A 63,512-nucleotide genomic window follows, 5' to 3' on the forward strand; every position below is an offset into this window, starting at 1 on the left:
AATCAAGAAGGATATGTTAACACGGGAGAAATTACAATTGCCATTACTGGGGAGAATTTCTCATTCATGCCCACTAAGCCACCCCCACAGAACCGGTAGTAAAAATATTTGGATTTCACCACTGAGCTGAACTATGTACAAACGATGAAAAATGTAATTGCTAAAATGTATAAACTTTTATTAAAATTTGAAAGGGGAGAAGAGCAAAGGAAAGAGTATTTATAAAACGGGCTAAGAAGCTGTTTTATAAGAATATACTGCTGGAACAGAAGGAAAATATGTGGTTAAAAAGACTGAAATGTACACTATGTTATAACTTAAAAAGAGAAATTTTATAAAATGATGTACCTGGCAGGTCTGTCCCAGCTTGGACGTCCTCTCTCCCTATTTTCCGATTCCCCCTCCCCACATTTTATGACAGGCTGCCATCAAAGCAAAGCACAGCAGGGCTGAAGCAGTTTGACTGCAGATCTGACGGTACCATTGGTATATAACTCTAGAAAAACACCAGACCTAGATTAGATTGGCTTTATGCCTGATCCAAAAGAGCTTTTCTTCCTTCTTTCCTCTCCCCACCCTTTTCAAAGAATCATAAAAGTTGAAAGCACCATCAACTCTACCCCCTGCTTTCTAAAAACATCAAAATTAAACCTTCCAGCCTCTATTTGCCTACCTATGCTGCACCCATCTCACAATTCAAGGTGATTCTTCCCATCTGCCTCTTTGGATAGAACTTTGCTTCCAGTCCTCTGGTCATCCGTCTTTGGCCATCTTTGGCTCCATTCCAGCTTGTCCTTAAACAGGTAAAGCCTGAAGGCTGCGTTGTGGTTAATTTTAGATTTGGATTGCTTTGTTGTTGTTGCTTGTTGTGTTATGAAAACCCTATCTTTTTGGCTAATGAATGGTTCGGTGTTTTATGTGAAACCAGAAAATAAATTAGTTCCTTAAAAAAAACACACACACATGCTACATTAAAATGTAGCACCCAGAGCTGTGTAGGAAGTTAGCACCCACCCTTCTCCTAGGAAAATGAAATATTCTAGGAAATATTAAAAAGGCAGAATATTATATTTTCCCTAAAGGAGAAACATGTTTCTAAAGACAAACTCAGAGCCTCAGCTCCCTGCCCCCCCCCCCAGCAGATATTTTGGTGTCAACGAGAGGTGGATTTCAACAGGTTCTGACCAGTTCTGGAGAACCGGTAGCGAAAATTTTGAGTAGTTCGAAGAACCGGTAGTAAAAATTCTGATTGGCCCCACCCCCATCTATTCTCTGCCTCCCAAGTCCCAGTTGATTGGGAGGAAATGGGGATTTTACAGTATCCTTCCCCTGCCACACCCACCAATCCATGCCCACCAAGCCATGCCATGCCCACCAGGCCACACCCACAGAACCCGTAGTAAAAAATTTTGAAACCCACCACTGGTGTCAACCTATCTAGAAGTCAAAGGCTGGGCCAGCTTATCTACAACACAAAAGACATGGCCCTCAGGACATCATAGGATTAGCCCTCACTCAAGATCCAAACCAGGATTAAGCCATAATAGGAATTATTATTATTATTATTATTATTATTATTATTATTATTATTATTATTTATTTATTTATTAAATTTATATACCGCCCTACTCCCAAAGGACTCAGGGCGGTGAACAGCCAAGAGATAAAATACACATAATACAAACGTTAAGAAACCATTTAAAAATACATTAAACACTTTGGCCCACGAACAAATTTAAAACACCCTAATTTATAAAACAAATTTAAAACAATTTAAAAGGGAGGTTAGGCCAGACCAGCCTGCTGGAATAAGAATGTTTTGAGGGCACGGCGGAAAGTGCGCAAATCCGGGATCCTCCGTATCTCTGGGGGGAGCTCGTTCCAGATGGCAGGTGCCCCCACAGAGAAGGCTCTCCCTCCTGGGGGCCACCAGTCAACATTGTTTGGCCGACGGCATCCTGAGAAGACCCTCTCTATGGGAGCGTACTGGTCGGTGAGAGGCTACTGGTGACAGAAGGCGGTCTCATAGGTACCCCGGTTCTAAGCCATGGAGCGCTCTAAAGGTGGTAACCAAAACCCTGAAGCGCACCCGGAAGACCACTGGGAGCCAGTGCAGCTCGCGCAGGAGGGGAGTCACATGGGAGCGCCACGTCGCTCCCCGTAACCACCCGCGCGGCTGCATTCTGGACCATCTGGAGCCTCCAGGTGCTCCTCAAGGGGAGCCCCATGTAGAGAGCATTGCAGTAGTCCAGGCGGGAGTGACGAGGGCATGAGTGACCGTACGTAACGAGTCCCGATCCAGAAAGGGACGCAACTGGCGGATCAGGCGAAGCTGATAGAAAGTCCTCCCGGCCACAGCCGTCAAATGCTCTTCTAAAGACAGCCGTGAGTCCAAGAGGACACCCAAGTTGCGAGCCCTCTCTGTGTGGGCCAACGACTCGCCCCCAATAGTCAGTGATGGCACCAACTGACTATATCGGGACGTCGGAAACCACAGCCACTCGGTCTTGGATGGGTTGAGCCTGAGTCTGTTTCTCCCCATCCAGATCCGTACGGCCTCCAGGCACCGGGACATCACTTCAAGGGCATCATTGGGGTGATTCGGGGTGGAGATGTACAGCTGAGTGTCATCAGTGTACTGATGATACTTCACCCCGAAACCACCAATGATCTCACCCAGCGGCTTCACATAAATGTCGAACAGAAGGGGCGTGAGGACTGACCCCTGTGGCACCCCAGGTTGCCCAAAGCCCCTTCATTACATCATCACCCAGCAAGATGCAACCAGGCCTGGGAGTATGACAACCAATCAGAGTACATTTCTTACACAGGAACAGGAAGCTCCAAGGCAGGGCCCAAGCGAGGGTATTAATCTCTCTCCCTCTCTCACATATGTGCTCTTTTTTGCCCAGGACCTCAAACCATGTGATCCTGACTCCTGCCCACCATTAAACCATCTTTCCAAGCTGTCTCCATGTTTCCAGTGTCTTTCTTCCCACTTGGAACTGACCCCAGATGGACATTTCTTCCAACAGCTGGATGCAGTATTCAAAGTGGGGTTTGACTATGACTTCCTGTGATTTGGAAAGTACTCTTCTTACTGCTGCAACCTAAAATTGAATCTGCCACGTCACATGTCTAATTCCTAGCCACTCTATAATTTATTGTATAAGACCGTGATTAAAGCACAGTAATTAGAACACAAAACACCAGAGTTCCCAAATGAACAGCCTGGAGGAAGTGCGAAGTCTTCACAGTTTGCTGGAAGGCCAGTAAGGTTGAGGTGTCCATATCTCTGGGGAGACGATTTTTCCATAGGGTAGATGTTATGAACAGAGAAGGTGTGTTTCAAGTATGCACAGGAAAAAGAACCATCATTATACTTTCATGTTGTCCTTTCTACAAACAATAAACCTATTTAGGGCTCAGAGAAACCCTGGAATGTAAATGTGAATTTAGATTCAGTCTCATTAAGAAAAAGATTATTTCCGTGTGGACTATTACCAAGCCAGACATTTCCGACTTAGTTTCTCTAAGATGCAAAAGAGAGCCACAAAAAATGATGAGGTCCTGTAGGAAATTAGCACCCGCTCCTCTCCTAGGAAAATGAGATATTTTAGGAAATATTAAAAGGGCAGAATATTGCCCCTAAAAGGGAGGCAGAAATTCAGCCCCCTTTATCAATGGGCCATTTAAGGCCTGGGCCAGTCTATTCTACATAACAAGAGATCTACCTCCTTCAGGCAGAGCCATAGTAGGAATTGCCCAAAGCCCTTTCATTACATCATCACCCAGCAAGGCTCAACCAAGCTTGGGACTCAAAAGACAACCTACAAAGTTACCCCTGCATGGCCCCATGGGAGTTTGACAACCAATAAGAATACAAGGTCAAATTCAAAGCCCAACAGAGGGCATAAAATCCAGGCACTCTCAGCATCTCTGCCCTTTTTTCGCCCAAGATCTCCAAGCAGAGGTGGGTTTCAGCAGGTTCTGACCAGTTCTGGAGAACCGGTAGCGGAAATTTTGAGTAGTTTGGATAACCGGTAGTAAAAATTCTGACTGGCCCCACCCCCATCTATTCTCTGCCTCCCAAGTCCCATCTGATGAGGAGGAAATGGGGATTTTGCAGTAACCTTCCCCTGGATTGGGGACGGAATGGAGATTTTACAGTATTCTTCCCCTGCCATGCCCACCAAACCACACCCACAGAACCGGTACTTTGTTTCCCCGAAAATAAGACCCTGTTTTATATATTTTTTGAACCCCGAAATAAGCGCTTGGACTTATTTTCGGGGAGGTCTTATTATTTTGGAGTGTGTGCGCTCAAAAGCACAATTGGGCTTATTATTAGGGGATGTCTTGTTTTCGGGGAAACAGGGTAGTAAAAATTTTTGAAACCCACCACTGTCTCCAAGGCATGTGATCCTGTTCATCAATAAACCTTCTTTCCAAGCAACTTCCATGAATCCAGTTAGTGTCTTTTTTCCCCGCTTGGAACTGAACCCAGAGGGATATTTCTTTCAACAGTCCCAAAGGTGCTGTTCTTTTTAAGGTAACTGGACTTTTGGGGAGTTTTTTCCTTGAAAACATTTTGCTTCTCATCCAAGAAATGTCTTCCGTTCTCAGATGTTGTTGTGGCTTGTTGTGTTATGAAAGCCCTATCTTTCGACCTAATGAATGGTCCCATGTTTTATGTGAACCAGAAAATCAGTTCCTTAAACAAATTGAACTGAAGAAGCTTATTGGATGAGAAGCGAAACGTTTTCAAGGGAAAAAAAACCAAGAAAGTGAAAAATTGCCTTTTGAAAAGCATCTTTGGCACAATCATGATCTGGATGATTGAGAATCTCCATAGAGGGAAAAAAAGCCAGTGAGGAGTTCAGAAGTTACATCTTATGAATAGCGATTAACAGAACTAGGGATTATCCGTAAGAAAAGAAGGCTCAGTAGAGACACAATAGCAGTCTTCCAATAAAGAGCTGTCTTAAGGAAGAGGGTGTGGATTTGTTCTGCGTAGTACCCCAAGGCTAGAACAAGAACCAACAGATGGAAGTTTTCCAGGAAGAGATCCAAACTAGAACTTGGGAGGAATTTCTTGGTTGTGAGAGTTCTTAAGCAGTGGAACTGACTGCCCTCTAGAGTTGTGAGTGCTTCATTGCTGCAGATTTTCAAACAGGTTGGAAAGAAAGCATTTGGTCTGAGGATGTTCTGAGGAGGTAGGAATAAAAGACCTCCAAGGTAGCTTCCAACTTTGTGATTCTTAATCTGGCGTTTCTCTCTTATTGCTTCAGAAGAAGCAATAGTCAAACCCCATTTTTCCAATATGTTGGGATGATTTTTTGCTCTTGCCTTCTAAAGCAGGGCTGTCAAACTCCCGGCCCATGGGCCAGATGAGTCACGCCCTGGACACAGCCATGCCCGGTTTAGCGAAGGGGGGGGGGGGGAAAGTCCTGATATGTCAAGTGACGCCATTGTGACAACGTGAGTTTGACACCCCTGTTCTAGTCTTTAGTCTTAGTCTTTATTTGATTTATATACCGCCCTACTCCCGAAGGACTCAGGGCGGTGAACAGCCAAACAATAAAATACATAAATACAAAATTTATGTATAAAACCGAATTAAACAAATTTGGCCCAGACAGATTTAAAACACCCCAATCATTTAAAAACAGATTAAAATTTACGTATTAAAAAAGAAAAAGGGGAAAAAGATTAGACCAGGCCCGCCTGGTGGAATAAAAAGGTCTTGAGAGCACGGTGGAAGGTGCGTAGATCCGGGATCCTCCGTATCTCCGGGGGGAGCTCATTCCATATAGTAGGTGCCCCCACAGAGAAGGCTCTCCCCCTGGGGGCCACCAGTCGACATTGTTTGGCCGACGGCACCCGGAGGAGCCCCTATCTATGAGACCGTAACGGCCGGTGGGAGGCTATTGGTGGCAGTAGGCGGTCCCGTAAGTAACCAGGTCCTAAGCCATGGAGCGCTCTAAAGGTGGTAACCAAAACCTTGAAGCGCACCCGGAAGACCACCGGGAGCCAGTGCAGCTCGCGCAGGAGAGGTGTTACATGGGAATGCCATATTGCTCCCATTACTACCCGTGCGGCTGCACTCTGCGCCAGTTGGAGCCTCTGGGTGCTCCTCAAGGGGAGCCCCATGTAGAGAGCGTTACAATAGTCCAGGCAGGAAGTGACAAGGGCATGAGTGACCGTGCGTAAGGAGTCCCGATCCAGAAAGGGACACAATTGGCGAATCAGGCGAACCTGATGAAAAATCCTCCCGGTCACGGCCTATTCTAAAGTATTAGATATCTCACTTGGTTTTGCATCCTTGAGAATAGAACAGAACAGAATTCTTTATTGGCCAAGTGTGATTGGACACACAAGGAATTTGTCTTCGGTGCATAAGCTCTCAGTGTACATAAAAAAAATACATTCATCAAGAACCATAAGATACAACACTTAGTGATAGTTATAGGACACTAAATGAGCAAACAAATCATACTAGGAAACTAAATAAAACAATATAAATCGCTCTTCATCTGAGTGGGTAGCAAATAAGTGGTGGGATATTGGCTGTGGCGCCGTATTCACTCACCTCACTGATTAGGAGTAGCCGATCAGCATTCTTATATTTGTAAGCCAGCTAGTCCTTATCTAACCCACAACCAATGATTTAACGACTATTCGAAGTTAGAATGGCACAGGAAAAAAAGGGGATTGTGTGACTAGCCCTCACGCTTACAACTGTCACAGCATCTCCGCAGTCAGGTGATCAAAATACAGGCACTTGGCAACTGGAATGTATTTATAACAGTTGCCATGTCCTGGTGTCACATGATTGCCATTCGCGACCTACCAAGCTAGCTTCTGGGAAGTCAAAGTCAATGGGGGAAGCCGGTTTTGCTTTGCAACTGCATGATTCAACTAGCAGGTCTCCAGGGTAGATAGCATGATTGATACCACAAGCCAAGAAATGAATGATAACTGTGGGAAGCCTTTCGGACAATCTCCTTTCTCGTTCATGCAATTGCCAACTTGAGCTACGCATGACTTATTATCTCCACCCCAGACCACCCCAACGATGCCCTTGATGTGATGTCTCGCTGCCTGGAAGCCGTGCGGGTCTGGATGGGGAGGAACAGGCTCAGACTCAACCCCTCCAAGACCGAGTGGCTGTGGCTTCTGGCACCCCGATATAGTCAGCAGGTGCCATTGCTGACTATTGGGGGTGAATCTTTGCCCCCCACAGAGAGGGCTCGCAATCTGGGTGTCCTCCTGGACGCACGGCTGTCTATAGAAGAGCATATGACGGCCGTGGCCAGGGGGGCCTTTTATCAGGTTCGCCTGATTCGCCAGTTGCAGCCCTTTCTGGACCGGGACACCTGCGCACGGTCACTCACGCCCTTGTTACCTCCAGGTTGGACTATTGTAATGCTCTCTACATGGGGCTCCCCTTGAAGAGCACTTGGAGGCTCCAACTGGTCCAGAATGCGGCCGCGCGGGTGGTTATGGGCGCAACTCGTTGTGCCCACATGACACCCCTCCTGCGCAAGCTGCACTGGCTCCCAGTGGTCTTCCGGGTGCGATTCAAGGTGTTGGTTACCACCTTTAAAACGCTCCATGACATAGGACCCGGGTACCTTCGAGACCGTCTTCTGCCACCAATAGCCTCCCACCAGCCAGTCCGTTCCCACAGAGAGGGTCTCCTCAGGGTGCCATCAGCCAAGTCATGTCGGCTGGTGACACCCAGGGGGAGGGCCTTCTCTGTGGGAGTCCCAGCCCTGTGGAATGAACTGCCCCCGGAAATGCGTAAGATCTCCGACCTCCGGGTGTTTCACTGCGCATTGAAGACCCTGTTGTTCTGCCAGGTCGGGCTATCAACATAACAATTTTAAATTGGGGTATTTTAAATTTCTGGGGTTTTAAATTGAGCCAAATCTATTTAATCATTTTAAATTTTTAATCGTTGTTTTGTCTTGTGTTTTTAAATAGGCTGTACACCGCCCTGAGTCCTTCGGGAGAAGGGCGGTATAGAAATAAAATTATTATTATTATTATTATTATTATTATTATTATTATTATTGTTGTTGTTGTTGTTGTTGTTGTTGTTGTTGTTTTGTTGTTGTTGTTGTTGTTGTTGTTGTTATTATTATTATTATTATTATTATTATTATTATTATTATTATTATTATTATGGCTTGTGGGAAAGCAGCCCTGTCATCTGTGTTTTCTTGATCTGATTTCCGTATTATATTCTTAGTTCACCCAAGAGTTGGGTGAGTTCTTTGAGCAGATTATGTTATTTGAAACATGTGCCCAGTAGAATACAAATAATAGCAATAAATAATAATAAAGTTTTGTATATGACTTGGAGCTCCTTCTCAGCTGATGCCATGAAGTTACAGAAATGTTACAAAAATAGACCAGTAGAGGTAGTCCTTGACTTAAAACATTCACTTAGTGATCATTCGAAGTTACACTGGCATTGAAAAGTGACTTATGACCAGTTTTCACTCTTATGACCATTGCAGCATCTGATCAAAATTCGTACACTTGATAACTGGCATGTACTGTATTTACGACGCTTGCAGTGTCCCAGGGTCATGTGACCGACCCTCTTTTGTGACTTTCTGTCAAGCGATGGGAAAGCCAGATTCACTTAACAACAGTGGCAAGAAAGGTCATAAAATGGGGCAAAATTCACTTAACAACTGTCTTGCTTAGCAACAGAACTTTTGGGCTCAACTGTGGTCGTAAATTGAGGATTACTTGTAGCCATTTTTTTCCTACATTTTATAAGCCAGCTTATTGGACCTCACAGCTCATGCTTCTTAGTCATTCCTTGGCCTTGGGCAGAGAATTCTGATCACCAGATTAGGAAAGACTAACACACAGACTGCTAACTAAAGATCCTTGCTTAATGAGCACCGATAAAGTCAGATGATGTACCTAAAATTAGGAATGCAGATCGCAAGAAAAGTCAGGCCAGCCATAACCAGTTTTGTGGTTTGGAATGGACCCAATCATAGGATAAGATATATTTATTTAGTAAGTAAAACTGCCAAACTCTATAGCATACAGTAAAACTCCTGAGTAAAAAATACAAATAAAAAAAAAAACCCATTGCTTTTTGAATAATCAAAGATACTTTTAAGATTGTCACGTATGGTGCCTGCAGGTATAAATATTGGCAAATTTCCCAACAAAATCGTGTTTCAGAAATTCTGTAGCCAAGGAAGAGGAAGGATCAGCAAGTGAAGGCAAATCTTCCGGGTGAAGGCAGGTTCCAATGTATTCCTGTGGCACCAATCTAAGTGCTGCAATCGTCAAGTGAGAAAAAAAATGAAGTTCCATAATGCACATCCTCATGTGTACAGGTTCAAAGAAAAAAAAAAAACATTTTCCTCCTCAAAATATTGCAGAAAAGCCTTTTAATTTTATCTGGAGGTTTAGAAACAGTGTGGGATTTCACTAAGCCATTTTTAGAAACCACAATAGCTTGTAAGCAAAATCATTTGGTCCCTCAAGCTGGAATTGAACCAGTGACTTAATGATAACTTAAAACATTCTCCCTTCTGCCAACTGAGCTATCTAAGGAATGTGCCAGTGTTTGCTTTGTTCTCTTTAATCTTTGAAGTGGTTCCTTTAAAAACTAGATAACTATGAGCCTTTAGGGCACTGAATTGAAATTTCATTTTAAATTATTGTGTCTTCTTGCAGAATTCTTGCCACATAGATAATTCTCTGCCTTGCATGATAGGTTTTGGGTGGCATCAAAATTAAAGCGTTAACGGGACAAGCAGCTCTAAAACACTCATGTATCATAAACTCTTCATACAATGTCATCTTTATCATGCCAATCTGCCTACCGCATTGAATTTACATCACTTGCTGGGAAAGAAAAGTAAGCATCCATAACAAGTCTGGGCTTTTTATGGCTCCTCGGCCATATATTGCCCTTTGGTTGTCCCTGTCTGGCCTGCATAAGATCAATCAGAAATTAGATGTAAATAAATGTACAGGTAGTACTCGACTTATGACCACAATTGAGCCCAAAATTTCTGTTGTTAAATAAGTTTTGCCCCATTTTACATCACAGTTGTTAAGTGAATTCCTGCAGCTGATATGTTAATAACATGTTAAGTGAATATGGCTTCCCATTGACTTTGCTTGTCGGATGGTCGCAAAAGGTGATCACATGACCTTGGGACACTGCAATGGTCATAAATATGAACCAGTTGCCAAGCATCTGAATTTTGATCACATGATCATGGGGAGGCTGCAAAGGCTGAAAAACAGCCACAAGTCACATTTTGAGTGCCATTGTAACTTTCAATGGCCACTAAATGAACTGTTATAAGTTGAGGACTACCTGTACACCATGTAATACAACTGCATTGTTTTTATTTTGATGTCAACTGCTATTTTGTTTTTCAATTTATGTTTGTGCATGCATGCATACTTAACGTCAACTGTCCGACTAATGAACCCAAAACATGGAAACACTCTCGGGAGATTTGAATTCCTAAATTAAAATTTTATTGGATATACCATATTGGTACTGAAGAAGCAAAACCAGCTCTGATTTTCCCATGCAAATGCTTGCCGTGTTAAACCGTAATTTCCTCTTCTCCCCACCCCTGGGTGATCCCATTGTCCAATTATGAGACGTCCTTTTGTTATGGGAACGGTCCATCTTCTTCTCAAGCACCTGCAGTGATGACCTTGATGGTTTCTATGTTCTCACAATCTCCGCATACATTCTCAGCATTCCATTTCCCCCTCCCTTCCTCCAAGTTCATTGGCAAGTTGAAAGCATTAGGGTTTGAAAGAAGCAAAGTGATTCAATCTTGACGCCTATGCATCTACATCACAGCTTTATTGGTTCGGCCCCCTACAACCGTCTCAGTTTTTCATGTGGCCCCTTGAGAAAAGTACTTGTCCGCACCGATCCATACTACAAAAGCAGTTGTCTTCTTCTCCAAAAGGGAACACGTTGAAACTCAACTCTGATTCTTTAACCTGACCTGGAAATTGAAGTTTTTCAAGTGTCTGGGTAACAATTTCATACTAAAAAGCTTGGAGAGAAACAGGGGTACTATTCAGCAGGTTTTGACAGGTTCTGGAGAACCAGTAGTGGAAATTTTGAGTAGTTCGGAGAACCAGCAAATACCACCTTTGGCTGGCCCCAGAGTGGGGTGGGAATGGAGATTTTGCAATATCCTTCCCCCTGGAGTGGGATGGGAATGGGGATTTTTCAGTATCCTTCCCCTGGAGTGGGATGGTAATGGAGATTTTGCAGTATCCTGCCACGCCCACCAAGCCACACCATGCCAACCAAGCCATGCCCACAGAACCGGTAGTTTAAACATTTGAATTCCACCACTGGAGAGAAGAGATGAACAGCTGCATATACACATTTACATCTGGAACAATAAATCACAAATTAGATATCCAGAACTTCAGCAGCTGACACATTTCTGTGTTACCACAGTAGTAGGAATGGGGTGAGGTCAACAGTCTAAGGTTAAAGTTATGGGGGTTTTGGGATGAAACCATAGAGTCAGGTAGTGCATTCCAGGCATTGACCACTCTGTTGCTGAAGTCATATTTTCTGCAATCGAGTTTGCAGCGGTTTACCTTAAGTTTGTATCTATTGTGTGCTGGTGTATTGTGGTTGAAGCTGAAGTAGTCATTGACAGGTAGGACATTGTAGCAGATAATTTTGTCTCTTGATGCAATCTACCTTACTGGGTTGCTGTATGAATTTTAAAAAGTGAATTGGTGGGAGAGGGAAAAAACCAGGCACGCTGCCTTGAACATAAAGCAGGACATTAATTAAAAATTAATAACATTAACTAATTAAAACACACACACACACAAACACGCAGCCAGATAAGATGTCACTGTGAAAGCAAAAAGGTTGATATGCTAAGCAGATTTTTTTTTTTTACGAAACAATGATGCTGAGGGATAAAACGATAGCTGTGCTACAGCTAACAACTGATATATTAAGGGCCTGCCCTTCCATCTTGTGGCTGCTGAGACTTCTTAGGCACTCTGATTATGGAAAAAAGAAGCCAATGCATATCATCATTACCAAATTACTCTTATCTTTTAAGGAGGTTGTCCTTTATATTTGCTAGCCAAGGGATTGGAAAGGCAGGGACATTTTCAAATGAAAATCCAGCTCAGTAGGTACCACACCCAAAGTGAAAAGCATCAACAGAGCACCTTAGGCTCATCCCTTCGATAGCTCAGCTGGTAGAGCGGAGGACTGTAGAGAGCTGCCAAAGTCATCCTTAGGTCGCTGGTTCGATTCCGGCTCGAAGGACAAAGGTTTTTGTGTTTTTTTTTTGTTTTTGCTTGCAAAATACAAAATTAAACAAGAAAAGGATTGTTCACATCTGATACTGATGCCCACATTAACAGCATTCAAGATTAAAAAGAAATTTTACTAGTCTATTTCACCTTCTGGCACTCAGTATTGAAACACAAGCTCTCTCTAAGATCAGGTCATTGAAAATTGTAAGGGGCCACAGGAGCAACGGAAGGACATTATAAGAAAGGAAGGTACAGAATTTTCGTTTTTTGGGAGGGAGGAGGAATTGGAGTTCACAGGCCTTCTTTATATAAAACTAGTATGTTCAACTCCTACCAGAGATACAACACTCCTACTGGATATTAGGGTTCACTATGAAAAAACAAAAAGGTTGCCAAAAATTGACTAGCGTTGCTAATATCACTTATGGCCTACTCACGGGATTGAATTACTGCAATACGCTCTACATGGGGCTGCCCTTGTAGAGTATCTGTAAGCTTGCAAAATGTGGCTGGGAAAGTAGTTATGTGTGCTTTTAAAGTAGGCATGCTCTAGAACCAGACATAACTATTTGCCCAGCCAGATCTCACAAGGAAAACAACAGTGACAGCTTTTTTGTTCAGACTTTTTTGTGAACTAAATTGAAAAACATGGGGAAATCCCATTGCTAATAAAAATGAAACTAGGCTTAAGTCTCCTTGGAGTCAGGGCCAAAAACAGATGTCAGCGATAAATTCTTAGAGGTTCTCTAAGGAAAGTGACGATTACAGCTTTTCATTTGGGCTTCTTTGTGCACCAGAGTAAAATACATGAGAAAATACCATTGCCAATAAATACGAAATTAAGTTTAAGGTTGGTGTTAGGAAAAGGGATAAGTCGTCTTGGACTCAGGGCTGAAAACAGATCTCAAGGATAGATTCTTAGAATTTTTCCAAAGGAGGGAGGGAGGGAGGGAGGGAGGGAGGGAGGGAGGAAGGAAGGAAGGAAGGAAGGAAGGAAGAAGGAAGGAAGGAAGGAAGGAAGGAAGGATATATGTGTAAGATAAATATAATAAATAATTAAATAGAATTCCCAGGCCTTGGTGGGCCTCCCTCCCCCGTCATCCCCATATGCTTACCAATATTGCCATGAACCTAATGATCTCCATCGTAGCAGTTGCAAATCAGAATCGCAGCTTCTCTGCTGTCACTTCCTGTTGCCAAGCAATTCACCATTGCTCCTTTGCAATACCAGATATCTGGACTTTGGACAAGGACTACTTTAAAAGATCTGCTAAAGATCTCCCAACGTAACAATCTGCTTTTTGGTACAGCGTTATGGTTTCAGAGTGCAAAAGTTGGCTTGAAACTCAATATTAAGAAAACTAAGATCATGGCATCCGGCCCTCTCAATTCCTGGCAAATAGATGAGGAAGAAATGGAGGTAGTGACAGATTTTATTTTCCTGGGCTCCAAGATCACCGCAGATGGGGACTGCAGCCAAGAAATTAAAAGACGCTTGATTCTGGGGAGGAAAGCTATGGCAAATCTAGACAGCATACTAAAAAGCAGTGACATCACCCTGCCAACAAAAGTGCATATAGTCAAAGCTATGGTTTTTCCCAGTTGCAATGTATGGCTGTGAAAGTTGGACCATTAGAAAGGCTGAATGCCAAAGAACTAAGGCTTTGAACTATGGTGCTGGAGAAGGCTCCTGCGAGTCCCTTGGACTGCAAGGCAATCAAACCGGTTGGTCCTAGAGGAGATCAGCCCTGACTGCTCTTTAGAAGGTCAGATCCTGAAGATGAAACTCAAATACTTTGGTCACCTAATGAGAAGGAAGGACTCGCTGGAGAAGAGCCTAATGCTGGGAAAGATTGAGGGCAAAAGAAGAAGGGGACAGCAGAGAATGAGGTGGCTGGATGGAGTCACTGAAGCAGTAGGCGTGAGCTTAATATTTAATGCAGCAACTCTAAAATAAAGGTAAAGGTAAAGGTTCCCCTCATACATACATGCTAGTCGTTCCCAATTCTAGGGGGGCGGTGCTCATCTCCATTTCTAAGCCGAAGAGCCAACGCTCTCTGATGACAATTCCATGGTCATGTGGCCGGCATGACTAAACACACAGAACGCTGTTATCTTCCCACCAAGGTGGTCCCTATTTTTCTACTTGCATTTTTACATGCTTTCAAACTGCTAGGTTGGCAGAAGCTGGGACAAGAAATGGGAGCTCCACTCTGTTACGTGGCGCTAGGGATTTGAACCGCCGAACTGCCGACCTTTCTGATTGACAAGCTTAGCCACAGAGTGCTTCCCAAATCAGGGTAAATTAACCAAAATTGGATATGTGCTTTTTTTTTCTGTGGGCAATGAAACCCATTACCCATCACAACAGGGACATTCAAGGATTGACACATTGACTAAAATATACTGGAAAAATCTTCGGAAGTATTCCTATTAAGACAAAAATCAAAGAAATTGTCCAATGAATTTGTTGAATTACATAAAGATCATTCAACGATTTTTGTTTTATAATACAGGGAGTCCTTGAGTTACGACCATTCATTCAGCAACCAAAGTTACCATGGTGCCAAAGGAAGGGACTTACAACTCAGTGATGGGTTTCAAAAAAATTTTGTATCGATTCTGTGGGCATGGCTTGGTGGGCATGGCATGGCATGGCTTGGTAGACATGGCAGGGGAAGGATACTGTAAAATCCCCATTCCCTCCCCACTCCAGGGGAAGGTTACTGCAAAATCCCCATTTCCTCAGCTGGGACTCGGGAGGCAGGGAATAAATGGGGGCGGGGCCAGTCAGAGGTGGTATTTACCGGTTTTCAAAACTCCTCAAAATTTCTGCTACCGGTTCTTCAGAACTGGTCAGAACCTGCTGAAACCCATCTCTGTTACAACTGGACTTTGAACTTTGATATGACTTTCGGATAAGCAATCTGAGGAACGAAGGAGAACATGTGAGAATTCTTGCTCTAATGACTAAGGCAGAAAGCAGTTATATGTTTTATAATAGCAGTTCTGCAGGCAGCTCAGAAATGAATCAGGATTGTGCCTGATTAATACCTGGAGGGGAGACCATCAGGAATTCCAGACACTGAAGACAAAACACATCCTGGAAAAAGGTACAGTAATGTCAGAGTCTTGTAAATAAAAGGGCATGAACATTCCTACAAAATTGGCAGGAGGTGAGGAGACTTTAAAGTTACAGGTCTTTTGAGGTGCTCAAACTACTATACAGGTAGTCCTCGATTTACAACAGTTCATTTAGTGACCATTTGAAGTTACAACATCACTGAAAAAAAGTGATTGTCAGGCCCGGAAGCAAATTTTTTGCATTAGGCCTTCAGACCTGCCACGTTTACTACTGTGGGTAACTGGGATGCGGGATTGTATGGAGCATGGGTGATGTATAGTCATAATAACATTCCTTTCTTGAGAAGTCAAGGCCAACTTGACCTGCACCTGGAAGAATGGACCTGGGAGGCATCTTAAGTTGGAACAATGTTTGATCAGGCTGTGTGATGGACTTGTGGGTATTGGGCAGGGACTTGGACTTTTCTTTGGGTGGGGAAAACCTGGAAGCTTCAGATTCGGGTTTTCCCAGATATGCCAATATGACATCTCTAATAAAATGTAGCTTTGAGGAATTTCAACCCTCGAAGTTTTCTTTCGTTGGGGGTGTTACTTGGAACCCTGACAGTGACTTATGACCATTTTTCACGCTTATGACTGTTGCAGCATCCCCATGATCGCATGATTTACATTCGGATGCTTGACAACTGGTTCATATTTATGACAGTTGCAGTGTCCTGGGGTCATGTGATCACCTTTTGCGACCTGCTGACAAGCAAAGTCAATGGGGAAGCCCAATTCACTTAACAACAGTGTTACTAATTTAACAACTGCAGTAATTCACTTAACAGCTGGTCATAAAATGGAGCAAAGCTTACTTAACAACTGTCTCACCTAGCAATAGAAATTTTGGGCTCAATTATGGTCGTGAGTCAAGGACTACCTGTAAAATGGAAAGTGTGGTGTCCCAGTGCAAGTGGAATTATAGCTCAACTTTTTCAAGGCATCAGATTTAGGTAGCCTGTTTAAAAATAGCAAAATCTGGTTCACTGTACATAAATAGTTATTTTGTATTTATATTTTGTATGAATGTTATGTATATTTTACCATATTTTAATGCATAAAAACCAGCTTGGCCTCACATAAAAAAGATGAACATTCAGTTGCACAATACTGACTTTTCTGACCATATTCTGTGGACACTCCAAACACATTGATGATCAAGGTGGCACCTACTGAATTAATTAGTGACCTAATTCACAGGCACTTCACTTACGCATGTATCAGCACCTGTTATGGGAGGGGGTGGTGGTATTTTTTTTCCGAAGTGGACATTCAATTATGTCACAATATAACCTAATTCCATTCCCCCAACTTTAAAATGGAATACAGAGCCGATTTTATGAGCTACAAAGCTGAGCTGGACCTCAAACCACCATGATCCCATGAGTTGTCAAGTGAAGGCTGAATCGGTGGGAGAGAAAAGGCTGCTCTTAAACCGAAGTGAAGACTCCTAAGACTACAACTTCAGTTCTCCTCAATCATCTCCGTGTATGAATCCAAGCCTGGTTTGGACCGTGGAAAAACTCTCTTCTGCTTGGTAAACAAAGACCAAATCACGGGATACTAAACGCCACCTCCGGAAACTTCTCTGGGCCACAACTTACTCAGTCCACATTGAGACACGCGGACGTGCCACGGATCCCAGTTCCTGAATGGAAATCAGGCCGTCGGTCTAAGAGGATTTTCCAGGTCCCAGCATGCAACAGACCCTTGAAATTCGGGGGTGGACACACACCTTTTGTGGGTTTGTTAGAGAGAGAGAGAGAGAGAGAGAGAGAGAGAGAGAGAGAGAGAGAGAGAGAGAGAGAGAGAGAGAGAGAGAGAGAGAGAGAGAGAGAGAGAGAGAGAGAGAGAGAGAATGTCTACCTATCATTTTACAGTACTTTATTTTCTTAGCAGCCCTCAGTGCTATTTTTTTAATAGAGTAAAATAGTTTACCTAAATCAATTTTAATTTTTTTCCGCTATAGGAAACACCCAGAGTTCAGATCTACTAAATCTGATTTGCAAAACTCCAAACTCTCCCAAGGAGGGAGTGAAGACGTTGTCTAACACTACTGCAAAGCTAAATAGTTTTATATTTTCAGCTTTGTAGGGTTTTCCATGGAGGCAGTGACATTCATACAAAATCTGTATGGACTAAAGAAGAATTCCCACTTAAGTTTACCTTTTTGAGGAAATACCTTGACAAACATACAACATGGCTTGGTTGGATTCATGTACTATGCAAACCATCATGTGACTAGTTTTGATTTTGGCAATCTGCAATCCTTTGGTCTATTTTTTCATAGTCCTTAAAGCTTCCCAAGTTTGCTGTATCAAAATCCAGCAGTAAATTTGGGCAGAGCGATTTTCTAACTAAAGGAGGTTAAAGCAGATGGGCTAAATCTCACTGAATCCCATCAACTGTTTACTAAGAAAGTGAATGAAAAAATATTTTTTTACATTTCTGATGTAAGATGTTGAGTTCTAATCTTGCTGCTAATAATGGCTTACCTTATTTGACCACAGATAAATCAGTTATCTGATCCTACCTGATCCCATAAAATCTAAATGGGTGACTTGATTTCATACTTGAATGGGAACTACAAGAGAGGTCTAGCTATAATCTATGCTGGATAATGGGGGGGGGAGGGGGGAGACCCAGAAAAATATGTTGGCAAACTGCTTCCATTATGTTCCCAAGAAAACTACATCCAAGTAGCCATTAAAAGACAAGTTTGATGAGGGAATTTTCACATTTTCTGGATATAATTGCTCGGTATCCTTGTATTCATAGCTAGCTGTATTTTTATGGTACCTTACCTTAGGAAATTATACTTTATAGCAGCTAAGACATTTTAGAAAGAATAAGCATTCAAACATGTCTATGCATATCAAATGACCCTCAAAAGACTTTCAAATCTGCATGTTAAAAGTAAGCAAGGACTTGCAGTACTCTGTAATACTTTAAAAAATGCTGTTGGGAATTCCATGTCTTGAATTCTGCAAAGCTATTTATTTCTGTTGGAAATGAAGCTGCATTTGCTTAATATAATTGTGATTCAATAATCAATAAGTAGCAGCTGTGCTTTGGCTAAACTATAAACCAAATTGCTGGACAGGTTCCCAGAATTCCTCATGGTATATCAAGGACTAGCTCCTTCATCTGCATCCCAATTATTTTCACTACATCCAGGGAATCTGTAAAACATACATGCCATCTAATGGTTAAAGTGCATATCTGCAAACACATTCTTCCAAGCTTGATAATTTCATTTGATGGGACAGAGCATCCGCCTAGGTCAGGGGTCAGCAACCTGTGACTCCGGAGCTGCATGCGGTTTTTGGGCCCTCTGCTGTGGCTCCCTGTCAGGTGATCCCACCACTGGCTGGCCCCGCCTCTTGCCCTCCCCTCCCACTCCTCGCCTGGCCTGAGAAGGTAAGGGTGACGGCAAGGGATGGGAGAAGCGGCCAGAGACAGAGATAGAGAGTGGGGGGAGAGAGAGAGACATAGAGAGATAGAGAGGGAGAGGGAGAGGGAGGGAGGGAGGGAGGTGAGAGAGATATATGTCAAAAGGATTTTGTGGTTCCCGGTGTTTTATAACAACTGGTTCTCTGCCTAATGACCAGCTGGGTAGGTGTGGCTAGGGGGGGATCATGTGACTGGTGGAAGTGAATGAGATCAAGTTGGCCATGCCCACCCTGGTTTTGTGACTCCCGATGTTTTCTCTTCTGTGGGAAACAGGTCCAAATGACTGTTTGAGTATTTAAGGTTGCAGACCCCTGGCTTAGGACAACTCACCATGGCCAACTCACTGCAGGAAAACTTGCTGTGGGATAAGAGTTACACTAATATTGAAGAAATGGTGGGATTGAATCATTAAAGAAAGGATGCTAAATGTGAATGACAAAAATGAAAATAATTTTTTAATAATTTTAAATTGAATTCTGGAGAGATTCTCAAGTCATCCAGGTATTCTATTCCTTATTACCAGCTGTCTGCAAGGAATATAAATCCTTCCATTCCCCACTATCCTGTCAAAGCTGAAGAAGCTTCTTGGATGAGAGGCGAAACGTCTTCAAAAGAAAAAACAAGGAAGTCCAGTTGCCTCCTGAAACAGCACCTTTGGGACATTTAAACTGAATTGTTGACACCGTGTTGTCCCCTTCTGTCCTCAAGCAACATGGAAATTAAAATTCCAGATTTTTAAAATCCAAGTGTAGCCTGAGAAATGAATAAAACTATCATTTTATTTTCCTATCATTCAGTTCACGAACAGTTTTTCTGGAGAAAATTAAAGAGGAGTGAGGCTTCTTCTTTCTTCTTTGTGAACAGTGGAGATTTTTCCCACTATGGCTGGAAAGCTTCAAATGCGTCAGCCTTGTGTCTTAGAATCCTAGGAACTGCATCCCTGCTTATCTGAACAGCATCAGGTTGGGAAAAGTAACTGTAGTACAGAGTTACAAATAGTCCTTGACTTACAACCATTTGTTTACCAACTGTTTGACGTTACAAAGGCACTGAAAAAAAGCTCACGACTGGTCCACGCGCACATAACCATCACAGTATCCCCATGGTTATTTGATCAAAATTTGGGCACTTGGTAAAAGGCATGTATTTACAATGATAGCAGCGTCCTGAGATCAGAGGTGGTATTCAGCAGGTTCTGACCAGTTCTGGAGAACCGGTAATGGAAATTATGAGTAGTTTGGAGAACCGGTAAATACTACCTCTGACTGCCCCCTCCCCCATCTATTCTCTGCCTCCCGAGTCCCAGCTGATTGGGAGGGAATGGGGATTTTGCAGTATCCTTCCCCTGCCACACCCACCAGCCACGCCCACAGAACTGGTAGTAAAATATTTTGAATCCCACCACTGCCTGAGAGTATGTGATCACCATTTGCAATCTTCCCAGCCAGCTTCTAAGAGGCAAAGTCAAGGGGGGTGGGGAGCTGGATTCATTTAATGACCAAGGGATTCACTTAATTTCAGCAATTTCCTTAATAACTGGCAAAAAAGGTCATAAAATTAGGCATGACTCACTTAATCATCTTCTTTAGCAACAGAATTCTGGGAGCAATTGTGGCCATAAACTGAGGACTATCTGTGGTGTTACCTGCTGTAGCAAATAGGAAAGTGTATTTACACTGGTTCAGTTGCTAAACCTCATTAATAGGAAACATGAGACACCGTGGAATGAAATCGATTTTATTTCCTATATTTATAGCGCACCTTAATTGTATATAACTGAAAACTATGTTCTCTCACCTTTCTTCCCCATATCAACGTTGTTAGGTAGGTTGGCCTAAGAGAGAGTGACTGGTCCAAAGTCTTCCAGGCAGGTTTAATCCCCAATTGAGCAATTTCATGTTTTCCCAATTTCTAAGTCAAAATTACAAAGGACAAAGACCACAGAATTTTAGAGAGTTGTTTAGCAGAGACAAGTAGTATCTTTGTCAAGTAGATACTGTAAAGATACTGAAGAAACAGACATGGAAAACCAAGAAAAGTTATCCAAACGTTCTCTGAACTCAGGTGAGCCACAAATTGGAGTACTAAAAGATGTTAATGGAGATAGTAACCAGTTCACTGATGCATAAAAGAACACCTATTCAACCATTCCCAAACAACAAGTTCCCTCATATGCAGCATTGGAGAAGACTGTTGGACTTCTAAGCAGCCACAAAGCAAGCAAAAGATCTTCAATGTTCTCTTCTTCTCGCCTCCATCAATTTTACTAAACAGGAGCCACTTTGGAGGCCATACAGTGTCCATTGTTTTAAACTAGTGTTGTCTAGTTTAATAATCCAACCCTGCATAATGAAGGGCTTTATAGCAGTGGTGAAATCCAAATTGTTTTACTACCGGTTCTGTGGGCGTGGCTTGGTGGGCGTGGCAGGGGAAGGATACTGCAAAATCCCCATTCCCTCCCCACTCCTGGGGGAAGAATATTGCAAAATCTCCATTCCCATCCCACTCTGGGGCCAGCCAGAGGTGGTATTTGCCAGTTCTCTGAAACTACTCAAAATTTCCGCTACGGGTTCTCCAGAACCTGTCAGAACCTGTTGGATTTCACCCCTGCTTTATAGGCGATAACCAGCACCTTGAATTGTAAACTATAAATCTCCATGTGGAGAACAGGAAAACAGTGCAGCTCCAACAGTTCAAAGGAAATCAAAGAAAGACAGAAGGAGTACATGAAAATACCGTACAGTACAAATGTCACCCATCCTTAGAAGGTATTCCTTACATATTCCTTCCCATGATCAATAATAATTTATGAACTTGAATGCTGCCCAGCTCTCACTGCCTCTCTACTACACCGTGCATCTTGAAATCTAGCCCTGCGTAAACTGGAGATGCTGAAGGTGTGCAAAAAATGTGGTTAACGACTTTACAACTTGGTGTAATTTTTACGATGCAAACCTAAACCATCAGGATGGTTAATAGGTTAACTTAACCCAGATACTCAGATTATCTAATTCTGGGTTTTATTTAATCGACCAAACTAAGTAATAATTTTAATTAGCAATTTTATGATGTTTGTGTGTCTATATTTTTCTTGACTGTACACCGCCTTGAGTCCTACGGGAGAAAGGCGGTATAGAAATATAATAAATAAATAAAATAAATAAATACTCAGGTTAATTTATGCTGCGCTTCAGCTAACCATGATTAAGCCAGAGGTTTGCCTTTGCTGTTCAAAAACCTGGCCGCCTTTTTGCTGGAAATCTTGGCGTAACGCGGGGGCGCACCTACGTCTTTTGTCTTCCTCGCTCCCCCACCTCTGCCCCCGGGAGAACCCCCTTCGCCCGCCCGCGGAGGAGGAAGAGGAGGAGGAGGAGGAGGCGGCTTCGTCTCCGGCCGCCGCCAGAGGGCTCTGGGTAGCGCCGGGGAAGAAGCCCGGCTTTCCGTCTCTCTCGTTCCGCGGCTCGGGGCGTCAACGCGTTGAGCTTCCTGGGTGACTCGGTGGCAGCAGCGAACCGGGCCGGGAGAACCGCCCCGCCGCGGGTCCATCCCTCCAGCCGCCGGGAGGCCTTCCTCGCATCCGGCTTGAGTCACCCGGCCCAGGTGGGGACCTGTCGCGGCTCGGTGCAGGCAGCGCTTCGCTGGATGGGAAGGGTTGAATCCCCGCCTGCAGCGCTGCGCTGATCCCCTGTGCCTGGCTGGCAAAGGCAGGGGCGAAGGGGAGCCCCGCCCGCTATTTAACACCTAAACACCCTCCCCCCCCCCCAGCTTCGGTCATCCGAGATCCTTTTTGGAAGCGCACGGGGGTCAAAGCTACCCTCCGCTAGCGCAAATTAAAGCAGCAGCTTCTTCATCAGGCTGACAGGAGAGGAGGAGTGCACTGATGAGGTTACCTAGTTTGGTAATGAAACGTCTGCAAAAAAAAGCGCCAAGCTCGGAGGAGGAAGAGTGTGGAAGCTTTGGAGTCCTCCAAGAGCCATTTGTTGTGCCCGATGAAGTGTTCTGCAGAACTCAAAAGCCTGCAGGTTGCTCTTGGTTGTTGAGTTGATCAGTAAAGATACTGTCCATTCATAAGCATGGGGTTCCTATTCCTCCCTCCCCCATTGCATTTTTCTATAAGATAGATAGATAGATAGATAGATAGATAGATAGATAGATAGATAGATAGATAGATAGATAGATAGATAGATAGCCTTGGTGGAGCAGAGGATTAAAGTGCTGTTAAGTAGCACTTAACTGCCAGCTGCCTGCAATTACTGCGAGTTCAAATGTCACCAGGCTCAAGGTTGACTCAGCCTTCCATCCTTCCGAGGTAGGTAAAATGAGGACCCGGATTGTGGGGGCAATAAACTGACTTTGTATAAAAAAGAACACCACTTAGGGGGGCCCGAAAGCATTATAAGCCGCCCTGAGTCTCCGGAGAAGGGCGGCATATAAATCGAACCAATAGATAGATAGATAGATAGATAGATAGATAGATAGATAGATAGATAGATAGCATCAGTTTGAAGCCTTGATCTGTAGTTTTCTTTCTGTTCAGTGTTAGTTGAGTAACAGAATTGACTTTCTCTGAGTTTTATTGCATCCTGGTAAGTGAAAACAGGCTTTAAAATGGTGATTAGGACGCCGCAGCAGTAAGCTGAATTTAATGCTGTTTCATTAAGAACTGAGTACATTACTATATAGTCAGTACCATTCCAATAATAGCATACACTGCATTTTGATTTAGATTTAAGGTAGCTAACGAAATAATACTTAGAGCTACAATGTATGGGGGGAAAAAAGATTTGATGACTACAATGGATTCTAAACTGAAGCTGAGTCAGCGTTGTGCAGCTTCAGAAAAGGCGCATGTAGTTTTAGAGTTCATTTGTTTAGATGTCAAATCAAGCCATCTGACTCTGTTTTGTTGACCTTCCTGGATTTTGTTTGGCCAGCTACTGCCTGCATTTAAAATGGATATTAAAAAGATTGGAATGGGGTCAGAGGTAGCAGTGACGCTGGGCAGAGACACAGAAAACAAGCCCTACTTTATTATTTATTAACCAATTTATATAAACTGCCCATCAAACAAATTCTGGATGGTGTAGAAAGAGCTAAAAACATTGGAATGTTGACAGCCTGGAGCAGAAACAGATTAGAGGTCATGTAATGTTTACACAGCACACCGAACCAGAAACTACCCAACCATGTTTTTAACCTTGCATGGTTCTGTAAACTTGGCCCAGTGGTTAGTTTAGACTAAGTTGAGGACAAAAAAAGTCTATCTAGGATGCCAGAACTGCCATCCTTTGTTTTTTGGGCCTGCGGAGGGATGGTATTGCGCTTATACTTCAAGGTTTGACCTTTAAAATTCAGATTGTTTTAATTCTGATTTTCAAAAGGGACCTATGTCTTTTGCAACCTGCAGTCTTATCTGGTTGCCGTGCATTTGATAACCTCAAATAGTTGACAAAAGTAGAGTTTTCTGCTTTGTTTATTTTCCTGAGGCTCCTCGAGTTGCCTACTTTCTGTGTGGTATTAAATTTCAGGCTTTGGAAGTACAGGTTAGTCCTCTACTTCCAACTATTCGTTTAGCGACCATTTGAAATTACAGCAGCACTGAGAAAGTGACTTGCAACCAGTCCTCGTACTTGCGACTGTTCCCACAATCACTTGATCAAAAGTCAGGCACTTGGCAGCTAGCATGCATTTATGACTGTTGCAGTGTCTTTTTTGGGGGGGTGAGACGGTATCACCATTTGCAACTTCCCAGCTGGCTTCTGACAAGCAAAGTCAGTGGGGGAAGATGAATAACTGCATGATTAACAACTCAAGTGATCCGCTTAACAACTGTGGCAAAAAAGGTTGCAAAATTGGGCGCGACTCACTTAACAATGGAAATTGTTTAACTTAGCAAATTTGAAATTGTGGTCCCAATTGTGGTCATAAGTCAAGGACTACCTGCAGCCTAAAAAGGTGAATTCTAGAGCGCATTTGATGCATGGAGGGCTGTTGTTCCAGATGCCTGTGTCCTCCAAGGTGGAACGGCCTCCTCGTATTGGAGACTTCTCGACCAGAGGGATATGCAAGAGAACTACGAGACTCTGATCTCTCTGGGTAAGGATCAATTTCTCTGGGTTAATTTGTGAAGCTAAGGAAGCACTTCTACTGGATCAAACCCAAAATCCAGAGATCCTGACCTACTGTCCTCAATATGGTGGACATTGCTTCTGGAAAACTCACAAGCAAGAAATGATACTGTTATTCTCCATCATTTGAGATTAGTAAGGTATACTGTACTTGAATGTGAAGGTTTAATTTAGGTGTCATGGTTTATAGACCTCTCTTCCATGTACTTGTCTCATCTCCACAGAACGGCTTGTTCTCTGCATTTGGAGCAAGGCAGATCGCCACTGAATCACAATTATAAAGTTGCTTAGTCTTCACTAATTGAAGTTCTCCCTAGTATGCTGAACACCAAGTGGTTCTTATCCAGAGTAGTCACGGTGTAACACTGCATCCAGTTTTGGTCACCACACTATAAAAAAGATGTTGAGATTCTAGAAAGAATGCAGAGAAGAGCAACAAAGATGATTAGGGGACTGGAGGCTAAAACATATGAAGAAAAGTTGCAAGAACTGGGCATGGCTAGTCTAGTGAAGGACCAGGGGAGACATGATAGCAATATTCCAATATTTGAGGGGCTGCCACAGAAAGGAAGGGGTCAAGCTATTTTCCAAGGCACCCGAAGGCCAGACAAGGAACAATGGATGGAAACTGATCAAGGAGAGATTTAACCTAGAAATAAGGAGAAATTTTCTGACAATGAAAACAGTCAACTAATGAAAACAATCAACCAGCTTGCCCTCAGAAGTTGGGGGTGCTTCGTCACTGGAGGCTTTCGAGAAGAGACTGGGCAGCCACTTGTCAGAAATGGTATAGGGCCCGCAGGCTGGATCTGGCCCGCAGGGTGATTAAATCTGGCCCGCAGGGCCGGCCTAGAAATAGTAAAGGACCAGCCTGCAATGCCTCTGGCAGCCAAAACAGGACATGGGGGGGCACATGCAGCCCCCACATGGCCCATTTTCAACCTGGACGGCTTACTCCATCACTTTGCCTGCCAAAACTGGGCGTGGGGGGTGTATTTATTTATTTATTTATTTATTTTCCAATAAATATGCAGCCCCCCACACCCGATTTTCACTGGCAAAGTGTTGCAGGAGGCTGTCTAGGCAAAAACGACATGTGGGGGTCTCGTGCCCCCCATGCCACGTTTTGGCCGGCAGGGTGCTGCAGGAAGCATCTATCCCATCTCTCTGCCTCTGCCCTGCCTGGCCCGTAGAGAACTACAATGCTAATCCGGCCCTTGAAAAAATCCAGTTTGACACCCCTGGTATAAGGTCTCCTGCTTGAACGGGGTTGGACTAGATGACCTACAAGGTCCCTTCCAACTCTCTTATTCTGTTAATTTAGCCAAAACGGACCCAATTGTATCAGTGGCCCATTGCATCCACTTGGTGCCAACCAATCTGCCCAATATCCTAATGGAGTCTTTTGCACTTTTTCTTGTTAGCAGAAGACATGGCAATCACCCTGCCCCGAATCACTGCACTAGCTGAGCCCCACCGGAGAGGGTTGGCATCAGGTAAGACTAGTGGATTTTATGCTCCAGCACTCCAAACAAAAAATGATGTTCTGTGCCTCAGATGCAGTTAAGAACAATTGCTCTGTTCTCCACTTCTGCATAAAGCTTATGTGAATAGACTTTTTTTAAAAAATGTCTCTGTATGTGTGAAAGTGTGATAATCACAAGATACAAGGAAGAAAAATACTGGCCTGCTATTTTTGGCCCAAGATAATCAATGTCTCCAGTCATGCATTCTTTGCTAAAAAAATGTTTTTAAGTCTTCAGTCCTATATATAAATAGGCCAATTAGGCCAAAAAGCTCTCTTGCACACTTCCTGTTTCCCAGGATGGCCAAGAAGATAACATTAAGACATGTGGTTCTCAAGAATGGACATTCAGGAAAGGAGCACTTCTTCTACTAGTGGTAGCTTTCTAAATTTCTACCTCTGAGTCCTGTTTTCCAGCAACTGCTTTTGAGACTCATCCTACCTTTTTGAATATTTGAGATAATTAATGACAATGTGGACTTGTAGCCTTGGGCTGAATTAGGCCCCAGACTTCTTCCACTCCCCATTTAGAATATTTTAAGCTGGTTACCTACTGCCAGCTATGGCAGTAGGTATCAAATCAACCATATTGAACTATGAGTCAACAAAGCCAATTTCTGTACATATGTGGTGGAATGTAGTCTGGAGTCCCAGGAGGGAGGGGCTGCTTTCCAGAGGACAAAAAGATTTCGGAATGTCTGATTGGAAGAAAGAGGGTGAAGGCGGACCCTCCTTATCAGTTCACCAAATATACCTTTAGTTCAGTGGTGAAATGTAAAATTTGTTACTACCGGTTCTGTGGGCGTGGCTTGGTGGGGGGTAATATGACTGGGCGTGGCCAACTTTTTTTTTTTTTTTACTTTTAAAACCATTTTTTCTACAACCTCTTTGGCTGAAGAGGTTGTAGAAAAAATGCTTTTAAAGCCTCTGACAATCCCAGCTGACTTGCCTAATTGGCAGAAGCTTTTTTTTTTAAGCCTCTGACGATCCCAGCTGACTTGTCTGATCGGCAAAGGCTTTTTTTCCTTTTAAAAACATTTTTTCTATAACCTCTTGGGCTGAAGAGGTTGTAGAAAAAATGCTTTTAAAAGCCACTGATGATCCCAGCTGAGCCGCGCAATCATCAGAGGCTTTTTTTTTACTTTTAAAAGCATTTTTTCAGCCAAAGAGATTGTAGAAAAAATGCTTTTAAAAATTAAAAAAAAGCCTCTGATGATTGCGCGGCTCAGCTGGGCAATGGGGTGGGGGGCAGGGATTTTTGCTACTGGTTCTCCGAACCACCTGCCTCCATCGCTACCGGATCGGGCAATCCGGTCCAAACCGGGAGCATTTCACCCCTGCTTTAGTTATGCAGGTAGTTGTTTTAGTCTGACAAGATTCTGCCTCTGTAGGCGAACAAAATCAAGAAACTACTCAGAAGTAACTCCACGTGACATTCTTGGTTTATGGAGCCTGACAATATATTTATATAACAGCCTTCCCAAACTAGGGAATCTCCATTGGGAATTTATCTCCCTGAAATTTCCAGATAGTTCTACTACATCGGCAGGGAACCCAGCTGAAGAAGTTGGTCAAAGAGATAGTTCTCTAAGACAGGGGTCCCCAACAGTGGTGGTATTCTGCCAGTTCTAACTGTTTCGGGCGAACCGGTAGCGGTGGCAGTGGAAGGCTCCGCCCACCTACCCGGACGTCATCACGTCCCGTTTTGAACACTCTGCAGATGCGCAGAAGGCCTTGCGCACGCTCACATTTGTGAACCACTAGCAAAGGTAAGTGAATTCCAACACTGGTCCCCAACCCCCATGGCCATGGTCCATTGCAGGGGTGAAATCTAAAAATTTTCCCTACCAGTTCTGTGGGCGTGGCTTAATTAGTGGTCAGGTGACCCAGTGGGTGTGGCCAATAATAATAAATAATAAAAATAATAAACAAAGTACATAAAACAATAAGAGGTACCAAAAACCAACTTTTACACTTTACACACACACAACACAACACAACACAATTGACTCACACACAATGTAAAAGCAGCTGCACTTCACCCAAAATGGCCCCTGCAACAAGTAGGAACCTCACACAACCACAAAAAGCTCAAAAACCAACTTTCACACTTTTTCCACACAAAATGCCACATACAGCTTTGTGAGATTTTGTACGTTTGTGTAGTTAGGGTGAAACACTACAGAAACACACCAAATCTCAGAAAGCTGCACAAATATTTTATTATTTTATTTCATTTATATTTTTAGATAAAAGCAGCTAAATTTAAAAGTTCCTTAACTTTAAATTGCTATGTCTAAAAAACTCCTTAAAAAACCCCCAATTAGCTATTTTTTTTAAAAGCTCCCAGTTACTTACCAAATTGAAATAAATAAATAAATAAATAAATAAATAAATAAATAAATAAATAAATAAATAAATAAATAAAATAAATTGAAGGCACAAGGCAGGCAGATTGAGTTGCTCACCGATTGGATTGATTGCAGGCAGGCAGATTGAGTTGCTAGCGGATGCAATGGATTGCAGCAGCCGAAGCAAGGCAGGAAAAGCGAGCCAGCCCGAAAGAAGCAGCAAGCTGCCAAGTGGGCAAGTGGGGACCAGGCAATTGGGTGGGCATGGGCAGGGGGCCCCAGGTATTTTTGCTACCGGTCCTCCGAACTGCCTGCCGCCATCGCTAACGGATTGCCTGATCCGGTCCGAACCGGGAGCATTTCACCCCTGGTCCATTGGGAACCAGGCCATCCAAGCAGTAAATGCTCATGCATGGAACTCCATTTGTGCAAGCGGGGGATGGTGTATATGCCTGCCACTTGCACCAATGGAGTTGTGTGCACTTGTGCACATCCCTGCCATCACACGGGACCATTCCCTCCCTCCACCCTGCCAAGCTGGAAAGGTTGGGGACCCCTGCTCTAAGGGTCACCCTAGTAAGCCCAGACAGGCTGTCCTTGACTTGCAGCAGTTTATTTAATGACCATTCGAAGTTACAATGGCACTGAAAACAGTGACTTACAACCGTTTTTTCAAACTTACAACTGTCGCAGCATCCCCATGGTCACTGTTCAAAATTTGGACGCTTGGCAACTGGCATGTATTTATGATGGTTGCTTTGTCCTGGGGTCATGTGATCCCCTTTTGTGACCTTTTGATAAATAAAGTCAACGGGGAAGCCAGATTCAGTTAACAACCATGGCACTAACTCAGGGGTGTTAAACTCAAGGCCTGGGGGCCAGATGCAGCCTGTGGGGTGCTTAGATCTGGCCCACGGGGCCGCCGCGGAAAAAGCAAAGGACTGGCCCATGGTGCCTCCGTCAGTGAAAACGGAGCTCGGGAGGGTTGCACGCGGCCCTCCCAAGCTCTGTTTTCGCTGGCAGAGGGTTGCAGGAAGCCGTCGCAGCTGAAAAGGAAGCTTGGGAGCCCGTTTTTTCTGGCAGACCACTCGGGCCACCACAGGCGCCCCCGACACAAGTGACATCGAGCTGGCCACACTCACCCCGGCCCACCCGAGGACAGATACAACCCCGATGTGGCCCTCAATGAAATCAAGTTTGACACCCCTGCATGACTAACTTAACAACTGCAGTTTAACAAATGTAGCAACAAAGGTCGTAAAATGGGGCAAAACTCACCATACAAGTGTTTCACTTAGCAACAGAAGTTTTGAGCTCAGTTGTGGTCGAGGACTACCTGTATTGAAGTTTTTCCTTGCCAACAGGATTTCCACTTTCTAAATCTGATCTGCTCTCCTGGATGGAGCGAGAAGATTCATGGATTCCAGAACTTCAGGGATGTGACGAAAGGACAATGCCATCTCAAATAAATCCAGGTGAGAGTTGTGGTTTGTTTATTTTTAAATATACAGGTATGTCCACAACTTAACGACTGGTTGCTTAGCAGTTATGAACTACCTGAAAAGGAGCCCTGGTTGACCTGGATCTAGAGCTCCAATAGTCAGGCTCCTTCCTCTGGTCACATGACTGTACTCTGAGCATTCAACAACATGGCTGCCTTTACGGCTGTTTGAAGTCACATGACCACATTTCACAACCGTTTTGTTGTTTTGTTTTGTTTTTTGAAAGAAGTTTTATTTTATTTTCAACTGTTTTGTTGAAAACCAGCACTTACTTCCGGTTTTCAGCAAAACCATAGCAAACAATGGATTCGCATTTACCGCCACCATGTTCCTATAATGACCACTGCAAAAAAGTTGTAAAATCGTTTATGACCATTACGGCACCTAACTATAATGGGCAGACTCCATTACGGTCATATGTTGAGGACTACCGGTATGGGATGGAATTGCACTGTGTAAGAGGGAAATTTTGTTCCTCACCATCCATGCTAGACTCTGGCACAGAAGCCCTGAACAGTATGATAGAGCAGCTATACATAATTTACATTTATCTTCATGTCTTCTCAGCAGCATGTTAGGAAAAAACAGCAACCAGAATAAACTATATAAATTGAATGACTTCAACAATAGAACAAGCTTTCATCTACTGCAGGAGTGTCAAACTCAATTTCATTGAGGGCCGCATCAGGGTTGTGTTTGACCGCGGGGGGCTGGGTTGAGTGTGATCTGGGTGGGCTCAACGTCACTCATGTTGGGGTGCCTGTGGTGGCCCGAGCGCTCTGCCAGCAAAAACGGGCTACTGAGCTCTAGTTTTCAGCTTTGACGGCCTCCTGCAACCCTCTGCCAGCAAAAACGGAGGTCAGGAGGGCCACCTGTGGCCCTCCCGAGCTCCATTTCTGCTGGCAGCAGCACCGCGGGCCAGTCCTTCGCTATTTCCAGGACAGCCCTGCGGGCCAGATCTAAGCACCCCGTGGACCAAATCCGGCCCCCGGGCCTTGAGTTTGACACCCCTGACTTACCGCATTCATTTTCATCACCTCTTAAAATACCAAAGCTATCCAATTAGACAGTGCATTCCAAAAGAACAATTGAAGGAACAGAATTCATCAAATTTAATAAAAACATTTTCAAAGTTATGAGCAAGCTTGTTTTTCAGAGCTTGTGTTTGGATAAGTGAAAGAAGTGCCATAGAAAAATACCAAATTTTCAGTCTCCAAATCTACAACATGAGCCTTTTACTGGTCAATTTTAGCAGAAAATTGTCAGAAAGGCAACAACAGGGTTGTTTTATCTCAGGTTTACTCATATATAGCAATAGCACTTAGACTTTATATAAATCTAATATATACCGCTTTATATACCGTTTCACAGTGCTTTTTACAGCCCTCTCTAAGCGGTTTACAGAGTCAGCCTATTGCCCCCCAACCATCTGGGTCCTCATTTTACCTACCTCGGAAGGATGTAAGGCTGAGTATATATACTACCGGAGTTAAAATCTCTAATCAAAAGTGTATCTTGTAAACCAAGACAGTCGTTGCCAATATATTACCAGCTCACCATAGCTCGGGTGCTGACACATAGGTGGATATATAAAATGTTTAATACAAATATATGTTGAAATAATGTTATAGCAATCTTCCATTTAATGGAATGGATGGTTCAAGTCACCTCTGCAATATTTATCTCCTCAGGGGAAGAATTGAGAGAAAGGCATGAACCTGTTCCTCCGGAAGTAATTCCTAGCAAAACAAATCTGCAAAAGGTGAATGTCCTAGAGAGGAATCCAATGGAAGCTGAGAAACAACCACCAGGGACTGGGCCGAGGGGTTCCCTAACCAAAGGAAAGGAGCAGCAAGACAAACCCCTCCCACAGACCATGGTTGCTTCCAATCCCCAGATGTCCCTTAGAAAACCACCAGCGCATAGCAAGAACCACCAATGTGCAGAGTGTGGCAAAAGCTTCAGCCAGAAATCCAACCTTCTCCGGCATCAGAGGCTGCACCTAGACAAAAGATCCCACAAGTGTGACCAGTGTGATAAAAGCTTCTCTGAGGCCGAGGCCCTGGTCACACACCAGAAAGGCCACGCAAGCAATAAACCGTACAAGTGTGAGGAATGTGGGAAAAGCTTCAGCTGGACCTCGCACCTGGAACGGCACCAGCGGATCCATACTGGAGAGAAACCGTTCCAATGCAAGGAGTGCGGGAAGGCCTTCAGTGTTGGATCACACCTGGAAAGGCATCGGCGTATCCACACCGGGGAGAAGCCTTATCAGTGCAAAGAGTGTGGGAAGAGCTTCAGTGTTAGCTCCACCCTGGTCCAGCACCAGAGGACTCACGCCAACGATAAGCCCTACCAGTGTGAGGACTGTGGGAAGGGCTTCACGCTCGGGGCCAACTTGGTGGCTCACCAGAGGAAACATCTGGGCCAGAAGCCCTATGAGTGCCCCGATTGTGGGAAAAGTTTCAGCTTCACCTCTCACCTAGAGAGACACCAGCGGATTCACACGGGAGAGAGGCCCTACCAGTGTCCCGACTGTGGGAAGCGTTTCAGCCGCAGCTCCCACCTTTACAGGCACCAAAGAATCCACACGGGGGAGAAGCCACATCAGTGTACAGATTGTGGCAAAAGCTACTACCTCAGTGCAGCCACCCTCCATCACCTCCAGACATCTCCAACCCGAAGCAGGGACCCCACCAAATGCACTGAATGTAACCGCAAGCGGGTGGCCCCTCAGCCTCCCCCACCTCCTCCCTCCCTGCCAATGTCTATCGGGAAACCCTTTAAATGCTCTGACTGTGGGAAAGGGTTTGGCCAGAGTTCATCCCTGGTGAAACACCAGCGGATCCACACCGGAGAGAGGCCCTATCAGTGTCCTGAGTGTGGGAAGAACTTCAGCTGGTGTTCGGCCCTGATCAAACACAAGCGGACCCACACAGGGGAAAAGCCCTTTCGGTGTGGGGACTGTGGGAAAGCGTTCAGCGTCAGCTCCCATTTGGAAAGGCACCAGCGCGTGCACGCTCCTGACCGGCCCCACAAGTGTGCCGAGTGTGGGAAAACCTACGGGGAACTGGCCTCACTAGTCAAGCACCAGAAATCCCATGTGCCTGGGAGCAAGCGTTATCGGTGCTCTGACTGCGGGAAAAGTTTCAGCTGGAGCTCCCACCTGGAAAGACACCAGCGGATCCACACGGGGGAAAAGCCCTACCGGTGCGGTGACTGTGGGAAGTGCTTCAGTGTCAGTTCTCACCTGGACCGCCACCGGAGAATCCACACGGGAGAGAAGCCCTACCACTGCGGTGAATGTGGGAAAAGCTTCAGCGTCAGCTCTACGCTCTTGCAGCACCAACGAACACACTCGAGTGGAAAGCCTCACAAGTGCAAGGAGTGTGGGAAACGATTCGTGGCCGGGGCACAGCTGCTCACGCACCAGCGGGCCCACCGCGGCGAGAAACCCTACGACTGCACCGTCTGCGGGAAGAGCTTTGGCTTCGTCTCCCATCTGGAGCGGCACCTGAGGGTGCACACAGGCGAGAAGCCCTACCCGTGCGCTGAGTGTGGGAAGTGTTTCAGCCGCAGCTCGCACCGGAACCGCCATCAGCATACTCATGTGGAAGAGGGGCTTCCGAAAGAACAACCTGAAGTCCAGAAGGGCAGCTCTGTTTTGACTGAGACTAAGCACGCCAAAGAAGTGCTTCCTATTGTTCCTGACCCTCCTCTTTCTCTCATGCCCTCCTGGTGGAGTGAGGTGGAGAGGAACAGCATCCCCCCAGCTGCTTCCACCTGGCCCGAGGCCCCACTGCCTTTCCAGGGCTTCATCCCCAATGCTGTCTCAGCTGGAGGGCTGCGGAGCTGGGGTGGGAAAGGATTCTTACCTTCAGATCCATGGAGGTTAGGAGAAAACAGCTGTAGATGGGCATCCCCCTACCTTCAAGAGGGATGGCCACCCCCTCCCCCAACATCCTAGCTGCTCAAAGCAATTTTGTGGGGTGGATGGGTTAGACGAAGCAATTATCTTCTCTCCTCACTCAACAAATTGGGCAGAGTGCTAATTTTGTCCAATTGGAGCCATGAAGAGCTGGTTTGCAATGGACTGGAATGGAATATAGTTGCTGTCCTAAAAGAGAAGGAAGCCACCTTTGTGTTCTTCTGAGGGAGGTTTACACAGGCCTGGAGCTTTTGATATGAGGCATACTCAGGGTTGCAATAATGCCTGGATCGTATGCATTCTGAAGTGGTAGAATACTGTTGTTAAAGAGTCCTTGGTGATCTCTGAGCTTAGTCCTTGCTTATGGACCTTTCATAACCTAACCAGGTAACGTCATCAGCGATAGTTGGATAATGAAAGGTCTGCAAACACCTGTGATGTTACCTTTTTTTTTTAAACCTAGTTGAATAATGAAAGGTCTGTAAGCAAACACCCAAGCTCAGAGAACACCAAGAACTCCTCAGTTCAACCCAGAGCTACAGATATTCTCTTCTATTGAGAGAATACTAGTGGTTTTATTGATGATTTGAACTTGTTTATTACCATAAGTTGGTGGGGAAAAGTTTAAGGCAGCAGCCAGCTGAGCAAAAGCTATATGCTCCTTCTTTACCTAACGATTATGATTAATTGGAAGTGTCAGGGTTCCAAGTAACACCCCAATGAAAGAAGACTTCGAGGCTAGAAGTTCCTCAAAGTTCCACTTTATTAGAGATGTCATATTGGCACATCTGGGAAAACCCGAATCTGAAAGCTCCTGGGTTTTCCCCACCAAAAGGAAAGTCAAAGCCCCTTTCCCTGCATTCATATGTCCATCACATGGTCCAATCAATCCACCGTCCCAACTGGAGATGCCTCCTACTCACGCCACTCCATGTGCAGGCTGAACGTCCTTGACTCCTAGAGAAAAGAATGTTGTTATGGCTATATAACTCTACCACTCCATGCAATCCCCCCTCCCATTTTCCCACAGCACTAAGGGTGGCAGCCCTGAAGATCCAAAGAAAAAGATGGCCTCCAGGACTGACATGCCAGGCATAGGATGGTGGTGTACGTGAGGGTCCATTTATTTACGGGTAGGGTGTCCCAGCTACCTTCTTAAGGCATCCAAAGTTTACTTGGTGTTGCACCACAATCTGAAGAAGCTGCAGAAAACACACTTGAAGCATTTAGCCTGCCTGAAGTTGGAGAGCCTTGAGAGTCAGTATCCCCTTTCTGGTAGCATCTTACTACAAGGCAAGGAAGGAAATCTGAAACCAGATTCCTCTTCTTCGTGGCATCATTTGTGCTGCATCTAGATTGTCCCAAAGTTGATCTCTAGGTGGGAAAAGACTTCTGCTTGAAATCCCAATGAGCCGCTGAGAATCGTCTCAAGCCAGCTATACCGACAAGTCCCTATCAATCCTGACTGATGACTCTGCTGGCTGAGACTCATGGAGGTTTGCTCTAAGACAAAGGTGCCAAACTTAGACAAGATATTTACTGTAGATCAGTAATGGGAGCCTGTAGTGATGTTTCAAATCCCATAAACTATTGCTATCATCAAGGATGGAAAATGGTGCCGTCAGCCTTGCAAAGTAGTCCAAGCAGAAAGCATGTCTGAATGAACTCCTTCTGCTTTATTGTACAGTTACATTAACGGAAATTTACAAGTCTGAAAATATATTTCTCCCCTGCATTTACCTGTCAAGGAATTAGGAAGGGTCCCTTCTGAGATATTTGCCATTCCCACATTCCTTTTGTAGGCTAAACTACCTGGGGTTGCACTACTCCAGACAGACCGGGTCTGTAATTTGGGGGTCCTTATGGACTCGTAGCACCTGCTCAAAACACAAGTGACAGTCGTGGCTAAGAGGGTCATTGCACACTTACAGATGGTGCACCATTGTGCCCATACCTAAACCAAGAGGCCCTGCTCACAGTAACTCAAATCCTTGTAATTTCTCATTTAGACCACTGTAACACACTCCACATGGGGCTGCCCCTGAAGATCACTCAGAAACTTCAACTGGTACAGAATGTGGCTGCATGGGTAGTAAATGGTGCCAGATACATGGCATGCATAATACCATTTTTGCCTGAGCTACATCGATTGCCAGTGTTTCTTGGTTCAAGGTGCTAGTGATTAGCTTTAAAGGCCTACATTGCTTGGTACTGGGGTACCTGAGGTATCACCTTTTTCCAAGAGTCTCTACCTGTTGAGAAGAATGGGCATACTGCAGATCCTGTCAGCCAAAGAGTGTCGGCTGATGGAGACTAGAAGATGGGCTTTTTCTACAGTGGCCCCTGTTCTATGGAACATCTTCCCTTCAGAGATTAAAATGGCGCCAATCCTGTTAGTCTTTCATAAATCCTAAAATCCTGACAATGTTCCTGAGCCTGGGGGCGCCAAATGTGTTAAGGGCCCCACCTCCTGGCTATATTGCTAACTGGCCAAGTATCTCGGCTGCTATATATATTTATGTTGGATGTTTCTCTTGTTTTCTTTTCTTTTTTTTTATGTTTTTAGTATTTTAATTGTAATATATTTTTTGAATTGTAAACCATCCAGAATCATTGACTGAGATGAGTGGCTATAGAAATGGAATGGATGGATGAATTTTATTGAGAGGAGAGCAGTGGAATAAAACAAAAACTGTTACTACAAATAACAATTTATAAATGTTCCTAATTTCCAACACAATAATATTTTCGGGGACTCATAAGTCAATTTAAAAGTAATGAATTTTGCATGGGAGTGTAAAGAAATTTCAGCTGCAGTCCTATTGATGTTTCTTTGGCATTAAAGTCTATGGAACTCACTTGCATTTATTTCAGAGTAAATATGTTTTGTTTTAAACATAGAGCACTCATTTGGAGAAAACTGGTTGCACCAGATAAAGTAGAAAGTTGGAATTTATTTTTGCACCCAAGTAATTTAAGTTCAAATCCCACTTTAGCAGCAGAATCACTAGATGATTGGTGTTTGTTAACTCTCTTTTAGCCTCAGTTCCCCATCTGTAAAATGGAAATTAGAGTTTCTTATTCTGAAGATTTACCATTTAAAAAACTATTTTCTTTTGCCTAATCCAAGGTCTGACACTACATTCCCACAATCCTCTTAATCTTTTATTTGAATTAAAACAAAATACAATTGTATTCAAATAACAGGGATTTCCCAACAAATCATGTTATAATGGCCTGATATATATCATGCTAAGGCAGGGAGTGGCAACCTCCTGCAACACCTTGAACTATCTATCCAATTCCATTTTAGTCTGGTATGTTGTGTGAACCCTGCCAATCAATACTATCCACTCAGTTGGAATATTCTTTGGTTTATCCATCAGTTCCTAATGGTCATCTTATTCCCCACCTTCTAACATGATGCTGAAACAATAATGACAAACATCTGTGAACTGCAGAATTCACTGCAAGAGAATTATTTGACAAATCTGGAACTTCAAAATTCACATCAGATAAGATAGATAAGATATATGCATGCCTGCATCACAAAATAATAATTTCATCATCTGGAATTCAATTAAAAGACTTGTGTAAAAACAACTTAATCATACTCTAATATTATCTATTGTTGAAGTCTGTGGACCACAATAAAGAATGAAACCACAATTGGAGTTAAAGATATCAGTGGTTTAATTTGTTCCCTTTAGTTGCTTTGGCTTGACTCAGTATTTTTACCTCATGCCTTCCAGAGGTGTTAGAATAGAAATAGAAATAGAAATAGAAATAGAATAGAATAGAATAGAATAGAATAGAATAGAATAGAATAGAATAGAATAGAATAGAATTTTTTATTGGCCAAGTGTGATTGGACACACAAGGAATTTGTCTTGGGGCATATTCACAAAAATGTGAATTTGACTTTGGAATTATGAACATTGACGCCAACCTCCTTGAGAGTTCCGGGTTGAGAAGAGCAGATGTATCCAAATTTGGCGCTTTTCTGTTAATTGTTTTTATCTCCAGAATTGATGAAAGGTTTCACCTGCTAAACAGTTAATGGTCAGGACATTCTTGAACTATTCCTTCACAAAGGGTTTTCAAACTGTTGTTTGTGGGGGTGGGGAGGAGAGAGAGACTTTTCCTGCCTGATAATACTGTAGCCGAAGTATGGAAAGATGGTGGACTGAGAAGATACTGAAATGAAAATAATCGTGCCTATCTTTCCTTCTTCATTTTAAACATGATAGAACAGCCATGTTAGTCTATAATGAAAAAAACCAGAGTTTATGCCTTTTAGTAAAAAGTTGTTAGTTGGAAAGGCACTATGTGGTTTTCCTTCCCCCTCCCAATTCTAGGAAAGCCCCTAGGGCCATAATAAATGCTTTACTTTTTAAAATGCCTCTATATTGTTTCTCTTCCCGACCCTGAGTAAGTCAACATATTATTTTCTAACGCTTTACGTCTGTATATAATCAACTAATAAACGAACAAACAAAGACAGGGTACTCAGCCCTCAATTGAAACCGAATTTCTCACGAAGTTGGGTAGAGGAAGGTTGCTGGAAGCTGATTGGTTACAAGATAAATCGGACCTGAGTGGAATCCACAAGTCGCGGTAATAGAATGAACGCATCTGAGTGGTGTATAAATGTTCCAGCCGTTAGCGACGCTGATTGCCGGTCGGATCTCTCTGCGTTAGTAAAATGGAAGGGGGGCGAGTGGCGTTGCAGCAGGAGGTGGGGTCGAGGCCGGTGGAAAGTGCAATGACTCTGAAAGAAGATTTGCGAGTAGAATTGGGTGAGGGGGATTTCTAAGACTGGGGTTTTTTTTAAGAGATAAAAAGGAGATCGTTATTTGCAGCGAGGAGATTGAAACTATGACACTTAAAAGCTTTAACGTCTAGAAAATAGATTTAAAATAGGAGCAGGCGGGGAAGTGTGTTGAGAACTCTGGGTGTGGTTTATTGGTAGACAGGTAAGGACAATTTGGGGTGGCTTTGTAGTGAGAGAGGAACTGCACATGAGCAAAATGATCTGAGGGACAGTTTTATAATTTGGGGGGCAAGAGAGAGAGTAGGGTGTGAAGAGAAGTTATTTTGTAAAGGCTGATCCTCAACTTGCCTGCTTGTACATTGGTCCCCCTCAACTGGATGCCCTCCTGATTTGTGTTTCTATTCTGTATATTTAGCTTTAACCCCTGAAATTTTGCTTGTTATTTTAATTTTATGCCTCCAAAAGATAGGATGGGGGAAGGAAACACTGGTAGCTAAGTGTTTGTGACTGTGTTCACACAACACTTTAAAGCAGAAATTAGCCGATTTCATTTTTGTATCATGCAAACTCAAGCTGTATGATTAATAACTTCCACCGGTTGCATGAGCCTGGGAAGCTGGGCTAATTGAGTTAACCAGGGTTAAGCATCTACTGATATTTCCCAGGTGTATACAGTATAGCTGAATACATTCAACCTGAGCTTATCCAATACAAAGGTGTATTCCAAGCCCATTGTAAGCTCAGAAACAGTTGCCCTCTGCTGTGATTCAGAAAGGCCACGAATCAAATTGCCCATTAAGAAAATCCACAGTTGAATTTTCAGGTGGCAAATGGGGGTGGGGGGCAGAGAAGGCTCATGAAAAAAAGTGATTTGTAATATTATACTAAAACTTGGTAAAAGGAAACTGGTTCCAGTAAAATGAGAACAAATGTCTTGTTAAACTCTGTTCGCTAAAGGCAGTGACAATCAAGAAGTACTGAATGAGATATCCCAACAAAGCCAACTACACCTGCTGCCTTCCCTCTACTCGAGGGCATCACCGATGAAAGCTACCCCTGATATGCAGCCAAGCAGTTGCCAGTGGTACCCAGAAGCCATGCAAGGCAAGTGACAAGATTCCACTGAACAATAAGTTGGAGCTCTGAGTTTGTTGTGTGCATCCTGACTCTTTCTCAGTCTGTTGTTATCTAGTCTGATATCCTAAGCTCACCTGGGATAATGGTAGTCCAATGCATTGGAAGGAAGCAGCGGATTCGGGAAGTGTGCTTTTCCTAGAAAACAAATCTGTGTAGATGGAGTGTACACTTTACACCAGGGGTGTCAAACTGGCGGCCCACGGGCTGGATGTGTCACACGTAGGCCACGCCCACCCCAGTTCTGAATGGGGGAAATGTCACATGACGGCATTGTGACGTGGCGACTTTGACACCTGCTCTACACAGAGTGCACTATCACTCTATACAAAGATTGCATCAGCATCTAATCTACACAATATATATAATCAATATATTAATAATTTTAATATGTGATATGCATACAATTGCAATAACAGATTTACATACCACTTCATAGTGCTTTACAGCTCTCTCTAAGTGGTTTACAACTGTGGCAAAAAAAAGCTTGTAAAATTGAGTGCAGCACACTTAACAACAGAAATTCTGGTTTTGTTGTGCTTACCTGTACTATAATGTTTCATTTGTGCTGCTCTAATATATAATGGATTTGTGTTTTAGGAAAGTTTTTTTATTCATAATGATCTAAGGAAAAATGCTATCTAATGCCTCTAAAACCTCAAAAGATAAGTCTAAATGTTCTAATAACATTATTCATGATTTTTAAATGGGTCCATATTTGCCTTCACTAAACTCAGGGATACACTAGAGGATTTTTGAAAACTACAGCATCATGGAATTATATTGCAGGTTTCATTGTGGGTTTTTTGCCCTCAAGTTCATATTTTTTGTCAAAATAAGATTTTTATCACTTTTCTTGGATTTTTGCCCAATTGTAAGCTGGTTTATATATTCCTGGGCTGAGATATGGCTTGTGAATCCAGCAACAGTTATGAATTCAGTAAACTATGACTCACTAGCTAGGATTTATATAGTTGTGTGAACTTGCTAAGAATACTGACATGAAATCTACCTTTCCCAAACTGGTACTGCCCATATATGCTGGGGCTACAGCTCCCAAAATTCCCTGTCTGATTGCTTTAAAACCTATGTATAGTATTGGATTAAATTATTTGAGGGTAAAATGGAGCAAAGGGGAATAAGAAAAAACTAGGTACAAGCGACTTCTTGAAAGAAAAATGGTCATACTTCTGTGTCTCTTGCCTTATGTAGACGCTATTCTGAAGAGTCAAGAAGCTCTGCGCATGGTGCTGACCAACCAGGCTAAGTTAGAGAATCTTGTGGATCAGCTCCAGAACACCATGTCTTCTATTGAGGATCGAGTCCAAGCTATTGAACAAGAAATGAGTGTCTTTACTCAGTTCAACAAAGAAATCGATCAACTTGGAGATGAAACTGACTTCAGTGAAATTGCTTTTTACCCAGGGTGAAAGGGTGGTGAATCCAATTACCATCTCACCACCCTTTCACTGATCTGACTTTTAGCACGTCGTACACTGCACTAGAAACAAATGTGATATTTGGCCTGTATCAATACAATTGCTGCTGTTCCTAGAACCTGTTTAACAACTGTTTTAAAATGGCTTACAGAGAATTCTTCTCTCCTGAATCAAAATGTGATTTCTTCTAAGATACAATTAGCCTTGGTCTAGTCCATTGTTTCAGAACCTCAGCAACTTAGATATGTAGATTTTTACTCCTAGAATTCTCCCAGTTGTAAGAGTTGAAATCCATGCATCCTAATGTTTCTGAGGTGAGAAGCATTAACAAGTTACTGGTACTTAAAGAAGCTTCTCACCTACATTATATGTAGTTCATAATCCTCAGCTTTCTGAATGTTTATTCTGAGGGAGGCCTAAACTGTTTCCTCTTGAGAAACAGCTTTAAAAATGCTATGCAAGAATCTTTACTTTTCCTCCCTTAAGTAGCACATAAAACATTTTTTAACATCTGGAAAATTGGTCAGATATGAGCCAAATGAGAAATTCAGAACTGCCTTTTATTCTGTCCCCATTTCAGCCATGCTAGCCCACATACATGGCACCACTAGTTAATTCTAGTGTTAATTAGCGGGAAAATGCTTCCTTGGCCAGATTTCAACTGTGAAACAATATTGATGTTGAATTCTGGTGGTGGGTTTCATGTAATCTTATCCAGAATGGTTATCTGACACGTTCTGTAGTAGTACCATAACTCTTTTGCCACACCAAATCCCCAAATTGCTTTACTTGGGATACAGTCTTGTAAAGGGCAGTCTGCTGTGGAAAAATAGGCTCTAAATGAACACTGAATTAAATATATGCTGTCAGAGGTGATGGTTCCAATTTATGGGTAGTTCTGTGAATGTACTTTGACATTAAACACAATGGAATGACATTTATGGTGTAACTAATATTGCTGCCGTTGTTTTGGAAGTTTTCTTTCAGAGGTATTGGTCCAAACTCTTTAAAAAGGCCCCCTTTTCCCAATCGAGACAGGAAAGAAAAAACAATACAACCACATCTATTTCCGTCTGTGTTCTATAGGAAGATTTAGAGCTGGGTCAAAGCAAACAATCTTTCCAAAGATTTAATTCCAATAGAACTGGCCTAAAAACCAAATTGTCCATATCCAGTCCCTGTTGATTTAACAAAACCGCCAGTTCTGGGTTTGAATATTTTGAATATCTGAATATTTTTCCCATGTCAGTCTGGATAGCTGGAAAAATCTACCTAGGTTGAAAATAGGATATTTGACAAAAGTTGATGGACTAATGGACATATGGGCTCTCTCAGGCTATCCAGGTTTTAGCTCTCAGGATTATACTTCTTGTGATGTCCTCCTCCTCCAAACTCAAATTGAAGGCAGAAAAAAGGGGAAACTGCCTTTCCAGGAGCTACAAAATTTTTCTTCAGAGATTACACAAAATAGTTGCTTGCTGGAATGACAGCTGTGTTCCCACTGTGGGTTGCAGCAGGATTTTCCATTCTCACCTGCTTCTGCTTTTCCATTCTCCAACATTTAGGGAGCGTTCTTAGTTACTGAATGTGCTCAGTTTTCAGCCCCGCTAGTTCACATACATAACACCGTTTTAATTCTAGTGCTAATTTGGGGAAAATGCTTCCTTGATCAGATTTCAACTGTGAACAATATTAATCTTGAATCCTGGTAGTGGGCTTGATGTAATCCCAAAGAAGAAGAAAAAAAGCAGACATTGCGTATTTGAATGTAGTATGTGGCTGGGTGTCACTGCATACTAGTTGGGAGGCTAATATTGTTTAATATTTTATTTTGACGGATTTTGTAATTATTGTTGCATACCGCCGCTGAGATTCGTTTGAGGCAGCTTACATGTTTAACCAAAGAATGTTACTGATGATGTTAACTTAGTTTGGGCAATGAAACATCTTCAAGAAAACAAGCTCAGAAAACACCAAGGACCTCTCATTTCAACCCTAAACTATCTTTATGGAAAGAAGCAAGCCCGTTTGGTATAAAAGCGGCGAGGGGCGTCACTATAACCCCCTCAGCCTGCGAAGCCGTCTCGCCTGGCCCTTAGGTGCCGGACCTGAAAGGCACCTCCGATCTGATCTAGCTCCTCGCCATTGGCCACGAGTTCCGCGCCCAAAACATTGTCTCAAGTCAGCTTACGTCGCTTTCAGAAAAGTGTTCCATGGAAGAGAAGCCGAGAAGGGCTCCCCATTGGCATTGTTGGGGCGCAGTCTGGTAACTCCTGTTTCGCACCGATTGTCAGATGGGGAAGACAGACTCAAATCTGCTTCTCTTTTCGCTTTCCTCCCGAGCCAGCGGCTTTGTTAACTTTGGATATTGAGCGGTTCCATCAGCCAAAGAAGGGGGAAATCGGGTCGAAGAAGAGTAGAATAAAGAAGCTGAGGCTCATCGTTTCCCTTCCAAAGTTCTTGGAAGCAGCGCAGTTTACCTTAAACCTCCCCCCCCCACCCTGTTGGAAGGAAAAAGAAGCCTTTCCCTTTAAGGATTGTTGGAAGGCAGAGCTTTCCCTTCTTGAATTCAAAACTCCGGGCTGGGAGATAACTTCGAAATGATTGGAGGTCAGCTGCTTGAGAGCAGAATTAGTTTAATGTTTATAGGAAGGCAGGCATGAAACAAATACAAGCACAGCGTTCCGAGGCTAGCTCCTGTTTGAGCTGTAAGAAAAACCCCTTTTTATAGCCTAAAAGGTCTTTTGATTTTTCTATGTGATCCTTTAAAGTCTTTTGAAATTCTTTTGATTTGGCATGTGAATCCTTTGATTTGTGTGTGTGTGTGATTGTTTTATGGTGTTTAAATCCTGTTTTTGTTTGTGATTGGGTTCTTCCGTCCTGGATCTGGCAAATAAGTAATTGTTTTATAGTCCACTCTCTATTTTTTTGCTTTTCCTAGCCCTTTGTAGTTGTTCCTTCCCTATAATTATTCAGTTTGCTATTTCTGTGTTTTAGTGAATATCTCCTTTTCTCATGTGTTTAAATTACTTTGGCTTGATTTCTTTTCCTTTTTGGGTGTTTGTTTTTCTTTCCTGTGTCCCATATCTGTTTGGATGTGGCAGGCCCCTGTAATTTTTTTCCTTCCTTTGTTGGGGAAAATAGAGTGGCTTCAGTTTCTTAATGGCCCATTGCTAAAGGTGGGGGCTGAAACTCTGCCTGAGTTTCTGCTTATTTTCTTTTAGGGGAATTTCCCTGCTCTTTTAATATTGAGTTTCTCATATCTTCCAACACTCCCTGGCAAGCGGCTTTGTTAACTTTGGATATTGAGCGGTTCCATCAGCCAAAGAAAGGGGAAATCGGGTCTCTGTGTTTCCCTTCCAAAGTTCTTGGAAGCGGCGCAGTTTACCTTAAACCGGCCCCCCTCCCCAATTTCATTTGGCTTAGAGAGAGGCGCCTTCCTTTCTCCTGGCAAATCGGTGTTTTAGGATTTGGTTTAGTCGCGCTCCTAATGGGCGTATTTGTTCCTAGTAAAATGGCGTCGGTGAGCCCTCCCCATCATAGTAATGCACGACCTTTAGAAGACTACCCAAATTTCTGAATTTATGAACACGGGGTGTCTTTCCTTACCCACTTTGGACGGGGGCGCTCATTGAGGGAACTGCTAAAGAAATGCGAGGCGTTCGCACACGCCTGAGTTAGATTCCCAAAAAAACGCAAGGAATCTTGACTGGCTCTCCCCAAACAACTCACATTACTGGTCTTCTTTGTAAGAGATTTCATAAGCAGATTTTCAGCCAACAGGAGGATTTTTTTTACTTATTTATTTTTGCTTAATCCTTTTAGCTGACAACAAGGGGTGGTGGTGTGTTTGGGAGAGTGGACAAGTTTCGTTTTCCATTTCCATTTCATCATTTCTGGTGAGGTTTGGGAAATGGCCTGCCTATCAGCTGCCTGAAGAGCTCTCAAGGGGGAGGAGAATTATCCTCCTCCTCCTCGATTACAAATCTCTGTGGACCTGTGGTAGCGCATTGTGCAGAGAGCAGACACCTGAGCAGTTTGCAAATCCGGTGCCTTTTTGCCATTATCTTGGCCAAGTCCTTCAAAGTGGGCAAGGGGTGGCCAGGTTAGGGAAGGCTGTTCTGCAACATGGAGGCCAAAGGTGAGTGATTGATTTCTTCTCTTTGCTCATCAAAATTGAGAACTACCCTGGTGATTTGCAGATTAATTTACTATTGACCGTTTTGACTGATTATGTATCATGAAGTTATCTGCTCCTAGCAGTCACCTAGATGGTTCTCCATGATGATCTGCCCCCAGGGCCGGATTTTCCTATAGGCTAAGTAGGCTTCAGCCTAGGGCCTCAAGATCAAGAGGGGCCTACACAGTGGTGGGATTCAGGGGGCGGGGGGAGGGGGGTGGGGGAGCCAGCAATTTAACAAAGGGTTCGTGGTTTTTTTTGTAATTTTATTGGCCCACGGAGCTTCAGCATAGGCTAATTGGCCTCCCTGCTCTCAGCTGATTTGTCTGGGCTGTTTTGCTCAGGGCTCTTCTGCTTCCTTGCAAAGAAACGAAACTGAAACTGCTTTGCTGTTGCTGCAAGGTTGGAAAATTAGGCAGGCAGAATTCTTTTCTTTTTCCTCACCAAAAAAGGTACGTGCAAACAATGGGAAATTTAGGGAAAAAGAGGAGAGTTCAGGATTTTAAAACACAAAAGAAAAAAAGCTCTATTTAAATAGGGAATTGTAATAATTGAGATACTATTAATTGTATATTGTGTTGAAAGCAGAAATGGTTAAGTTGTGGTTTGGAGGAATATATGGGGGAAATTATTTGGTTTATTATTATTGGTAAATATAATTAATTGATTTGTAAGAAATTGGATTGCATGGAAATAATTGGAATATTCATGTTCATATTGATTAATATACAAAAAAGGTAGTTATATAACTAATTGATTTATATTAAAATGTTGAATTTATATTAAACAACTAATATTACATAATTAACCAATGTGAGGATGGATATAAAAATAGATGACAATGGGAAGGGGTATAATATAGAATAGAAGGGAAAAATTGAATTTGATTAAGATTAGAGATGAGGATGAAGGGTAATATTGGTTTTTTACAAAAATAGATGAGGAATAAATATGGCAAAAAGGAAATATAGAAATTGTAAATTTAATTGAAATGACTAAACACTGTTTAAATTTGTGAACCGGCCAAATACTCTGTTCAAAGAAAATACATTGTATGTTTGTATGTGTGTTTCTAATTATTGTTATTTATTCATATTTGTTCTCTTTTATTCTTTAAAGTTTAACAATTCATTCTTTATCTTAATATCTTTATATTTGTTTGGGGTTGGCTTTCTTCCCTTTCATCTTTTTTATTGTACAGCAATCTTTCTCCTCAAACCTACCACCTCTCTCTTTTCTTTTCTTCTTACTTTCTCTTCCTCCCCCTCTTCTTCTCCTCCCTACTTCCTCTTCCTTTCTCCTTCTCCTCCTCTCTTCCTCCCTCTCTTACCCTCACTCCTACTCTAATTTCCCTTCCCTTCCTTCATCCCTCTCTATTGCTGTATCCTTTTATGCATATGGACTACTCAGAGGGCTGAAAAAGTTATTTCTGACTGGTCCTCGCACTTTTGACCAGTCCTCGAACTTACGACTGTCCTCACATTTTACGTTTTTGCCCTATCTTGTCACCATGGTGAAGAGAAGCAGTTGTGAAATGAGTGTCATGGTTGTTAAGAATGCTACAATGGGCATAAATGATGACCAGTCATAAGTGCGAAGACCGGTCAAAAGTGCGAGGACCTGTCAGAAATCACTTTTTTCAGCCCTCTGGGTAGTCCTTTTGTGCATATGGACTACTCAGAGGGCTAAAAAAGTTATTTTTGACTGGTCCTCGCACTTTTGACCAGTCCTCGAACTTACGACTGTCCTCACATTTTACGTTTTTGCCCTATCTTGTCACCATGGTGAAGAGAAGCAGTTGTGAAATGAGTGACATGGTTGTTAAGAAAGCTGCACGGGCATAAATGTGAGGATGGTCATAAGTGTGAGGACCGGTCAAAAGTGCGAGGCCCAGTCAGAAATGACTTTTTTCAGCCCTCTGAGTAGTCCCTATGCACATAGCCACGCCCACCCGGTCACATGACGAGCTACCCACGCCTACAGTCATGTGACCAGCTAGCCACGCCCACCCAGTCACATGATTGCCAAGCCACACCCCCAACTAAGCCACGCCCACAGAACCTGTTGTTAAAAAAATTGAATCCCACCACTGGTGAAAGGGCCTCATAAGTGGAATAGCCTAGGGCCTCTTTTCATCTAAATCCGGCCCTGTCTGCCCCGCACTTGTTCTCCCAACTGTAGACACATTGCCACTGTTAACTGAGTGCATGTGCCTTGCTGCTGGTCTTTCTCTTGGCTTTCCTTCCACATTCCCAGCATTAGAAGCTTTTCCAGAGAGTTGAGTCTTCACATCGTGTGTCCAAAAGAGGTTAATTTGAGCTTGGTCATGTGTGTCTCAAATGAGAACTCTGGGCGGATTTGTTGGTTGATCCATTGGCTGATTTTCCTGGCTATCTAGGGTACTCTCAGGAGTCTTCTCCAACATAAAGTTCAAAGGCCTCAATATTCTTCCTATCCTGCTTCTTAAAAGTCCCAACTTTTGCTTCTATAGTTGTCACGGAATACCATGGCTTGAACGATTCTGATGAACAGAATAACAGTTGGAAGGGACTTCTAGTCCAACCTCATGCTTAAGCAGGAGATCTTATACCATTTTAGACAAGTGGTTCTCCAATCTCTTAAACCCTCCAGTGATGGAGCATTCACAACTTCTGGAGGCAAGTCGTTCTCCTGATTAATTGTTCTAACTGTCACGAAATTTCTTAGTTCCAGGTTGGTTCTTTCCTTGATCAGTTTCCATCCATTGCTTCTTGTCCTGCCCTCAAGTGCTTTGGAGAATAGCTTGACTCCCTCTTCTTTGTGGCAGCCCCTGAGATACTGGAAGAATGCTATCATGTCTCCCCTAGTCCTCTTTTTCATTAAACTAGACATACCCAGTTCCTGGAACTGTTCTTCATATGTTTTAGCCTCCAGTCTCCTAACCATCTTTGTTGTTCTTCTCTGCACTGTTTCTAGAGTCTCAACATCTTTTTTATATTGTGGCAACCAAAGTATAATCTTAGAAGTCTTCTTTAACTGCATTTTACTGCATTCCTAGTAGCATTAGAGCAGTGCCTTATTCTCCCCGCCCCAGGCAGGGTCTACATCTTTCATATTTGGGAAAGAAGTTAGAGAAATTGTTTCATATCCTTGGAAACAAGGCTGTGCCAACTCTCTTCTTTCTTTTCAGCTGATATTGCCCCTCTTTTAATAGCAGTGGCTGCAGATGGTGTGCTCTTATGGTTATGAATGGTACTTCTGCTCCTGTTGCTGGCATTGTTGTAATGACCTATGACCATAATGGTGAACTTATGACACGTGTACCAGAGGTGGCACACAGAGCCCTCTCTGTGGGCATGCGCGCCATCGCCAGCTGCTCTTTTGAGTTCCAGCGCACGCATGCGTGCTGGGTAGCTGGTCTTAATGCGCACACTCCAGTGCCGAAAAGGTTAGCCGTCAATGACCTATGACATTTCACAACTTTGATAACTTTTTCACATACAAGGTGGTCCTCACGTTTGAATGTCTTAACAGCGCTGAACAAGTGGGACTTAAGATGGTCCTCGAACTTGTGACCATTATAGTGTCCCCTGCAGTCATGTGATTGCGCTTTGGGTGTTTGGCAGCAGGTGCAAAATTACAGCAGTCACAATGATCCGTGATCACGTGATTGCCATTTGCAACCTTCATTTTGGCTACCAACAAGCAATGTCAATGGGGAAGCCTGCAGAATGGCACACGTCACAGTCATGTGGCTTCCCGTTTAACAACCGTGTATGATTTGTTTAATGACCACAACGGTCATTGCTATAAATCGCAGTCACATAATTTTTCGATTTGCAACCAAGTCATTTAGAGATGGAGTTGCTGATCTCAACTGTGGTCAATAAATGAGAACTTCCCTGCAATAGCTCACATGAGAAATATGTATTGCTGGGACGATGCAAGTATAATAGTATCATTAATTAAATGCTTAATCGGTGCAGGTGAACATGGGAGAATAGCAATAAAACTTAGACTTATATACAGCTTTACAGTGCTTTACAGCTGTCACTAAGCAGTTTATAGAGCCAGCATATTGCCCCCAATAATTTGTGGGGCAAATGGGGCACACAGAGGTAGCGATAGGTGGCAGCACCAATGGGCGGCAGCGATCTCCGCAGCCTGGAACAGCTGATAGGCAGTATTCTGGGAGGCAAATCCAACCACCAATCAGCTGCTTGTTGTAAATCAGGCTGTACTTTAAAATGACTAGGCTGTTTGCTGCAAGGAGGCAAATTGCTGAGAAGCAGAGGCAGATTTTTTTTTCATGTTTTCCTCCCCAAAAGCTAGGTGCGTCTTATACTTCGGAGCATCTTACAGTCTGAAAAATACGGTAAACCAGAGACATTCCTGTTAGGGATATTTACAGAAAAATATAAGAAGGAAATATAAGAAGGAAATAAAATACTTGATATTACACATTTTAACAGCCGCTCGCATAGTTTATGCCCAGAATTGGAAAAAGGAAATACCTACAGATGAAGAGTTAATAAAAAAAAATCTTGGAATGTGCCGAGATGGATAGATTAACAAAAGAACTTAAAGAAAAGGAGGACACAGAATATTACATGATTTGGCATAAATGGTACAAGCGGTTGGAGGAAAGGAAAAATGAGGAAGAAAAATAGGGGGAATTGATAGAAACATTAAAAACTAATGAAAGAATTTGTTTAAGCTTTAGAATTAAGAAATTGTTATGAATGACGAGAAATATATTGTAAATAAAATGAAGGGGACAAGTAGTAAATTGGTGGCGCAGCAGACTAAAGGGCTGTTAACTACCACCAGCTGCCTGCAATTACTGCACGTTCAAATCTTACCAGGCTCAAGGTTGACTCAGCCTTCCATCCTTTCGAGGTAGGTAAAATGAGGACCCGGATTGTGGGGGCAATAAGCTGACTTTGTATTAAAAAAAGAACACCGCTTAGGGGGGCCCCGAAAGCTCTACTAAGCAGGTATATACAAAAGTATGAAGGCTATTGCTTAACGCATTGTAAGCCGCCCTGAATCTCCGGAAAAGGGCGGCCTATAAATTGAACCAATAAATAAATAAATAAATTGGAATAATACAAAGAGAAATAAGGGGAAATTGTGTATAATAAAGTAAGACCATCACGAATTAGCTGTAAAAAGAGTATGTATATGTATGTATGTATATATATATATATATGTTTATGTAAGTTTTCACGGGTATGTATGTGTGTATAGTTAATATTTCGGGTTTCTTCCCGTGTAATTGTGGATATATCCCTAAAAGGGTAGAAGCTTCTACCCTTTTAGGGATATATCCACAATTACACGGGAAGAAACCCGAAATATTAACTATACACACACACACACACACACACACACACACACACACACACACATATATATATATATATATACACACACACACACATATATATATATATATATATGTTGTATGTCTTGTATTGTTGTTTTATGTTATAATAAAATAAAAGAAGGAAAAAAAAGAAAAATAAGGTATATTATTTTATTTAGTTTCCTAGTATGATTTATGTTGATTGCTTATTTTGGAGGCCAAAATAATTAAAAATGTAAATATAGTTTCTGGGAAATACACGTTATACACCGTGTTTTTCGGCGTATAAAACACACCTGACTATAAGACGCACCTAAATTTTAGAGGAGGAAAGCAAGGGGAAAAAATATTCTGAATCAAATGGTGTAATAATATATTTAATAAAATATAGCAGAATAATTTTTACAACCATGTAAAGTCAACAGAACCATCATCACTGTCATTAACAAATGAGAGACTTTAAGGTTCAAGCACTCTTCTGATTTTCTGGAAACCCCAAGAACTCATCATCACTAGTGTCATAATTTAGGAAGCTCAGTTGTTCACAATCACTGATACCACTTTCTTCGCTACCTTCATATATGATACCATCTTCAGTTCCATCTAAGGCATTGCTAATGCCACATTTTTTTGAACGACAGTGTAACAATTTCGTCCTTCACTGAGTGCCATGATGTTTTCACCCATTCACAAACTTGAGTGACAGTGGGGCCTCCTTATTCATCCAGTAGGTGTCAGATCATGATTACCAGCAGCTATCCATTTGTTCCACTCTTCTCGCATGTAGGCTTTGAATGGTTTGTTGATGGAAACGTCAAGAGGTTGCAACTGGCTGGTAAGACCCTCAGGAATTATGGCTAGATAAGTCTTCATTTCTTTGAATCTTTACTTTGTGGTTTCACTAATATGTGCTCTAAATTGGTCGAGCACTAATAAAGCAGGTTTTTTTAGAAGTCCTCCAGGACGTTGGGACTACACTTTTTCAATCCATACTCTCATTCCATTTTCGTCCATCCATCCTTTCTCGTGGACATGGACAACACCACCTCTTGGAATCACTTCTTTTGGGAAGGTTTTCCTTTTGAATATTAACATTGATGGCAATTTGGTGCCGTCTGCACAGCAGGACAACACAACCATGTAATGTGTTTTCTCATGTCCTGAGGTTTTCATGCTTATGCTTTTGGCACCTTTCAGGACCAGTCTTATTAGAAGGCACATCAAAGGTTAGCAAGACTTCATCCATATTCCCAATCTGGCCAATTTCAAAATTATTTTTCTTCCTGGAATCTATCACAAATGTATGAAAAGACAGAATCTTAGATTCATACTCTTTTGGCATTTTTTGCGCAATTCTAGTTTTGGTGCGCATAGCAAGGCCACATCGCCTCATAAATCTGAAGCACCATGATGGTGATCCAATAAAATCCCGAATGCCTTTCTGTGCAGCAATGCGTTTGGCTTCATATATCACCATTTTTGTGGAAACTGTGAAGCCACTGTTCCAGTGATGTGTGATCCAGTCTTTCATGTCCACCTTTAACTGGCCACTTTGCAGGAAGCCCACTAAAGTTGTGTTTGCTTTTATCCTTTACTTTTTGCAGCTGATCCACCTGTATTCCCCACTCTCTTACCATTTTTTCAGTTGGAGGTGGTCCAAAATGTTTCTCTGCTGCTCTGTTTCCATGTTCCTCAGCATATTTCACGACTTCCAGCTTAAAAGAGATTTTATACGCTTGTCTTTTTGGCTTTGACATCTTTGTACCGGTATGTACAATGATCCCAGATCTCCCTTTTTGTTTCATCAAGCCGGGCTGGCATAAATTTTCAAATTGTCTAAATTCTATGCTGAGGATCTTAACTGATGAGCCAAATTGGTTTAATTATTTTAAATTGTTTTTATTTCACATTATATGTATGTTATTCTGACTGTTCACTGCCCTGAGTCCTTCGGGAGAAGGGCGGTATAAAAATTAAATAAATAAATAAATAATAATAATAATAATAATAATAATAATAATAATAATAATAATAATAAAAATAATAATGTAGCATCAGGAGGTACCGTAGTATTTTTCTGCAAGAAAAAACAATAATGTGTCCTTTATAACAGTATAGAGCACTATAGCTGAAACCATGTTCAAACATTCATACACAAGATACCGGTATACCATATACAGTACATGCAACACTGGCTCATTACGCCCCTGCCCCAGGGGTGAAATGTAAAATTTGTTACTACCGGTTCTGTGGGCGTGGCTTGGTGGTGGTGGGGGTAATGTAACTGGGTGGGCGTGGCCAATTTTTTTTTTTAAACTTTTCAAAGCATTTTTTCTAATGCTTTGAAAAGCCTCTGCCGATCAGGCAACTCAGCTGGGATCATCAGAGACTTTTCAAAGCATTTTTTTTTACCACCTCTTCGGCCAAGAGGTTGCAGGAAAAAATGCTTTGAAAAGCCTCTGACAATCCCAGCTGAGCCGTGCGATCATCAGAGGCTTTTTTTTTTTACTTTTAAAAGCATTTTTTCGTGGGAAGAGGTTGTAGAAAAAATGCTTTTAAAAGTAAAAAAAAAAAAACCCTCTGATGATCGTGCGGCTCAGCTGGGCATGGGGGGGGCAGGGATTTTTGCTACCGGTTCTCCGAACCACCCGCTGCCATCGCTATTGGATCGGGCGATCCGGTCCGAACCAGAAGCATTTCACCCCTGCCCTGCCCTAAACTAAGAATAGCAAGCTGAGAATTTTAGGACATTGGTGATTCACCCTAACCCTTTACAAAGACAAACAGGCACTAAGCCTAACCCCTTAACCCTAACCCTTGCCTGCCTTCTCCAGCGCTAGAAGCCAAGCCATACCTCTCTCTGTCTCGGCTCACAGTCTACGCAGTCCAGGAGGTGAGGCAGGCCCAGAGATGCAATGGGGCAGCAGGTCCAGCAGTGATGCGATGGTGTGGCAGGTCCAGAGGCAGGGCGGCAGGTCTGGCAGTGAGCGGGGCGGCAGATCCAGAGGTCTGGCGGCAAAGCGGCAGGGCGGCAGGTCCAGCGGTGATGCGATGGGGCAGCAGCAGTGCGATGGGACAGCAGGTCTGGCAGCGAGGTGGCAGGTCCAGCAGGGCGGCAGGCCCGGCGGCAAGGTGGCAGGCCCGGCGGCAGGTCCGGCAGGAATGCGAAGTGGGCAGCAGGTCTGGCGGTGAGTGGAACAGCAGGTCTGGAGGTTTGGTGGGTGTGCGGCAGGCCCAGTGACGGGGCAGCAGGTTGTCCTTGGCTAACTGCTCAACTGGTAGAATCAGCCGATTCTCCTCAATTTAACAAGCGGTTCTGCTGAACTGTTTGAATCCCACCTCTCCGATTGGCGATAGGAGAATACTGCCAATCAGCTGCCTGTTGCTGTTGCCACCATTGCCACCGAATCAACTCCCTCCCCCCTCCCCTCAGGTATGGCTGATGTAACATTCGGTGTGTAAGACACACCCAGTTTTTCACCCTCTTTTATGGGGTGGGTGGGGGAAAGTGCGTCTTATACTCCCAAAAATACGGTATATATGCAGGTAGTCCTTGACTTATGATCACTGATTTAACAAACAGTGATCATTTAACATGATGTTAATGTGACAACAGGTCCTCACACTTTTGACTTTCACAGTGTCCCCATGGTCAAAATTTGGGCTCTTGGCAACCAGCAAGTATTTATGCTTGTTGCGGTGTCTTTAAGTCATGTGTTATTGCCATTTGTGGCCTTCTCAGGTGGCTTATGGCAAGCGAACTCAATGGGGAAAGCTGGATTCACTTAATGACAATGGGGATTCATTTAATGACTGGTGATTCACTTAACGACCAACAGCAAAGTAGATCATAACATTGAGCCCACCTTATTTAATGACTGCATCCAGTAGTATTGAAAGTTCCAGTTCCCTTTGTGGTCATAATCAAGGACTACCTATAAAGCATCTGACCAAGCTGTTTTTTAATTTGTGTTTGGTAATGGGATAAACTAAAGAACGAGGAGTTAGCTACCTTCTCAGATAAGGGACAGCTTGACCTCGTGAGGCTGGGCAATCTTAACAAAATCTTCACCCCTTTAAAAGGTCAAAGAAAACCATTTAGAGGCTTTGCCAGTACTGTGGCAGTTACGGCAATATTTTGTGTCCCGTTTTGTGGCTTACCAAGTCCCTAATTCCAAACTCTTTTTTTTTTTCCTTGACAGCTTTTGCCACTATGAAAGAGGACAATAATTTCCCTAAACTTTTTCTGATTGACGAAGAAGCTAATGAGTTCAAACTGGTTTATAGATCTTCCTACCCGAAGAAAGTCTGGGGGCTCTTCTTACAACAATCCACAATGTTGGGGCGTAACATAAAGAGTGGCATCAAAAATACTGTGTCCTGCGTCTTCCACAGGTACCCACAGACTCTGCCTTCCATCAAAAGTGTCACCTTGGCAAGGTGTGGTGGTGGTGTCCTGGTTTTTTTGTTTTTATTATTTTTATTATTGAAGGAAAATAGGCTAGTTGCAAGGTATCCATTTGGGTACCCCAAGACCGCCATTGTCCCTATTAAAGAAGCGGTCCCTAAAAGTCTCACTGTGACAAACCTGCTGGAAGCACAGAAATCCGAGCCATTTTGTGAGGCCATGGAAAATTGCTTCGACACAGCCATCAAGGAATTCACATTGGAGCCACAGATGGTAAAGGAGAATGCCAAGATGATCCTTGAGTGTAACGGAACGAGGAAGGAGTTTGTGTCAGGGAAAGGAGAAAACTATATTGAGGTGTTCTGGGTGGACGGCCAAACACATTACACGGTCAAAGAAGCCAATTCACAAGTCTATGTAGCAAGGCTGAGGCGCCAGTCTTTACCACTCAGCCTTGCCAGCATCTTGAATGTCGACCAACAGCTGGCCTCCCTTGAAGGATCAGAGGAGCTGCGGCAGTGCCTAAATGAGATAATAGAGGAATTTCCCAAGGAACCGCATACTGTGCAGGACAATGCTGTGTTGGAGGTCTCATGCGGAGGGAGTAATGTGACGTTCCGCTCGGGAGATGGAAAGAATGAAATCAACGTATACAAAGATACGCAGGGGAAGATTGTATTTAATGTAAAAGGTAGAGGATGGGCTTGGTGGGCCCGATTATTTGTAAAGCACTAAATTAAGGAATGATATCAAAGAAGACAGTGTGGGTGGAAGCTCTGTGGTTCTGCTGTAGAGGCAAATGATTTACAAGTAGTCCTTGACTTATGACCACAATTGAGGCCAAAATTGCTGTCACTAAGCAAGACAGTTGTGAAATGAGTTTTGCCCCACTTGATGACCTTTATGAGTTGTTAAGTGAATTACTGCAGTTGTTACTGTGTTTCCCCGAAAATAAGACCCTGTTCTTATTTTCTTTCGACCTCCGAAATAAGTACTAGGCCTTATTTTCGGGGATGTCTTAATTTTTCCCCCCTACCCTTGTTTGTTGTGCTGATGCATGCACGAGTGGCATCCCCAGTGTGACGAGCCTCATGGCGTCCTGCCATGAGTAGCTGCATTGGCGCAATGAACCTTGTAGAACGCCGCGGCAGTGCCACCATTCATGCGCAACAACACAAGTGGCTTCACCGGCGTGACGAGCCTTGCAAAGACCCATTTCTGGCGGACTTTGAGGGAGAGAAACAAGCCAGGGTCTCTGATGCATCTGCTTTCCTTGCTCCACCACCACCCACCCGCGCTTGATTTTTAAGTCTGCACCTCACCCCACCTCGTACAATCAGATGATGGGTGGAGCTTAACTAGCCTTTATTTTTGGGGTGGGGCTTATTTTAGGCACAGGTGTGAAAATCGGGCTAGGGCATATTTTTGGGGTATGTCATATTTGGAGAAACATGGTAATAATACAGTTAAGTAAATCTGGCTTCCCCATTGACAAAAGGTCACAAAAGGTGACACTGCAACCGTCAGAAATGCACGCCAGTTGCCAAGCGTCCAGATTTTTATTGCATGACCACGGGGATGCTGCAATGGTCGTGTGGAAAACAGTCCATAAGTCACTTTTTTTCCCCACTTGCCATTGTAACTGAACGGTCACTAAATGAATGTTTTTAAGTCAAAGACTACCTGTATTATAAACAGAAGCATCTTCTCATTATACTTTCCCACATGCAGAATTACTGGGATCCTATCAGTGTACTGGTCCTATCGATCGTTTAGCTGTTGATAGATTATTGCTTGTTTTATATAATCAGAATGCTTGATCAGCTCACAATTCCAGAATTTCTTCACTCAGTAAACAGCTGTAGATAAATCATAAACTCCACATAAAAAAAAATAATTAATGGTCAGAATCTTGCAGGGCAATCACTATCTCCAAGAATCCATCAATGCTGTATTTTGTATATTGTATTCTTCTCTTTTTAATGATTGCTTAAATAAAAATTTTAAATTGTTAACTGGGTATTCTGTTCCTTCTATGATATCCTTGGCTTCTAAACACCCTCTTTCTGTTAGGATATGTTTTGGATACAGTTCCCACAATATTTGTATTGCAATGAAGATAAAAAGGAGACAAGATGTTTTTATTCCCTGTCTCAGCTTTCTCACAGCCAAGGGTTTGGCAGTGATATTTGGTGGTCCAAGGTGTTAGATGGGGGAGAAAAGTCTTCTCCAAAAAGATGCTTTGTCTTAGCCACCAGAAAGTTGTTAATGATGTGAGCCTATGAAGACTTCAGAGAGCATTTTAGACAAAAATCTGATAGAAACAAGTCCAGAAGATTATTAATAGGAAGGTTTAAGTGGGAACACTCTATAGGTAGCCCTCAAATTACAAACACAATTGAGGCCAAAATTTCTGTCTGCTAAGTGAGGCAGTGAGTTTTATCCCATTTTATCTGTCTTGCCACCCTTGTTAAGCGAATCAGTGCAGTTGTTAAGTTAGTAACGCAGTTGTTAAATAAATCTGGCTTCCCCATTGACTTCGCTTGTCAGAAGGTCACAAAAGGGGATAACGTGACCTCGAGACACTGCACCCATCATAAATATGAGTCCGTTGCCAAGCCCATGAAGTTTGATCACATGACCATGGGGATGCTGCAATGGTCATGTGAAAAAGTCACATGTCACTTTTCTCAGGGATCATTGGTAATTTTGAACAGTCACTAAATGAACTTGTAAGTCGAGGACTACTTCTACTGTAGATGAAAACAGGAGAAGAGGCACTGGGTAGAAATTAGACCAAGCAAAGGGAACACTTTCTCAACAGCATCTACCACTTCTGCTAAGGCAAGAGAAAATTTACATTTTTGTACACTGTAGCTTGATTCAGAAACTCCAGAAAGCTAACACTAGAATTGGAGCTTGAATCGACTAAATACTTTGTACAAATGCTCTGTCTTACACATTGGCAAAAAAAATCAAAACATAAAATACAAATTAGATGGACATGACCTTGTAGATGACCCTCACTCTGTCAAGGACCTTGGAGTACTCATTTCTAAAGAGCTAAGTGTCCGAGCCCACTGTAACAACATTGCCAAAAAAGCATTAAGAGTTGTTAACCTAATCTTGTGTAGCTTCTTCTCTGGTAATGTACTAACTGGAGCAGTGATGGCTAACCTTGCCATCGCATGCCAAAAGTGGGGGGGAGCGTGGGGGGTTGAGCGTGCACATGCCCACACCAATAATTCAATGTGCCCTGCCCCCTGTGCATGCATGTGCGACCCTCCTGCGCTCCCCCTACTTTTGGCACGTGATGGCCCAGTGGGCCCGGTAAGCCTGTTTTTGCCCTCCCCAGGCTCCAGAGACTTTCTAGGAACCTGGGGAGGGCAAAAATGGCCTTCCTCACCCTCCCGGAGGCCAGAAATGGCCCGTTTCCTGATTTCTGGTGGGCCCAAAAGGCCTGAAAATCAGCTGGCTGGTGTACGCATGCACGCTGGAGCTGAGCTAGGGCAACACGTGCCCACAGATATGGCTAGGTGTGCCATCTGTGGCACACGTGCCATAGGTTCGCCATCACGGAACTAGAGCATACAAAACATTTGCTAGACCTTCAATACAGCTCATCTGTCTGGAACCCACACTGCATAACGGATATAAATACAATCAAGAGAGTCCAGAGATATTTTACGAGAAGAGTCCTCCATTCCTCTAACCCAGGGGTGGGTAACTATGGCCCTTTTATGACTTGTGGACTTCAGCTCCCAGAATTCCTGAGCCAGCCATGTTAGCTCAGGAATTCTGGGAATTGAAGTCCACAAGTCCTAAGAGGGCCATAGTTGCCCACCTCTGCTCTAACCGCAATAAAATACCTTATGCCACCAGACTCCAAATTTTGGGCTTAGACAACTTAGAACTACCTTGACTTCAGTCTGACCTAAGCATAGTACATAAAATTATCTGCCACAATGTCCTTCCTGTCAATGACTACTTCAGCTTCAACCACAACAACGAGCAAATAATAGATACAAACTGAAGGTAAACAGCTCCAAACGCGATTGCAGAAAATATGACTTCAGTAACAGAGTGGTCAATGCCTGGAATGCACTACCTGACACTGTAGTTTCTTCCCCATACCCCCAAAACTTTAACCTTAGACTGCCTACTGTTGACCTCACCCCATTCCTAAGAGGTCTGTAAGGGGCGTGCATAAGAGCACCAGCGTGCCTACTGTCCCTGTCCTAATATTCCTCTTTTCATGTATTCAAATTGTTTATACTTTTACCTGTTATATATGCTTGACAAATAAACTTATGATTATGATGAAAATAATTACCTGAATCATTAGAAGAGTGTAAAAAAGGACACTCCTGAGCTATTGTCTGCAAAAGTGGATCTAAAATGATTGTAAGGTAGCAAACTGTTCAGGGGCTTTTCCGTTGAACAGATTTTACATTTTGAAAGTAGCATTCTTTGAATCTTGGTAACGTTCCCACTTAACATTCAAAGGGTGTTTCCTGTAACCTCTCTTCAGTTTCCAAACTTGAATATAACTGTCTGCAACTCCAGATTTAACCAGTGAGAGAAATTTCTACTTGAGATATTTTTTCTTCTGCTGGAATAAGCAGAACTAATGCTGTTTGAATAACTGAATTATAAATAATGCTTCTGGTCAGTTTGATACAGCTAAATTTCAACTAGAGTGCCATAAATATTACTATAAATAATGTCTTAGACTGCTTTGAAATAGGCCTGGTTTAACATTTTAAGGTCAGCAATTCAGCGGTTTGAATCCCTAGTGCTGCGTAATGGGGTGAGCTCCCGTTACTTGTCCCAGCTTCTGCCAACCTAGCAGTTCGAAAGCACGTTAAAAATGCAAGTAGAAAAATAGGGACCATTTTTGGTGGGAAGGTAACAGTGTTCCGTGCGCCTTTGGCGTTGAGTCATGCTGGCCACATGACCATGAAGACATCTTCGAACAGCGCTGGCTCTTTGGCTTTGAAATGGAGATGAGCAGCACCCCCTAGAGTCAGGAACGACTAGCACATATGTGCGAGGGGGAACTTTACCTTTTAACATTTTGAAAAATTGCAGGCGTTACATTAATGAGTAAAAGTAATAATATAGCAGTCTGATTGCTTGTGAAATTATTAAACACCACAGACGCATCTGAACTCAGATCACATCCAAGATGTTTAGCTTAGCAGTAAGACGGAGTCTCTTACCATGAAAAGAGAACAGAGATTTTTAGCATAACATGATGATTTAACAGGGATATTAAAATCACCCAGTTGAAAATCTGGGTTATTTCAGGTTGATGACCAAGAAATACCCTGTTTCCCCGAAAATAAGACCCAACTGGAAAATAAATCCTAGCATGACTTTTCAGCATGCTCGTAATATAAGCTCTACCCCCAAAATAAGCCCCAGTTAAGATTGTCAGCCAGATGGTGCATTTAGTACCATATTTCCCCAAAAATAAGACCTAACCAGAAAATAAGCCCTAATGCATCTTGGAGCAAAAATTAATATAAGACCCAGTCTTATTTTTGGGGAAACACGGTAAATTCTTCAACAAAGTGGTTGATAACCATGATTAAACAACCAATTGGAAATGTCAATTTTGCAAACCAGGAACTCAAATGAATCTAAGACCATTGTTAAAGAACAGACATTTGCAGATGTTCGTTTATAACCAAGATCAAATGCTCATCTTGATATTTTGGTCCAGGACTTGTAACGCCCATTAGCAAAGAATTGCTATGCTTAAACTACCATGCAGACTCAGCCACAAATAAAACAAGATCGTTAAGAACTTGGATGGAAACTGCACGGAGAAAAGTGACCTAGGGCTGGTCCTTGCATGTACGACTGTCACAGCATCCCCATGGTCACATGATCAAAATTTAGGCACTTGGCAACCAGTGGTTGCAGCATCCCAGAGTCCTGTAAAATTCCCATATGTGGCCTTCCAAATGGCTTCTGACAAGCCAAGTTAATGGGGAAAGCCGGATTTGCTTAAGAACCAGTGTGATTCATTTAAACAGCTGCAGTGATTTCCTTGACAATTGTGGCAAAAAGGTCATAAAATGAGGGGTGACTCACTTAACAACCCCCTTGCTTAGCAATGGTCCCAACTGTGGTCATAAGTCAAGAACTACCTGCGGCCTGTGCTTGCCTAATTCTAGAATTTCCAAATGTTGCCTTCTCCTTATCCTAATGGGCTCAGTTTATCTCTGTGGCTGATCTAAATGTTTGTCCTTGCATTCCTTTCTTATCTGTTACGTGACCCTTTGCTTCTCTGTAATAATAAAACTCTATCTTCCCTTCTAAAATGGCATTTAGGGTTTTTTTTTCCTAATAGGAGCATTAAACTCAACAGACAATACATCCCAAGCTTTGTGAAAGTAAGCCAATAATTTATAAACATTTATTAAAATTTGTACTGCCTTGAGACAGGGATGAGGAACAAGAATTTGGTTTCTGACAGTGAAAGGACAGGGCTGTTTAGCAAGATAAGATTCCCAGAAAATGAGGATTCCTTTTTTGAATATGTATCAAATGATCAGAAGAAGAAATAGGGCCGCATTGCTGCAGAATTAGAGAGGGGTAAATACAGATCGTCCTCAGCTTATGACCACAAATAGAGAGGGGTAAATATAGTCCTCCACTTATGACCACAATTGAGTCCCAAATTTTCATTGCTAAGCAAGACAGCGGTTAAATGAGTTCCCCCCCCCCATTTTATGACTTTCTTTTGCGCAGATGTTAAGTGAATTATCACACTTGTTATAACACGGTTGTTAAGTGAATCTGGCTTCCCCTATTGACTTTGCTTATCAGATGGTCGCAAAAGGTGATCACAAGGCCTCAGAACACTGCGACTATCATAAATACATGGCAGTTGCCAAAGCATCTGAATTTTGATCACGGACCACGAGGATGCTGCAACTGTTGTGTGAAAAATGGTCATCAGTAATTTTTTTTCAGTCCATTTTAACTTCGAACAGTCACTAAACAAATGGTTATAAGTTGAGGACTTCCTGTAAGAAGGTGTAAACATCATTTACTACTGCAAAAACTTGGATGTCTCTGAATTTTAGCATGAAAATTCTTGGAAAGTGTGCTGCTTGCCTAGCGAATGTTAATTCTTTTATAATGTATTAACCAGTGGTGAAATCTAAAATTGGTTACTACCGGTTCTGTGGGCGTGGCTTGATGGGTGGGTGGGTAATGTGACTGGGTGAGCATGGCCAAATTTTTTTTTTTTTTTTACTTTTAAAACCATTTTTTTCTACAACCTCTTGGGCGAAGAGGTTGTAAAAAAATGCTTTCAAAAGGCTCTGACGATCCCAGCTGAGTTGCCTGATTGGCAGAGGCTTTTTTTCTTTTAAATGCCTCTGCCGATCAGGCAACTCAGCTTGGATCGTCAGAGGCATTTCAAAGAAAAAAAGCCTCTGATGATCGCGCGGCTCAGCTGGGCATGGTGGGGGGGCAGGGATTTTTGCTACCAGTTCTCCGAACCACCCACCTCCATCGCTACCTGATCGGGCGATCCAGTCCGATCCAGGAGCATTTCACCCCTGGTATTAACTGTGCTTTTCTTTCCTTGTGTGTTTGGGAATTTATTCCCTCCTCTGAACTCCATCAAATGTTGTTCTTCCCTCTGCTTTCCTTCCCTTCATTTCCCAGCTAACCCTTCCCTTCATCTCATTCCGGATCAGAGCATGTGTGTATTCTTGTGTCTCTGTGTTTAACAGTTGTTTGTGAGAGAGAACAATAGACGATGTAAGTGAATTGGATCAATTTCTGATGATGATTTTATGCATTGAGTCCAATCTGTCAATTTTATGGACCAAATCACTCCACCACATCTTCCGATCTTTTACTTCTTCTTTG

General features: G+C 43.0%; 3 protein-coding genes and 1 non-coding gene across 14 annotated transcripts; all 4 read left to right on the plus strand.

Moving 5' to 3' along the window:
• Nucleotides 1-12,243: 12,243 nt before the first annotated feature.
• Nucleotides 12,244-12,331, plus strand: TRNAY-GUA (transfer RNA tyrosine (anticodon GUA)). The gene is given in 2 exon segments: nt 12,244-12,280; nt 12,296-12,331. It is a non-coding gene; the product is annotated as a tRNA-Tyr (tRNA).
• Nucleotides 12,332-22,301: 9,970 nt separating this feature from the next.
• Nucleotides 22,302-37,202, plus strand: LOC117667987 (uncharacterized). 3 transcript variants are annotated; one of them, XM_034421639.3, is made up of 5 exons: nt 22,302-22,500; nt 24,901-24,996; nt 26,453-26,524; nt 30,269-30,379; nt 32,098-37,202. In XM_034421639.3, exons 2-5 carry the CDS (start codon nt 24,963-24,965, stop codon nt 34,371-34,373), a joined length of 2,493 nt encoding a protein of 830 aa, XP_034277530.2. In that variant the 5' UTR covers nt 22,302-22,500; nt 24,901-24,962; the 3' UTR covers nt 34,374-37,202. The 3 variants fall into 3 exon arrangements, with proteins under 3 accessions (XP_034277530.2, XP_034277532.2, XP_034277533.2); XM_034421641.3 differs by having other exon boundaries at nt 26,456-26,524; XM_034421642.3 differs by lacking the exon at nt 22,302-22,500 and having other exon boundaries at nt 24,835-24,996; nt 26,456-26,524.
• A 1,671-nt stretch (nt 37,203-38,873) lies between these two features.
• LOC148115591 (uncharacterized) lies at nt 38,874-42,618 on the plus strand. Its single transcript, XM_087883869.1, has 3 exons — nt 38,874-39,133; nt 40,066-40,212; nt 41,455-42,618. The coding sequence occupies exons 1-3, from the start codon at nt 39,040-39,042 to the stop codon at nt 41,670-41,672; spliced, it is 459 nt and encodes a 152-aa protein (XP_087739995.1). The 5' UTR covers nt 38,874-39,039; the 3' UTR covers nt 41,673-42,618.
• A 1,117-nt stretch (nt 42,619-43,735) lies between these two features.
• LOC117668003 (uncharacterized) lies at nt 43,736-57,631 on the plus strand. Of its 9 annotated transcripts, none has more exons than XM_087888056.1 (3): nt 43,736-44,291; nt 54,085-54,396; nt 55,411-57,631. In XM_087888056.1, exons 1-3 carry the CDS (start codon nt 44,282-44,284, stop codon nt 56,349-56,351), a joined length of 1,263 nt encoding a protein of 420 aa, XP_087744182.1. In that variant the 5' UTR covers nt 43,736-44,281; the 3' UTR covers nt 56,352-57,631. The 9 variants fall into 9 exon arrangements, with proteins under 9 accessions (XP_087744182.1, XP_087744184.1, XP_034277568.2 ...); XM_087888058.1 differs by having other exon boundaries at nt 43,745-43,947; nt 54,043-54,396; XM_034421677.3 differs by having other exon boundaries at nt 43,769-44,389.
• The last annotated feature ends 5,881 nt before the right edge of the window (nt 57,632-63,512 follow it).

The sequence above is a fragment of the Pantherophis guttatus genome, chromosome 2 (genome assembly GCF_059756535.1).
Source record: "Pantherophis guttatus breed Tessera chromosome 2, ASM5975653v1, whole genome shotgun sequence".
Taxonomy (NCBI): domain Eukaryota; kingdom Metazoa; phylum Chordata; class Lepidosauria; order Squamata; family Colubridae; genus Pantherophis; species Pantherophis guttatus.

Coding starts and splice junctions, on each gene's coding strand:
- LOC117667987 (XM_034421639.3), top strand. CDS start 24,963: ATGCAAGAGAACTACGAGACTCTGATCTCTCTGG. Junction 24,997..26,452: donor CGAGACTCTGATCTCTCTGG/GTAAGGATCAAT, acceptor TTTTCTTGTTAG/CAGAAGACATGGCAATCACC. Junction 26,525..30,268: donor CCGGAGAGGGTTGGCATCAG/GTAAGACTAGTG, acceptor CCTTGCCAACAG/GATTTCCACTTTCTAAATCT.
- LOC117668003 (XM_034421675.3), top strand. CDS start 44,341: ATGAAACAAATACAAGCACAGCGTTCCGAGGCTAGCTCCTGTTTGAGC. Junction 44,390..54,042: donor GGCTAGCTCCTGTTTGAGCT/GTAAGAAAAACC, acceptor TGCCTTCTCCAG/CGCTAGAAGCCAAGCCATAC. Junction 54,397..55,410: donor AGTGGGCAGCAGGTCTGGCG/GTGAGTGGAACA, acceptor TTTCCTTGACAG/CTTTTGCCACTATGAAAGAG.
- LOC148115591 (XM_087883869.1), top strand. CDS start 39,040: ATGGAAGGGGGGCGAGTGGCGTTGCAGCAGGAGGTGGGGTCGAGGCCG. Junction 39,134..40,065: donor AGATTTGCGAGTAGAATTGG/GTGAGGGGGATT, acceptor TGTTCGCTAAAG/GCAGTGACAATCAAGAAGTA. Junction 40,213..41,454: donor GTACCCAGAAGCCATGCAAG/GCAAGTGACAAG, acceptor TGCCTTATGTAG/ACGCTATTCTGAAGAGTCAA.